Source organism: Ovis canadensis, chromosome 7 (assembly GCF_042477335.2).
Source record: "Ovis canadensis isolate MfBH-ARS-UI-01 breed Bighorn chromosome 7, ARS-UI_OviCan_v2, whole genome shotgun sequence".
In the NCBI taxonomy this organism is placed as follows: Eukaryota; Metazoa; Chordata; class Mammalia; order Artiodactyla; family Bovidae; genus Ovis; species Ovis canadensis.
The window spans coordinates 82829977-82902065 of record NC_091251.1 but is presented as its reverse complement, the minus strand read 5'-3'; the positions used below and the strand labels follow the sequence as shown (position 1 = coordinate 82902065).

The following is a 72089-nucleotide window of genomic DNA, read 5'->3' as shown; positions in this document are numbered from 1 at the left end:
AAGCAGGGACTCCGCTCTTGGAGGGTGCACGAGGTTTCAGGTCCACTGGGACCCAGAGCAAAGCAGTGACTTCATAGGAGCCTGGGCCGACCTACCTGTGCGTCTTGGAGGGTCTCCTAGGGAGGCTGGGAGTCAACTGTGGCTCATAGTAGGGACAAGGACACTGGTGCCAGAGGCCCCAGGGAATGTTCACCAGCATGAACTCTCCCAGAGGTCACCTTTTTGGCACTGAGACTTGGCCCCACCCAACAGCCTGCCCATTTGTGATAAAAACTCTCCAAAAAGTGGGCATAGAGAGAACCTGCTTCACCATAATAAAGGCCATGTATGACAAACCCACGGCCTTCCCCAGTGGCTCAGTGGTAAAGAATCCGCCTGCCAACCAGGAGACCATCCCTGGGTCAGGAAGATTCCCTGGAGGAGGGCATGGCAACCCACTCCAGTATTCTTGCCTAGAGAATTCCACAGACAGAGGAGCCTGGCGAAATATAGTCCAAAGGGTCACAAAGAGTTGGACATGACTGAAGCAACTTAGCATGCGGGCATGACAATCTCACAGCTAGCATCATACTCAGTGGTGAAAAAAGCATTTCTTCTGAGATCAAGAACAAGACAAGGATGTACATTCTCACCACTTTTATTCAGCCTGGTTTTGGAAGTCCAGATCCATGGAGTATGTGGCCATTGTTATATTGGATTAGGTTCCCTCTGTGTCCACTTTCTGGAGAGTTTTTTTTTTTTTAATCATAAATGGATGTTGAATTTTGTAAAAAGCTTTTTATGCATCTATTCAAATGATCCGCAGAAGGCAATGGCTCCCCACTCCAATATTCTGCCTGGAAAATCCCATGGACAGAGGAGCCTAATGGGCTACAGTCCATGGGGTCACAAAGAGTTGGACATGACTGCACGACTAATGTATATATATTGAAATGGTCATGGGTTTTATTCAATTTGTTAATGTGGTGTATCTCATTTTGTAGATATTGAAAAATTCTTGCATCCCTGAAATAAATCCCATTTGACCATGGTGTGTGTTCCCTTTAAGGTATTGTTAGGTTTGGTTTGTTAATATTCTGTTGAGGACTTTTGCCTGTATATTCATCAAAGATACTGACCTATAATTATCTTTTTTTAATAATATCTTCATCTGGTACTGCTATCAGGGTGATAGTAGCCTCATGGAGATTTGGGAGTGTTCCCTCCTCTTCAATTTTTGTAAATATTTTGAGAAGGATAGATGTAAGTTCTTCTTGGTAGAATTCCCAGTAAATTTGTTAGGTTCTGAACTTTCTGAGACGATTTTGGAGGAAATTTTTTAAAATTAATTTTCACTGGAGTACAGTTGATTTATAATGTGGTATCAGTTTCAGGTGTACAGCAAAGTGAATCAGTTATGCACATACATACATCACTCTTTTTAAGATTCTATTTCCATGTAGGTCATTACAAAGTACTGAACAGAGTTCCCTGTGCTATACACTAGGTTCTTATTATCTATTTTATCTGGTAGTATGTATTTAGTAGTAGTACTATTTGGTAGTATGTATATATCAGTGCCAATCTCCCAGTTTATCCCTCCTCCCCCTTCCTGCCAATCTCCCTCTCGGTTTGTTTTCTACATCTGTGACTCTATTTCTGTTTGGAAAAATGTTCATTTGTACCATTTGGGGGTTTTATTTGTTCATATTTTTCTAATTCTTTTAGGTAGTAGATTGGGTTGTTTGAGATTTTACTTGTTTCTTGAGGAAGGCCTGTACTGCTGTGAACTTCCCTCGTAGAACTGCTTTTGCTTCATCCCATAGATTTTGTAAGGTCATGTTTGCATTTGTCATATGTCAAGGTATTTTTTATTTTTTTGATTTCATTGTTGACTCGTTTTTTTTTTTTTTTTTTTTAAAGTAGCACTTGCAAAGTGACTCCCAACTCTCAGTGGCTTATGACAGCAAAGGTTTATTTGTTATTTGCATTATGTGTCAATTATGGCTCAGTAGTTTCAGCTCTGCTCAATCCTCTTCTCTCTGGGACCGAGGATGATGGTATAGGCCAGTGTATGGGGCAGTGCCAAGCTCACGACAGAGGGAAAAGGGCAGAACTACATGACAAAAGCTTCTTGGTGGAAATCTCTTAACCTCACATTCATCTGGTGAAAGAAAACCACGTGGCCAGCTTAATGGGATGGGAGTGTGTAATCTTCCCAGTGGAGGGTCCCACATGAAGTACCCTTTAGAGAGAGCCACAGAGTATTTTGAACAAAATACAATAGTGGGAACAACTCACACAGACCATTAAGAGGAAATAGTGTTGTTGATACAACAGATAGTAGTATGTACATATCTAAAGGTTTCAGATAATTTAATCACATTCCTATCTCAAGAACCACAGAATGATCTGTTCCTTTCCAAGGCAAACCATTCAATATCACAGTAATCCACCTGTATGCCCCAACCAGTAATGCTGAAGAAGCTGAACAGTCCTATGAAGACCTACAAGACGTTCTAGAAATAACACCCCAAAAAGATGTCCTTTTAATTATAGGGGGCTGGAATGCAAAAAGTAGGAAGTCAAGAGATACCTGGAGTAACAGGCAAATCTAACCTTGGAGAACAAAATGAAGTGGGGTAAAGTGTAACAGAGTTTTGCCAAGAGAACACACTGGTCATAACAAACATCCTCTTCCAACAACACAAGAGAAGACTCTACACATGGACCGCACCAGATGGTCAATACTGAAGTCAGATTGATTATAGTCTTTGCAGCCAAAAATGGGCAAGCTCTATACAGTCAGCAAAAATAAGACCGGGAGCCGACTGTGGCTCAGATCATGAACTCCTTGCAAAATTCAGACTTAAATTGAAGAAAGTATGGATAACCACTAGACCACTCAGGTATGACCTTAATCAAATCCCTTACAATTATACAGTGGAAGTGACAAATAGATTCAAGGGATTAGATTTGAGAGAGTGCCTGAAGAACTATGGAGGTCTTAACATTGTACAGGAGGCAGTGATCAACACTGTCCCCGAAAAAAAGAAATGCAAAAAGGCAAAATGGTTGTATGAGGAGACCTTACAAATAGCTAAGAAAAGAAGAGAAGCTAAAGGCAAAGGAGAAAAGGAGAGATAGTTCCATCTGAATGCAGAGTTCCAAAGAATAGCAAGGAGAGATAAGAAAACCTTCCTCAGTGATCAATGCAAAGAAATAGAGGAAAATAATAGACTGGGAAAGACTAGAGATCTCTTCAAGAAAATTCAAGATACCAAGGGAACATTTCATGCAAAGATGGCCACAATAGAGGACAGAAACAGTATGGACCTAACAGAAGCAGAAGATATTAAGAAGAGGTGGCAAGAGTACACAGAACTATACGAAAGAGATCTTCATGAACCAGATAACCATGATGGTGTGATCACTTACCTAGAGCCAGACATCCTGGAGTTTGAAGTCAGGTGATCATTAGGAAGCATCACTATGAACAAAGCTAGTGGAGGGGATGGAGTTCCAGTTGAGCTATTTCAAATCCTCAGAGATGATGCTGTGAAAGTGTTGCATTCAATAAGCCAACAAATTTGGAAAACTCAGCAGTGGCCACAGGACTGGAAAAGGTCAGTCTTCATTTCAATCCCAAGGAAAGGCAATGTCAAAGAATGTTCAAATGACCACACAATTGCACTCATCTCACACGCGGGCAAAGTAATGCTCGAAATTCTCCAAGCAAGGCTTCAACAGTACACAAGCTATGAACTTCCAGATATTCAAGCTGGATTTAGAAAAGGCAGAGGAACCAGAGATCAAATTGCCAACATCTGTTGGATCATTGAAAAAACAAGAGAATTCCAGAAAAACATCTACTTTTGCTTTATTGACTACATCAAAGCCTTTGACTGTGTGGATCACAACAAACTGTGGAAAATTCTGAAAGAGATGGGAATACCAGACCACCTTATCTGACTCCTGAAAAATCGGCATGGAGATTAAGAAGCAACAGTCAGAATCAAACATGGAACAATGAACTGGTTCCATCCAAACTGGGAAAGGAGTATGTCAAGACTATATAGTGTCACCCTGATTATTTAACTTGTATGCAGCGTACATCATGTGAAATGCCAGACTTGATGAAGCACAAGCTGGAATCAAGATTGCTGAGAGAAATATCAATAACCTCAAATATGCAGATGACACCACCCTTATGGCAGAAATCAAAGAAGAACTAAAGAGCCTCTTGATGAAAGTGAATGAGGAGAGTGCAAAAGTTGGCTTAAAACTCAACATTCAGAAAACTAAGATCATGGCACCTGGTCCCATCACTTCATGGCAAACAGATGGGGACACAGTGGAAACAGTGACAGATTTTATTTATTTGGGCTCCAAAATCACTGCAGATGGTGATTGCAGCCATGAAATTAAAAGATGCTTGCTCCTTGGAAGAAAAGCTATGACCAACCTAGACAGCATATTCAAAAGCAGAGACATTACTTTACTGACAAAACTCCATCTAGTCAAAGCTATGGTTTTTGCAGTAGTCATGTATGGACGTGAGAGTTGGACTATAAAGAAAGCTGAGTGCCGAAGAGTTGCTGATTTTGAACTGTGGTTTTGGAGAAGACTCTTGAGAGTCCCTTGGACTGCAAGGAGATCCAACCAGTCCATCCTAAAGAAAATTAGTCCTGAATATTCATTGGAGGACTGACACTGAAGCTGAAACTCCAGTACTTTGGCCACCTGATGCAAAGAACCGACTCATTGGAAAAGACCCTGATGCTAGGAAAGAATGAAGGCAGAAGCAGAAGGGGACGACAGAGGATGAGATGCTTGGATGGTATCACTGACGTGATGTACATGAGTTGAGCAAGCTCCAGGAGTTGGTGATGGACAGGGAAGCCTGTCATGCTGCAGTCCATGGGGTCTTTAAGAGCTGAAGATGACTGAGCGACCAAACTGACTGACCCCTACTTGCCCACAGAGACTATTTAAGTTGTTCATTAAATTTGCCCTTTAATATGTAAGTTCAGTTCAGTTCAGTTCAGGCACTCAGTCATGTCCGACTCTTTGCGACCCCATGAACCACAGCATGCCAGGCCTCCCTGTCCATCACCACCTCCCAGAGTTCACCCAAACCCATGTCCATCGAGTTGGTGATGCCATCCAACCATCTCAGCCTCTGTTGTCCCCTTCTCCTCCTGCCCCCAATGCCTCCCAGCATCAGAGTCTTTTCGAATGAGTCAACCCTTCGCATGAGGTGGCCAAAGTCCTGGAGTTTCGGCTTCAACATCAGTCCTTCCAATGAACACCCAGGACTAATCTCCTTTAGGATGGACTGGTTGGATCTCCTTGCAGTCCAAGGGACTCTCAAGAGTCTTCTCCAACACCACAGTTCAAAAGCATCATCTTTGGCGCTCAGCTTTCTTTATAGTCCATCTCTCACATCCATACATAACCACTGGAAAAACCATAGCCTTGACTAGACAGACCTTTACTGGCTTTTTAATATGCCGTCTAGTTTGGTCATAACTTTCCTTCCAAGGAGTAAGCGTCTTTTAATTTCATGGCTGCAATCACCATCTGCAGTGATTTTGGAGCCCAGAAAAATAAAGTCAGCCACTGTTTCCACTGTTTCCCCATCTATTTCCCTTGAAGTGATGGGACCAGATGACATGATCTTAGTTTTCTGAATGTTGAGCTTTAAGCCAATTTTTTCACTCTACTCTTTCATCAAGGCGGGGTGGGGGTGGGAAGAGGCTCTTTAGTTCTTCTTCACTTTCTGCCATAAGGGTGGTGTCATCTGCATATCTGAGGTTATTGATATTTCTCTCAGCAATCTTGATTCCAGCTTGCGCTTCCTCCAGCCCAGCATTTCTCATGATGTACTCTGCATAGAAGTTAAATAAGCAGGGTGACAATATACAACTTTGACGTACTCCTTTTCCTATTTGGAACCAGTCTGTTGTTCCATGTCCAGTTCTAACTGTTGCTTCCTGACCTGCATACAGGTTTCTCAAGAGGCAGGTCAGGTGGTCTGGTATTCCCATCTCTTGAAGAATTTTCCACAGTTTATTGTGATCCACACAGTCAAAGGCTTTGGCATAGTCAATAAAGCAGAAATAGATGTTTTTCTGGAACTCTCTTGCTTTTTCCATGATCCAGCAGATGTTGGCAATTTGATCTCTGGTTCCTCTGCCTTTTCTAAAACCAGCTTGAACATCTGGAAGTTCACGGTTCACGTATTGCTGAAGCCTGGCTTGGAGAATTTTGAGCGTTACTTTACTAGCGTGTGAGATGAGTTTGAGCATTCTTTGGCATTGCCTTTCTTTGGGATTGGAATGAAAACTGACTTTTTCCAGTCCTGTGGCCACTGCTGAGTTTTCCAAATTTTCCAGCATATTTAGTGCAGCAATTTTCATCTTTCAGGAGTTGAAATAGCTCAACTGGTATTCCATCACCTTCACCAGCTTTGTTCGTAATGATTCCTAAGGCCCGCTTGACTTAACACTCCAGATGTCTGGCTCTAGGTGAGTGATCACACCATCCTGATTACCTGGTCATTTAAGATCTTTTTTTGTATAGTTCTTCTGTGTATTCTTGCCACCTCTTCTTAATATCTTCTGCTTCTGTTAGGTCCCTACCATTTCTGTCCTTTATTGTGCCCATCTTTGCATGAAATGTTCCCTTGGTATCTCATTTTCTTGAAGAGATCTCTAGTCTTTCCCATTCTATTGTTTTCCTCTATTTCTTTGCATTTGATCACTGAGGAAGGCTTTCTTATCTCTCCTTGTTATTCTTTGGAACTCTGCATTCAAATAATTATATCTTTCCTTTTCTCCTTTGCTTTTTGATTCCCTCTTTTCACAGCTATTTGTAAGGCCTCATCAGACAGCCATTTTGCTTTTTGCATTTGTTTTTCTTGGAGATGGTCTTGATCCCTGTCTCCTCTACAATGTCATAAAGCTCCGTCCATAGTTCATCAGGCATTCTGTCTATCAGATCTAGTCCCTTAAATCTATTTCTCACTTCCACTGTATAGTCATAAGGGATTTGATTTAGGTTATACCTGAATACCAAAATGGGACTGTGACAGGACTAAACAGCAGACATCACAGATGGCTGGCCTTGGATCAATGACAACATTTTCCATTGTCTTCCTTTGAGGAGGGGTAGTGCACTTTTGGACTTCCCAGGTGGCACTAGTGGTAAAGAATCCACCTGCTGAAGAAGGAGACTCAAGAGACTTGGGTTCAATTCCTGGGTTAGGAGTAGCCCCTGGAGAAGAAAATGGCAACCCACTCCAGCATTCTTGCCTGGAAAACTCCATGGACAGAAGAGCCTGGTGGGCTGTAGTCTGTGGAGCTGCGAAGAGTCAGACACAATGAGGACGCACACACCATGCAGGTTTGATAACAGTGTTATGTGAGGCAGGAGCATTTTGGGGAGTATATGAATGAAAAGCGTGTGGATGTAGATACTGGGAAACCAGCAGGATTATTTTGGTTAGACAGTTGTCATAAATTGTTGGCCAGCATTCACTCCTTCTTCCTGTGTTTTCCTTTGGGAAATCTCTTTTACAGCATTATGTATCGTTTTGATGTATCACTAAATTTTGGTGTCTGACCCATATGAAGTTCTGAGGATAGATTCTTCCTCTAATTACCTTGGTTCCTACCCATTTCCAAGCCTGGTTTCCTATCCTTCAATATGTCTGTGAACTTCTAATGGCCTTTCTACAGCTTTCACTTTTTGCTAATCTAGAGTCAGCTGCTTAGAAAGGAAGAACCCTAAGAAATTCATCCATTGTGTGGGAAGCACTGTGCTAGGTTTTTTTGTATATACTGTCTCAGTAATTCTCGCAGCCATCCACCAGCCTTATAGGGAAAACATGGTCACAAGAACTGCAGAACTGGGACTTCCCTGGTGGTACAATGGATAGGAATCTGCAAGAATGAGCCATGGGTTTGATCCCTGGTCCAGGAAGATTCCCCATGCTTCGGAGCAACTCAGCCCATGTGACACGAATGCTGAGTCTTTGCTCTAGAGCCCATGAGCCACAGCTGCTGAAGCCACGTGCCTAACGTCTGTGTTCTGCAACAAGAGAAGCCACCGCAGCGAGAAGCCCGCGGTCTGCAACCAAGAGCAGCACCCACTTACCACAACTAGAGAAAGCTCAAGAAGCAACAAAGATGCATCACAGCCAAAAATAAAACAAGTAAATAAATTTTTTAAAAAATTGTAGAACCCATTTGTCTTGGTTAATGGCAAATTTTAAATGGGGACTGTAAGTGCCATTATTAATGTAGGAATCAGGATTGATCCTCACCAGTCAGGTAACAGGAGGGAGAAGAAACAGTCTGCAAGTGTTCTGTGCCCATTGTTAGGTGAGGCAGGAAGAGAAAAGGAACACTCAATCTATCATTGGAAATAAAACTGGTAATCAGCAAATGGTACTGGAAAATCTGTATCCGTATGCAAAATAAAGAAGTCACACCCTTACCTATACCATATATAAAAGTTAACTCCAAAAAATGGAGCAGAGACCTGAATTTAAGAACTATACAACCGTTAGAATAAAATATAGGTGAAAATCTTCATGACCTTGAATTAGGCAGTGATTTCTTAGGTATTGCACCAAAAGCACAGTTATCTTTGCTGTAATCTTAGATATTATACCAGGTGTTTCCCTGGTGGCTCAGACAGTGAAGAATCCACCTGCAATGTGGGAGACCTGGGTTCAATCCCTGGGTTGGGAAGATCCCCTGGAGAAGAGCCTGGCAATCCACTTCAGTATTCTTGTCTGGAGAATCCCCATGGACAGAGGAGCCTGGTGGGCTTCAGTGCACAGAGTCGTAAAGAGTCAGACACGACTGAGCGACGAAGCACACATGTTACACACCAAAAGCACAGGTAATAAAGAAAAACTGAGCTTCTCCAAAATTAAAACCTGGTGTGCATGAAAGACTATCAGCAGAGTAAGAGAGCCCACAGAGAGGGAGAAAATACTTGTAAATCACCTATCTAATAAATTTTCAAAATTCAAAAGAACTACAACTCAACACATGAAAAAACCACAACACCCAATTAAAATGGGCAAATAAATATAGAAGTCTCAGAAGAAAATACATAAAGAACTTATAAGCAGCACGTGAAAAGATGGTCAACATCTTTAGTCACTAGGGAAATGGAAATCAAAACCACCATGAGGTACCACTGCACACCCATTGGAATGGCTATTATTCAAACAAACAGAAAATAAGTGTTGGTGAGGATGTGGAGAAATTGGAACCTTCATGCATTGCGGGTGGAAATAAAAAATGGTGCAGCCACTGTGGAAAACCAGTCTGATAGTTCCTCAGTAAGCTGAATAAATAATTACAATAAGATCTAGAAATTCCACTCCTAAATGCCTAAAAGAATTGAATACAGGGACTCAAAGTTGTATGCCCATTCATAGCACTATCCACAAGAGCCAGAAGATGGAAAAAACCCAAGTGTTCCTCAGTGGATAAACAAATTGTGGTATATATGTCACTGGAATAATATTTAACAATAAAATGAAGAAAATTCCTATAAACACTACAATATGGATGGAACTTGAAAACATTACTCTAAGTGAAATAAGCCAGACACAGAAGGACAAATAGTGTATCATTTCACTTACATAAATTATCTAGAATAGGCGAATTCCTAGAGATAGAAAGTAGAACAGAGGTTGCCAAAGGCCAAAGGGAAGGGAGAATGGGGAGTTATTGCTTAATGGGTACAGAGTTCCTGTTTGGGATGGTGAAAATGGCTGGAAATAAATAGTGGGGACAGCTAAACAACATCGTGGATGTACTCAATGCCACTATGTTAAATGCTAACTTTTGTTACGTAGATTTTATAGGAACAAATTTGTCAAAAGATAATAAAGATGGTGCAGTCTTCTTTGATAGGTTAATCCTGGTGGCTCAGATCAACCAAAGTTTGAAAAAGTACTGGTTTCTTTTCCAGCTTAAGAATTTTTTAATAGGTTATTTTAAATTATGGCAGGAGGTAAATCTATATTTTAATTAATATTCTTTAACTTATACAATAATCCATATAGCTGAGAACTTCTATTTGATTTGCCTTTTCCCTGCACCACAAGAAAATGACTGGAAAGACTGTCACCAAGTCTGGAGGCTTAGTACAGTCTAACTCAAAATACAGGCCTGTGGCAAACGTGAAAGTCTCTCTGGTGGTCCTGGAAACACCTCAGAGAGATGGGCCTCCATTTCACCTCTCGTAATGATTCCCTAAGTATCTGTTTGTGCCCCGGAACATGCAGTAGAGACGGCAGATGGTTTCCACGCACACTGCCTCCCGAGTCACAGGTGTGGACCTCAGTGGAGGGGCCTTTGACAGGAGCGGTTTTAGGGTATTTCAGGGTTTTGTAGGCAGGGGTTCATTTAATGCTGGGGAATAATTCTCCCCAGCGACACTGGGCAGGACAGCTGAGCAGCAGGAAGATGAAGCATCCGGTAGGTGAGCAGAGCCCATGCTGTTAGCTTTTGCTTTTGTTTTTCTTGCTTACTACTTACCTTCAGAGAATTTCTACTAAACAAATCACGTTTAATAGGAAGAGAAATATGTCACTGTTTACCTTATGGCCGAGCTGCAAATGGTAGAGTAACAACTGCTTTAGAATGGAATCAAGCAGAGCTCCATGGGTGAAGGGAAGCTTTCTGAGAGAGTAAAGCAGTATTTACATGCAAATTGTCACATTCATCATGAATTGACTTGGGTAATAGCTTTAAAAGCAGCTCAAATATATGCACATAATTATACATCTGAAGATAGTCACATCAGAGATAAGTTGCTGACAAACTGGAGGTTGTTTTATAATGTTTTTTAAATTTTATACGTTGTCCATCTTAAAAACTTGGAGAATGATAAACTATCAGATGATGGACTGCTTTTAACTGACTCCACATTCTCAATGTCAATGTTACTTTGTGTTGGCTTGGAGGGAGGTGGTGGCAAAGGGCAGCAGCAGCAAAGCGAGAGCAAACAGGAAACCTCAAACAGCATTTCATGTGGTCCCGCCTCCCTGCTCCCAGTAACTCGCCTCAGAGTGCACAGTTCAAACTAGACCACAGCTCCTCGCTCATGCTGGGCGGGTAGTAGCCCGGCTACCTAAGGTTGAGAACGCCTTCTACATGAATCTGAAGGGCCGCCAGATCTACTGCCAAGGCTCTCCACAGCCCATCTCTCTTCTGGAGACTTCAGAATACTCCATTTGGGTGAAAGACATAACAAGATAGATTTTTCTGACTGGACAATCAGCCAAAATTATTTAAAGACTGAGGTTCAGGGCAACATTGCCCTGAGTGGTGTATGACGGAAGGATAATTCCATGTGTTACTGAAATGCCACTGAGTAAAGCTGATTTGAGATGAGCAATATCGTACTCATAAGATAAATTTCATGGAAGCTCTTTTCAAGAAGCAAAGGACCCAAGAATTGGCTTTCTTAGACATCTGTCCTTCTCTAACCTCTCTTATACCCCTTTGTCCTCTCTGGTCACCTCCTCCAGTTCAGTTCAGTTCAGTTCAGTTGTTCAGTCGTGTCCGACTCTTTGCGACCCCATGAACTGCAGCACGCCAGGCCTCCCTGACCATCACCAACTCCCGGGGTTCACCCAAACCTATGTCCATTGAGTCGGTGGTGCCATCCAACCATCTTATCTTCTGTCGTCCCATTCTCCTCCTGCCCTCAATCTCTCCCAGCATCAGGGTCTTTTCCAAAGAGTCAGCTCTTCACATCAGGTGGCCAAAGTATTGGAATTTCAGCTTCAACATCAGTCCTTCCAGTGAACACCCAGGACTGATCTCCTTTAGGATGGACTGGTTGGATCACCTTGAAGTCCAAGGGATTCTCAAGAATCTTCTCCAACACCACAGTTCAAAAGCATCAATTCTTCGGCGTTCAGCTTTCTTTATAGTCCAACTCTCACATCCATACATAACCACTGGAAAAACCATAGCCTTGACTAGATAGACCTTTGTTGACAAAGAAATGTCTCTGCTTTTTCATATGCTATCTAGGTTGGTCATAACTTTCTTTCCAAGGAGTAAGTGTCTTTTAATTTCATGGCTGCAGTCACCATCTGCAGTGATTTTGGAGCCCCAAAATAAAGTCAGCCACTGTTTCCCCATCTATTTGCCATGAAGTGATGGGACCAGATGCCATGATTTTAGTTTTCTGAATGTTGAATTTTAAGCCAACTTTTGCACTCTCCTCTTTGACTTTCATCAAGAGGCTCTTTAGTTCTTCGCTTTCTGCCATAAAGGTAGTGTCATCTGCGTATCTGAGGTTATTGATATTTCTCTCAGCAATCTTGATTCCAGCTTGTGCTTCTTCCAGCCCAGCATTTCTCATGATGTACTCTGCAGTACATCATGCTTATTAAGTTAAATAAGCAGGGTGACAATATACAGCCTTGACGTACTCATTTTCCTATTTGGAACCAGCCTGTTATTCCATGTCCAGTTCTAACTGTTGTTTCCTGACCGTCATATAGTTTTCTCAAGAGGCAGGTCAGGTGGTCTGGTATTCCCATCTCTTTCAGAATTTTCCACAGTTTATTGTGATCCACACAGTCAAAGGCTTTGGCATAGTCAATAAAGCAGAAATAGATGTGTTTCTGGAACTCTCTTATTTTTCCAATGATCCAATGGATGTTGGCAATTTGATCTCTGGTTCCTCTGCCTTTTCTAAATCCTGCTTGAAAATCTGGAATTTCATGGTTCACGTACTGTTGAAGCCTTGCTTGGAGAATTTTGAGCATTACTTTGCTAGCGTGTGAGATGAGTACAATTGTGTGGTCATTTGAGCATTCTTTGGCATTGCCTTTCTTTGGGATTGAAATGAAAACTGACCTTTTCCAGCCATGTGACCACTGCTGAGTTTTCTAAATTTGCTGACATATTGAGTGCAGCATTTTCACAGCATCATCTTTGACGATTTGAAACAGCTCCACTGGAATTCCATCACCTCTACTAGTCCTTGGACTGCAAGGAGATCCAACCAGTCCATTCTAAAGGAGATCAATCCTGGATGTTCTTTGGAAGGAATGATACTAAAGCTGAAACTCCAGTACTTTGGCCACCTCAAGTGAAGAGTTGACTCATTGGAAAAGACTCTGATGCTGGGAGGGATTGGGGGCAGAAGGAGAAGGGGACGACAGAGGATAAGATGGCTGGATGGCATCACTGACTTGATGGACATGAGTTTGAGTGAACTCCGGGAGTTGGTGATGGACAGGGAGGCCTGGAGTGCTGCAATTCATGAGATCGCAGAGTTGGACACGACTGAGCCACGGAACTGAACTGAACTACTACCTTTGTTTGTAGTGATGCTTCCTAAGGCCCACTTCACTTCACATTCCAAGATGTCTGGCTGTTTTGGGCTTCCCTGAAAGCTCAGTTGGTAAAGAATCTGTCTGCAATGCAGGAGACCCCAGTTCAATTCCTGGGTTGGGAAGATCCCTACCCACTCCAGTATTTTTGGGCTTCCCTTGTGGCTCACCAGGTAAAGAATCTGCCTGCAGTGTGGGTGATCAGGGTTCGATCCCTGGGTTGCAAAGATCCCCTGGAGAAGTGAAAGGCTACACACTCCAGTATTCTGGCCTGGAGAATTCCATGGACTGTATAGTCTATGGGGTGGCAAAGAGTCGGACACGACTGAGGAAATTTCACTTTCACTCTTATCCCCCTTAGGATATGCATGAAAAGTTCCCACTAAGACCAACATTCTCACTGGCTTCAGCTACCTTTCCTGATACTTCTTTTCCTTTGCTGTTTCCTTTGCTTGGAAGGTTCTTCCTACTTAGCTTTGTGTACAGATATCTTGGGCTTCCCAGGTGGCACTAGTGGTAAAGAACTTGCCTGCCATGGGAGACTTAAAAGACCTGAGTTCAATCCCTGGGTTGGGAAGATCCCCCGGAGGAAGAAATGGCAACCCACTCTATTATTCTTGCCTGGAAAATCCTATGGACAGAGGAGTCTGGTGCCCTTCTGTCCATGGCATTGCAAAGGGTCAGACCCGACTGAAGTGACTTAGCATGCACAGATATCCGATCTCATCCTTAACATTATGTATTCCAACTTCATCCCCAAAGGTGCAATAGCATTGACTCTTAATAATTTTGAACACTTACAATATGACTACTCTATGCTAATGTGCCCCCAGCCATTCTGCTACTAGTACTCCTCTCAAAGGGCACAGCTCAGAAGAGACCACATCTCCTAGAGTGTATGTAACACCAATCTCATCTTCTGCAGGCACACACACATGTACAGGCTTATTCATCCATATTATATTGTGCCCGCATGTTAGTAAGTAGGGTTGTTCATAATATTCTGGTTTGGTCCTTTTAGGTCCGCTTGAAGTTAGATGTGACTCATTTTAGTCAATGAAACAAACCAGGTAGAGGGAACAGGTGAAAAAAAACACAAGTGTCTGTAAGACCCTAGGGTTTGGATGAGATAGGCATTATCTGGACCAGCCAGGAGACCAGTATGGAAGCCCAGGGAGGGAGAGGTATGTGAGAAGTCACAGGGACCAGGTTATTTAGAGGGCTTTGTAGGGAGATCATGTAAGGCCTTTGATTCTGAGTGAAATTGGAGCCACTGACTGGGGATGGGGGGCAGGGGGTGGGTGGGTAATTTTAAGTGTGAACCTTTCAGCCTAACCCGCACTGCTGAAGGATTTTTTTAAGCTTCCCAAGTAATTCTGTCTTGCTGGCAGACTGCGATCCACTGCTTCAGAAAGGCTAGGAACAGATAATACTGTAGAAGAGAAACCTGCAATCCTTATCATAAACTTCCTTTTGATTGCTTTCCTAATGGAACCTACAAGTGACAGTTAACACCGGAAGTTGGTTCATTCCCTTCTCCTAATACAGGGCCTTTGGAGGGACTTATTGGAGAGCACAAAGAGACTCGACTAATTCATCAACTGTAATGCATCATTGACTACTATAAAACAAAGATGATTTATAGGGACTAAGTTGATTAATTCTATTTGGAATTTCAAAACAAAATTTTAACTTAAAAAAGATACTTTACTTTAAAACGACTTCCTCTTGTTGCCTTTTGTATCTCTCTCCTTTTCTGCCCCTCCTCCACATTCCCTTCCTCCTCCCATGCCAAAAAGAAAAATGCCAACTCCATTAAATGACTGCAAGTTAACGTTTAAGAAAAATCAGATTCTAAGATTAAAAATTATAATTCTTTTTACATGAAGTATTCCAATTTTTATACCTGAACGAATGATTTCTGAACAAAAGTGTTAACTTTCAGTCTAAGAAACTAAAGTGTCAAGACAGTTCCAACAGATTTAGAGTACCAAATATGTGATCCTCAAAAACTGCTACTTCATTCTTCCTTATCTCCAGTTACGGAGACTTGCCCTCTAGGAAGTTTCCTTGGAGCCCTGATCTTTCTGAGATGAAGCATTTATTGACACTGTGGTCCTGTGAGATGTCAAATCCATTTGGTGGTGAAGCAGGCAAACCTCTCTGAAGGTCAGGTTGAACCAGTAACAGTACTGATGGGCACGGTGCAGTGGACCTTGAACCAGGATATTTATACATGCATATATAACACATTTATAATCTCACTATCATTAAACAGTCCAGTCCGTATATTTTAAAAATCAGAACACATGATAAACCTTTATGATATCCAAGAATACAGAATTCAAAGCTTTCAGATATTTCTAAAAAATATTTACAGAAGTCCTAAAGTAGAATGCATGCTAGGAACTTAGGATATTTAAGACAAAACCAAAGGAAAAAAACAAGGCAATCATTCTGGTTTCAGACAGAAAAGGAAATATTGAGGAAAGCCATCAAGCAAGCTTCCTTTCTGTGACCTAGGCACAGAAACAGTTTCATTACCCTTAAAAAGACCTCTTTCCATTAAGGATCATTGCTGCAGTTTGGCAAAATAACATCAAAAAAGGCAGATAGTTATAAAAACTGAATGTCCATTAGGGAGACTTTTATTTGTCTAATGCAAAGTTTAAAAAATTAATTCCCATGTGCTTCTACTTCAATCACTAGAAAATTTTAAGTTTTTGTTAGGAATGTTCTGGAGACTTTTAGTCTTAAAAAACCATACAGTTTTGTTAGTAGGCAGTTAAAAGACCAATGGCTAAAATAATTGAGAATAACTCTGGCCTCATAATGAAAGGAAAAGTGAAATGTATTAATTGCTCAATCGTGTCCGACTCTCTGCAACCCCATAGATTGTAGCCCACCAGGCTCCTCTGTCCATGGAATTCTCCAGGCAAGAATACTGGAGTGGGTAGCCATTCCCTTCTCCTGGGGAATCTTCCCAACTCAGAGATCGAACCAGGGTCTTCTGCATTGCAGGCAGATTCTTTACACTTTGAGCCACCAAGGAAAACAATGACATAGAAGTAAACATTGTTTTCTTCATTAAATAGAACCAACTATACATTCAAAATGTTAACACTGAGAATTTAAAAGACAATCCCAGAATGGTTTCAGGATGCTAATATGAGGAAAATACATAATCCCTTTGACTTAGAACAAAAACTTTTCTAGCAAACCTTTTGATCTTTAAATACTAGGCAATTTTAGCCACTTTTTAACAAAACAAACACAAATAGCAAAAAGATCCTTAGGAAGGGCACAGCTTGACTACAACCTAAGTCAGAGTCTGATCATCACCTACAACTAAATTAGAGCCTTCATCCACCTTTAACAAGGACTGAACTTAAAGAGTATGATTCTCAGAAACTTGATTGTATGGATCCAACAGTCAAAGACTGAGTTGGAGCCATACATTTCAACAGCCTTAATAAAATGTTTGAAAGGAACTCTTCACTTATCTCAATTATGTCATATAATTTCCCCACCTTATCTTTTATGCTTTATTACAATTCTTCCTGAACATTTAAATTCAATTTTATTCCCTTTCTGGGTCACTGCTAGAATAACATTTGTCATACCAATGTCTATGCAGCAAGTTGGATCTATCCTAGAACAACTATAGGGGCTTTATGAAAAGTGGGAGTGACAAAGAATAAGTTAGTGATATGAATGTTATCTTAAGAGCTGTCACTTAATTTCAAGGTAGAAATTATAAATTTGGTATTGTCTATATTCAACAAACTTCATATTTGCAAATGTTTTCAAAGCTATAGCTTTTCTTTAAACTTGTCATCTAGTTCTAAGGATCAATTCTAAGGAGACATGATTTAACTGAAATATAAATGAGAAATGCAGGTGATCCTTGAACACCACCAGGTTTAACTGCACAGGTCACTTGTAGGTGGATTTTTTCCACTAAATATGTGCTACAGTACTACCCAATCTGGTTGGTTGAGTCTGCCGACACAAAAACGAGGGTTTGGAAGGCCAACTGTAAGGTTATACTTGGATTTTCAGCTGTACAGAGGGTCGCGACTGCTAACTGCCGCTTTGTTCAAGGGTCAACTATACTGACTCGCAATGTGATCATTTAGGAAGTAATTTCAGAAACTATTAAATTGAGCCAGATAAAAATGGCCATTTTGGTAGATCAAAAATGATCAAATATTGGCAATTTCACTGAATCAAGTGTCTAGAAAAACATGTGTGTAGCTATAAGGAAAACCATAGAGAAAATGATGTATCTTAAAGACCCAACCTGGTACCCCAACTACAGCAGAGAATGACCCACATTTAGTGTGTTTAGCTAATGCACTATTTAGGTAACAGTAACATGAAACACAATCTTCTAAAAAGCTTTGTTGATACTCTGAATAGCATTATATTAGGTATGAGAATAAATATGAGTCTCCTGTAGACAACAGGCAGCAGAACACATATCTTTCACCAGTCTCTGGTTAACTGTGTGGTTTTGAGGCAAGTAAACCAAATGCTACAGAGAACACTCATGCCAAGGTTTTCAAGGTAGTTCATCTAAGGATGAACTTCCCTGGTGGCTCAGATGGTAAAGCGTCTGTCTACAATGCGGGAGACCCTGGTTCAAGCCCTGGGTTGGGAAGATCCCCTGGAGAAGGAAATGGCAATCCACTCCAATACTATTGCCTGGAAAATCCCATGGACAGAGGAGCCTGGTAGGCTAGTCTATGGGGTCACAAAGAGTCAGACACGACTGAACAACTTCACTTTCACATCTGAGAATAGACTTTTTAACTAGAATTAAACTGTCTGTGATTTGATGGGAATTTCAAGTCTGAACTATTAAGTGATAACAAAGAAAAAAAGGGGTTCCCTAGTATCAATTTCTCAGTGTGTGACCAATTAAGAGACACAACTGAAATCAACATTTTTTACTTAAAAAACCCAAAAGACCCCACAAAAACCTAGGTTCAACATTCAAAAGAATAACTACAAAAAACAAAAAAACTACAGAACACACTTTGACAAGTGAACGGGTACTAGTTATGCATAAACCAAACTAATCCTTATTTACTTCAATTTTACTTAGCTATAAGACTTGCTGCCTTTGGTTATGATGTCTCATTATTGTGTTTTCATTACAAATTGCAAATGTACAAAATGAGCTCTTGAAGTTCATAGAACTTCACTTACATCATCAATTCAATGTACTCTAAAATCCCTCTATTTATGCAAGCTTATAAAATAAGTCACACTTTCAGACATGAATGAACACAGGGCAGAGGGAGTACAACCAATTTTCAGAATGAGCAGAGGAAGCAAGCACCCTAAACACGTGTGTCTACTAAGAAGGCACTACACCAGGGGTACTAGCGAGGTGGAGAAGTCCTTTTCCAGGCCACTCCCCATGCAGTCTCAACTCTAAGGGAGTAAGAAATATACATTTATAACATGACAAATGAGAAGTTCTTGCCAAGAGGAACAACTTATGGCTTTTTAAAAAAATTTCTGGGATGTTTTCATGAAAACAGCCATCAATCTGAACTTCCTAGCTTTCAGTCATCTTCCTAAAATCAGGGAGGGACAATTCTAGTTCAAATCATTAACTATCAGATCTATCTTCTTTTAAGCAAATTAACCAAGTTCAATTGAACAAAAATTTTCTTAAGGTCTCCTAATGAATAAATTCATCATTTCCAGGTTCTAGGCAAAACAAAAATGCTGCTTGCAGTATCAAACAATCATAGATACACACACATTATGCAATTGCCTGTTTATTTGGTGGCACCAGTTTTGCAAGCTAGAATTATTTCTACTTTCCATTTCATACAATCTGTAACCACTCACAAGTTGAATGTGATTTCTTCAATGGACTTGAAAACAAAAAGTACATTCTTAAAAGTTAGAACTGAATTTACATACTTTCTTTGGACCAGGAAATGTACAAAATACAACATATACATTAATGGAATTTCTTTAAGAGTTTGGATCACATAAACTACAAACAGTAGGTGAATTACTGTGGAGAATTTTGTTATACATTGTGTTTAGGAAATAATTCTGTATTAGTTTTACATGTATGGATTTTGAAAAATATATAATGCAACATGCTTTTAACATGGTCTCTCCACTCATAACATTTATACAAATTAATTGAAATAATTTCAAGAGTGAAACCAACAAGTATTCGGGCATATTACTATAAATAAGCTATTCTGCTGCAGATATGCTGTTGACTTAGGTAAGGGCTAACCAGGTAAGACAACAGTCTCTATGTTTCAAAATTCCCACAAATGGGAATTACATATACTGTAACCAAACATCCGATTTTGGCAACAAATGCAACAATTAATCCATTTTTTCATGGTAGTTATGTTTAAAAGAAATCTCATAATCCTGTACATTGGTGGCTGTTAGATCCTATTTTAACATTCTGTATCAGTAAATACCTAATTCCTCAGAATTTGAAGTGAATTAAATACTTAATCAACTAAACCTGAGTGAGATCTGATAGTCAAATGTGCTGTTTGTGAATATATTAAATCTATACTACACAGGTCAGAAATGTTCCATCAGCATTTCTGTTTTACCTCTTGTCTGCTGAGATTCAAAAGTGGCAAATTTAGAAATGACGTTATCCTCCAAAACTAGCCTGGATACTAATCATTCTCTTTCCAGCCCTCAAGATACAAATTTTTAAAAGAATATGTTAATACTGATATTAACATAATTAATATCAGTTAATTAATTCTAGCCTAGACCCGTCTACCTCCTCTACCTTTTAAATATGGAAACTATTCTTTAAAATAGACTCAAATTATTTTGACATCCTTGATGTATTTATGGGTTTTGAAGGAAAAAGGCTGATGTGCCCTGTTGTATTGTAGTATAGGGTCTCAACCAGGAGCCCATGAACCACTACAATACTGGAAACTTTGAGGAGTTATTTGCATTCTATGCATTTTCCTGGGCGACAAATTCCTAGGATTATTCAGTCTCAATGGGCCTGTGACCCTAAAAGGTTTAGAAGCATTGCGACAATTTGTGCCATTCATTATACCTAATTAAAATAATACTAATTTTGTTCTGCAGCTACCCAATTTGTTACACAAATCTAACTTCAGATAGTACCATACAAATATGAATGTTACTAAAAGTTCTTTACTGGATGAAGAGGACTATGTTAAAAAAAATTTTTTTTAAAACAATTTTTCTAAACATTCAGTTCAGTGAGAAAGCTATTATAGAACACTGGCTTTTGGAACAATGAAAAGAACTGAAAGACTTTTTTTTCTCAGTTGTTTCTATGCTGGAGAAGCAGTATTTTTATTATTTTTTTTAAATTAATCATCTGACTGGCTAGAAAAATCAAACAATCTGCAAAACCAAAGTTAGTTCTTGCTGGTTTATGTGATGCAACAGTTCTTATTAATATACAGCTAGGTCCAAGGAAGACTTTTCTATGGCTTTTTAAATAATTAAGAGTAATCTTCCTCTGTCCTCTTCACTGGCATCTTCCCACTCCTTTTCCCACATTTTCCTATTTTCAGCCCACGTTTACACAGTTATTAATTGGCTTGGTGAGGTAATGCACTAAGCTTTCTTGCTCAAGAAAATGGAATTGGCCTGTCTTGGTTTGAAAAAAAAAAAAAAAAGAAGCCACCAAGAGGGTAGTAGAGGAAATGAAGCAACATTTCCTCCAGGAGAGGGGAGAAAAAAATGTCACTCTGTTGTTATATCAAGTTAAACAACCTCTTCCCCCACTTTTATAAAAGTGTAAGCTGTCAACTACAATTTCAGTTTTAATAAGAGTATTTCTAACTGGCATTCTCCTACCTGCTGGTAATATAATTAGGAAAATACGAGAGCAGAGGACACTAAATATATAAAACAGGGAAAAGGGAAAGAATCTGTGTCAAAGGGAAGAAAAGTGGAGCCAAATGCCTTCCATCATCTCTGTATAGCATTCTATTGGTAGTAACACGTAACTGAGACTTACTGTTCTGACCCAATGAAAAAATACAGTATTATTCTCACAATATTTAGAAAATGTATTCTTAAATCTTTCAAGCATATTCTGAAGTATTGTATATAAAAATTAAATACAACTCGAAACTCATACCACATTATAGAAAGAAGTAAAATTAAGCTTCTTAAATTTTAAACTATAAAGTCTTTCTAATGCCTAAAAGAAAAACTTAATTAGAAGACTAGATCACTTAATTTAAAAATGGTCATCTCACCAGCAGTATTTGAAAGCAAAAGTATATGCAACTCTGAAAGTTTCCTTTGAAGAAAAATCTCAAATGAGAAACATTTATATATGGAAATATTTACATATTTTCTAATTCCAAATCCTAACATAATATTGTACAAATGGCAATCAAGACATTAAAGGTTTAAACCTCTCAAACTTTATGAATTAGACGTATACAACACCATGAAATTAAAAATTAAAAAAACCCTGTAACCAGTTTCATCAGTTCCTTCAGAAACTACAAATAGAATTTCTATATGAATTTGTTCTGTAAAGATGGTCAGTAAAATTATTAAAAAAAATTAAAACACAGTAATCACTTAGCTAAAATTGGATATTAACACTGGCAGTGTTTTTTCAAGAAAATACAGACTTTTGGTAAAATAAGGTTAGAGAGATGTGTTTTTACTTTTTATTTTTTAAATTTTCTTGTCTGCACCATGTAGCATGTGGCATCTTAGTTCCCTGACCAGGGACTGAACACACGCACCCTGCATTGGAAGCCTGGAGTTTAACTACTGGACCACCAGGGAAGTCCTAGATTTACGTTTTCAAATGCCTTAAACTCCTATTTCCAGGGTTGGATACTTCTAAGAAATACATTAACCTTATTTCTATGATTTGCTGCTGTCAGCAGGAAGTCTAAGCCATTTGTGAAAGGCAGTCAAGCACACTGAAGAGACATGAGCCTCATCAATCCAATTTTATTCCTATGCAAAGTAAAATTTTCTTTTGAATAAGATTTTTAACTCTGAGGAGAATAAAACAAAAGGGTTTTCAAGTGACTAAGGAACTGCAAATAAGCTCTTCAGGCAGACCCACCTTGTTCAGGAAAATATCGGGCAGAGAGCAGGTGGGCAGTAGCTATTTTCTGGATGAGTGATCCAGTTATGATATTAACATACATTAGATTATAAATTCTATTCAAATGTAAACTCCTTGAGAGCAAGGACCTATTCATTTCTTGATAGTTCCAAGGTGCTTATCCTAGAAGAGCATGTTGCAATTAACACTTAATTTTGTACAAAAGGTGAGTGGATGGATGATCACTGAAAGTACTGCTATAATTCACATTATTTGAATTACATAGTTGATTTGTTCTTTAACCCAAATTTCTTAATTTTATGTAGTAAAAAATTAAGTGTTTGAGCAGTACACTATTTGCACAGAACTCGAATAACAAATTAATGCATAATTAAAAATGAGTTTGAAACAGTTCTAAAGCTGAGTAAGAAAAATACCACTTAGATTTTTAAAATTAATGCTAATATTGAGAACTGCTTCTGTTATCTGTAAAAGTATACTCCCTAAGAAAACGGAAATTAAGAGAGCCTACCTTGCTAAAATATAGCAAGAGATCAGTGAAATTATTAATGTTAGGGTAACAAGAATCTGCTATACAAAATGAATGTCCTATTAAAAGCAGCAAAGTTAAAACATTTAAATGAAAGTACATTTGAATAGTATGTTATCATCACACAAAAACTTTTTCCCTCCAAAGAAAATATCAAACATATCAAAAAATAGAGACATTGCCCTGAGTCGCTAATTAGCACACAAAAGGGGATAGGAGGTCAAAAATTTAAGTGGTACAAAAGTGAAATGCACAACAGAGGTGCAAAAGTGCCTTTAAAAAGTGTGCTGGTTCCCCACACACCATGAGCCCTAGGAATCAAGAACACACACACTCTGCCGTTATAATGCATACTTCCTTCCTGTACTTTTATAATGAAAAATTCTATATGGCAATGTTGACTCACGTGGAAAAGATTTAGTCTTCTTAGATCATACTTAATACAGTTTTCTCTCACTTCCAGGCCTAACTTCAGTACTAATAATTCTAACAGAGGAATTTTTAACCTCCTCTTTTTAAAAGACTCTCAAATTAAGAAGTCACTAAATATACTATGATGGTTTGAAATATAGCTTTCCATCACATATTTCAGTTATGATTTAAGATTTTGCATCTCAAAATCCTGTTCAAGTTTTTGAAATTTCCATAACTAAAAACTTGAGTCTACTTAAAAAATTAAGGAATTATAATAGGAATTTAGTTTTCAGTACTTGTAATCTATACTAGAAGCACTGGTGTTCATTAAATGTACATTAGGATGCTTACAAAATTGAAACTTAGAACATTATCTTACTTTGTACCTTACCACAGATTTAGACATTAAGCATTTATGTGTAAGTAAAGTACAGAATTGGTTCTGTAATTTCAACTGTTACGGATTTCTAAATATAAATAATACTTGTTTTTCTTCATGCTGGCTTAAGACATAAATTAAATACAATTAAGTTACATTTAATCACCTCACAAATAAGATGGATAATGGAAAGATTTTGCTGGTATGTAACTACTTAAGTCTGAGACATTTCACATTATTGTTTCCAACACTTCTCTAACCTTACATTAGTTTTAAGGTTATATATACAAATATGTATATTTCCAAGTTAGAAAAAAAAACAAATATAACAAAATTATACTACTTTTTTATATACAGTTTTGATTTTATATTTGGTGTTGTATTTAAATCTTATATTAATATAAGAGGTTTGTAGTGGGGAATCTGGGAAAGATTGAGGGCAGGAGGAGAAGGGGACGGCAGAGGATGAAATGGTTGGATGGCATCACCGACTCAATGGACATGGGTTTGGGTAGACTCCGGCAGTTGGTGATGGATAGGGAGGCCTGGCGTGCTGTGGTTCATGGGGTCACAAAGAGTCAGACACGACTGAGCGACTGAACTGAACTGAGTGGGCAATCTGCTTACTGAATGATTAAATTAAATGATGAGTAAATACAATATTCAACCCAAAGAGACAAAAATACAGAAGGGCACAGAACAGTAGTCTTTTCAATGTGACAGATTTTAAAACTTACTTTCACATGCTTAATCAGAGGAATTGAAACCTAAATTAGGTTATTTTTATATCTACAACTCTTTAAGCTGTTGGAACTTATTTTTAAAGGCCAACTGCTAAATATTATCAACATGCTGTATTTCAAATCACTAAATACATCTTAACTACCGGATTCTAAAGACATGGGCCACTTAAAGTCACAGGCGCGCGTGCGCGCATACACACACAATAAACGCACACGCCCCCACCACTGTTGGATTGTCTGGCTTTGACAATTACTTTAACTATACGTAGGCAAATTCAAGCTGATACACATCTTAATGAAAAAATAAGTAGTCAGAAAGAAACCCACTTAAAAATAGATCAAGGAACAACATAGACTTAAATCTTTTATAGTCTTTCTAATAGAACCAGTTCCATCTATGCCTTGAGTAACAGTATTTTCCAATTAAGAGACTAACATCTTTCCCCATGAGAAACTTCTCATTTACAATGGTACGGTGTTTTAAAATAAGGGTGGAGTAAAGGAGGAATTACACATACATGATTAAATTTCTTGTTTGTTAAATCAAGCTTTATTGATAAAATGGAATTCAGAATATCTTACTAGGAACAGCAGCAGGCCCAGCCAATCATGATAGCAAAAATGTGGCAGTCTCCTACTATTTGTAGGAAGCTGCTGCTTATCAATTAGTAATTAAATGTAAGGACTTGTAAAAGAGGTGCAAAGAATCAAGGCATTTTAGCCCCAAGATTGATATTCTTATGAATATACTCTATTACCTGCAATACTCATGGCAACAAGGAGAGAACCTAAAAGACAGTTAAATGAAGGGATCAACTTTATCAACAATTCCAATCCCACTGCCAAGAACATTAAAAGAGTTTTCAATTAACTCCCTGGATATTCAGCTTTGTAGTAATATTTTGGAATAATTCTCCATAATCAGGTGCACATGTGAGTGTCTAGCTGACACGGCTGCTGCTCTTCCTGTCCCAACCCCAAGTCCAAACACAACATGACTTGAAAGGGCTATATATCTGTTGCATCACACAATAAGCCAAATATTTCTTATAACTTCGATAGTGATTTAAAGCAGTTCATAATTAAATATGAGCATTTTGTACAAGGACAATTACACTTTACAAAAAACAAAATCATACAACAAAAATTGCTGGAGTCTGATTTACAACATATGAATTATGGTTTGAAATCACGTTTACATAAGTCTCAAATTTACAACAACAACAAAAAATCAGTTCTGGGCTAGCTGTTGTACTGCTGAAGTTCTCTGGTGTCATCACTCTCACCCATGTCATATATGCCCTTCTTTAAAGTTGAGGATGTATGTTTAAAAGGTTCAATGAAGTTGAGCTGCACTCTCCTTTGGAGGTGAAGGTAAACTCCGTGGCTAGATGAGCAGTTTTACCACATATCATCAGTTGATGTAGAGTCCTTTATAGAAGGAAACAAATCAAAACAATGAACTAAATTAAAACTTAAAGATGCATTATTTTCTGGGTAATGCAGAAAGACACGGTTTTGTAAGGTTGATCTTTAGGATATAAATGTTTTCTATAGTATATATGTAAATGTGTTTATGAAATATCAATATATAATCTATTCCAAGAATTGTTACAAGGCAAAAGAATCAGACACAACTTAGAGACTAAACAACAAGAACCTTTGGGTTTGGTTTTGGAGTAAAATATTTAATATAAGATTTTACGATGAGGTTGACCAAATGTATTTCTAAACCAATAAATTACCAGAAAGAATTTTATTTTTCTCTTCAATAAACCCAATTTATTTTTAGAATATTATCTTTATAAATTTTTATTGCATAAAAACCTCAAGAGATTTGAGGATGCTTCATAATGCAGCATATAAAATATTTCAGAGCCAGGCTGAAATGATTTTAAGTTACCAGTTTTTTGTAATCACAACAGTACAATTGAATTGTAATAGAAAACTTAACTGAAGAATGTTGCTGTTGTTAGTCACTCAGTCGTGTCTGGCTCTTTTGCAACCCCATGGACTACAGCCCATCAGGCTCCTCTGTCCATGGGATTTCCCAGGCAAGAATGCTGGAGTGGGTTGCCATTTCCTTCTCCAATAGATCTTCCCAACCTAGGGATCAAACCTGCATCTCCTGCATTGGCAGGCGGATTCTTTACTGCTGAGCCACCAGGGAAGCCCTAATTGGAGAATACAACATTCTATACATCTTTATATACACAGAATTCTCTACTTTAGTATTTATTTATTTATTTTTATTTTTATTTTTTCTACTTTAGTATTTAAATGATATGTGTAGGGTTCCTGGCATAGAATGGGTATTAATGGAGATAGGCATTCTGAGGTCTGTTGCAGCTGCTTACAAAACTCAGAATTAATTCAAGAAACTGAGCAGAGATACTCCCAACTTCAAAAAAAATTTAGTGGGAAAAAACTTCTGAAGTTGATTGCTTGAAGAGACTTAAAAAAATAATTAAAAGGGACTTTCCTCCTGTTTGAGTTAAATGGCCACTCATCATGATTAATGTCCTCAAGCGCTAGAACTGTGATGCAGGCAGAGTTCAGAGCAATCCATCAAGGGTGTGTGTAAGAGAATGGGTGCAATAAGCAGCTCTGCAAAAACAGGTAGGAAGGATCTGCATTCAGAGTGGAAGGGAAGGGAAAGCAGAGGAGCTAAAATGGTACTTACGGTGTCATCATTTTTATATGGATTCAGTCTATTGTAAACGGCTTCAATTACATTCCGCCTAAATTTAGAGAAAAAAAAAATACAGAAAGTTAATTCTTCAGAGCACAAGACTGCTTAGTAACTCACAGCCAGGTGTTCATTAAAATGTCAAGGATAATCATTCACAAATTATTTTACTTATATTTCTTACTGTCAATAACTGAGCTTTATCTTAAGATATTTGGGCCCCATTGTTAAAGTAGAGGTGAATTTATTCTGAAATGTACCATTCTACTAATACAATTAATAGAAGAAAAAAGTCATGGCTTGGGGGGGCGGGGGAAATCGGTCTGTATGGTTTATGTCTATTTGAACTGGCATTTAGTTTTTATAAGTCAAAAATGATGATACATTTCTTAAGAAATATTATTAATATATTCTGGTTAAGACTTGAATGTTTTGAAGTAGATATAACTTCAACATCTGTTATGGTAAAATAATTTAGATATTTTACATATAGGTTTCTGCTTTTCATAATGCCCCTTTAAAAAAGCTCTATTAAAACTAAAATGTCAAATATGACATTTCCCTGGCAAGTCTAGTAATTACTTTTTGAATAATATTTTATTAAAAATAAGAATCGGTAGTGGTACTTCTGAGTTATAGCCTCCCTACTTACAAAACTGACTTGAAGCAATTTTATATTCAATCATTTCACAGAATATCTTATCAGAAGAAACAATTTCCAAGACATAAATGCTTCAAACAGGAAGTTTTGAACAATTACATGAAATTTTTAAAAACATGGCTACACTCACAGAACAAGTAGAGAAACAAGGAAATTTGTCAATATATTTTTGTAGATCAATTACGTGGACATCTGAGGTAAAAATGTCTTAAGCCTTGAACTGTAAAACTGCGTAAAGTCTCCACTGCAGTTTACAAAGATGTAAGGTTAATATTTAACACAGACTAAGTCCAATTCTATGAACTAAAGTGCAAAGAGAAAAAAATAAGAAATGCATCTACCTATCTTCCTTCACATCAAAACCCGAGCAACCAGCATCGACAACCAAAAACAGGAAAACCAGAGATCCAGAGAAATGGTCCAGGTGGAGGAAGAGACAGATGCTCATCCATGGGGTATTCAGTTATCCAGAGATTAACAAAATCAAATTGTAGTAGGAATAATACTGACACCTGGAATTTTATAGTACTATGTAATTTAGTTTAAAATTTTCTTTTGCTGTATTATCTCATTTACACTATATGAGATAATCAGTGTAATCTAAGCCTCCACTAAAGACAGCCTTCAGTATAATTAGTTACAATGATATTCTGATACCTACTCCAGATAAGCACCATATATCATTAACACTGAAAAGCAATGAACCACAAGGTAAACATTCTGAAGTCACTTTAGAAATTATGTAAGTACGCATCTGACCTACTGACGCCAAACATTTTCATGTACTGAGACAAACGCTAAGAGTGTTCAAAATGTAACTTACTTGCTTGCCAGTTCACCCCCTGGTGGGAGGCTGGGTATGTTCTCACTCGCTAATGTGCGCATCACATGGACTAAGTCAGGGACGCCTTCCCCCTGCTTCTTTATGATTTCTGGGAATCAGAAGTACTTTTTTTGTAAGTGTTATTCAAACTTAATAATAATAATAATAATAATAATAAAATGAAACAAAGATAACTTAGGTTTTTAAAGACGGCATATACCACATCTGAGATTTTCTAAACTAGTACAAGGAAAAAAAAAATCAAATTGAACTTTGAAAATTGATGACAAAAGGATGTACAAAATGATACAAGAGATACAATACTTTCCAGATTAACTTCAAAGACCAAATATAAACAAGATAAAAATGTGAAAAAAATTCGTATTAAAATCAATATATTACATAATCAGGGATACATGTGTACACATGAGGATATTCCTCTTAAGATGCCAGCTAGTTACTTCTGAGGAGATTAACTCCTCTAATTAGACTGGAAACATGTTTCCTGAATTTTGCCTTGAAAATACAATACACAGATTTAAAGAAAAATAAACAATTGCAAGATCTTAAAAAAGAAAAAAGAAACCCTGTAAGTATGTGGGATTTACTGATGATACACTAACACAAATCATATTTACATGTTTATATTTACAAAATGATATTTAAGTAGCATGGGCCGAATAGGTCATACACTTGACACTACTCCCAACTTAACTTCTATCTAAAGTATCTTTAAGCAATAAACAGATAAATACCATTTCCTGTTGATTATCTGAACAAAGCCTACAGAACAGAAAAAAGTCTAAATTTCATAAGTTTTTTTAAAAAGAAAAAATTTGATAAACCATACAACTGTATTTAAAATTGTTAATTTTAAAACTGTTATTAAATAGGAGAGTGATATGATCTACAGTATTGCCATGAAGATGCATATTGTCATTCATACCACAGAATACCAACCCATTATGCACAAACAACTCAAAAGAGTGCTCAAATTATTCACTTTAAGTCCAATAAGTCTTTACCTGGAGTTTTAGCATATTTATTCTAAACATAAGATCATGCCCAGAGTATTTGTGGTTATATGCTCAATTTTTTGTTTTCCATTATTTACACTAAGAAATTTTCTTTGTTATCACCGGATATCATTCTAGTTCTCAATCTGTAAATACCATTGAAAATAACAATGCATGTAAAGATCTTTCATCCTTCAATCAAGTTTCAAAATATTAATTCACCATTAAAGGCACATATTAAAAGACAGACGCTGCTACCCATACTTCTTTAAATGGCTCAAATTGTCCTTTTTAGGATTAAGGCCAAATTTTACCATCTCTTTTTTAAACCAGTCTTAAATCTGAACAAAAAGCAAGGATCTCAGATTTGGTTTGCCAAGTTCCTTTATTGTATAATCTTTAACATCTAGTATATTTATTCTACATGATTCTAATGCTGGAAATTTGCTGTACAAAAATAAAGGAATTTGATGTTTACCTAAACTGCACAATTTCACAATCTAAAGCTGTAATACACTTAACATACAGTCTCTGCTAAGCCAGTACAATTATTGGACAGATAACTAGATACAATATAAATGAACACTGATGATAAATTCAATTGATGCTTTCAGGTCTAAAAACATTACCTTGAATCATCTATATTTGATGTATTATATACCTTCTTTGTTAAAATATAAAAATTAGGATATTTTAATTGTGAAGAAAATTACAGGAAGACAAATTCTTTAAAAAAATAAGACTTTAAAAACAGTCATATCTCCTGTTCCACATGGGACAATACATTTAAACTATCTGAGCATTTAACACTACACTAGCCTTGCTTCTTTCTGCTTTAAAAAATAAAGAAAAAGAAATTTTAAGAAATATTCCTTTAACTGTTCTTGGACCATACATTTCCATTAGAATTGTAAAAAGACTGAATGCTTTTAAGAATATATGTGTATAGAAGACCTACATTTCACATGCTCACATATGCTGCTCCTCCCCACTTCCCTCTGCTAAGTCTGAGAAATTCTAATAGTTATCTCCAAATTAGCAACTTTAAAGCTTGTGCAGTCAGTAGCAAATAAAAATATATAAACGACACAGATATCATCTTAAATTGGCTTAGAAGGACCACAGCCTTAAGTGGTATGGTTTAAATTATGAGCTCCATCTTTTCACAACCCTAGAGAGTCAAGTATAGGAGGAGAGCTAAAAAGCCTTTGTCTTTTTCTGTGGTGTGGACAGAGAAGCCAAAAGTATTCAGTGCAAATAAAATGAGGTTTAGTAGGTCACAGCAATTTAGTGAAGGCATGTATTTAAAGAAAGGAGAATAGAAAAAGGTATTCAGTGCCTGTTTTAAAAGCTGACTGCAGTATTTATTACTTTTTAAGACACATAACAATTTTTACAATGCAAATAGCTACATTCTTTCTATGTTTTTAAATATAGTAGTGATTTTAATTAATGTAATATTTAGATGCAGTCTCATCAAATCTACCTTGGTAAAGAATATTGTATTTCTGACATAATAATCTCCAATTGAATAGCACAAGTATAACAAAACTTCAGCATACCCAAAATATTGAGTATTAATGTAAAGTTTGTTCAGATGGCAATTCTTGCTTGGTAATAGGCAATACAAAACTTAACATTATAACATAAAATCACCTATCTAAAGCAATTATTTATAATTGCCTCAAAAACTTAAGAGTGCACACTAAAGAGAAAAAGCAGCAATTCATTTCTAAAATTTGACTTCATTTCTTAGTAAATAAAACTAAACTCCGTATTTCTTTAAATCAATAAGAAAACATGTACACTCAAGTTAAAGTGCCAATAAATTAAATATCAACATATTTCAATATATATTCCTCTTCAGATTTTGTATTTTTCTAAGAACAAGCAGTGTGAACCAATGTGCTGTAACTTGGTAGCATTCTAAATATTTTCTTACTGTATTATGTATAAATAACTCATACTGAAATGAATTGTTTAAAACAAAGAATTTCCAAGACCCTTGGTAATGAGGAAACAAACTCATTGAATAGTATGCTCAGTAAGTGAAATACTAAGTACTACTACGTATATACTTTTAATAGATATATCACTATCAAGTAGGGGAGAGAAGTAAAAAACAAAATAGCAACTCTAAGACAGTACTGGAAATCAAAACCAATCACCATCCTAACACCAGACTAATTTTAACTGGTATCAAACAGTCAAAAGAGAGAAAACAAAATTAAAGTGCATATTAATTTTAATAATGCAGGCACAACAGGATTTAAGTATATAGTATATCAATGTTTACATGGTATTAAAGGTCTTTAATAGTGTATCAATGTTTACATGCTATTAAAGGTCTTTAACGTGCAAAGTAATAACATTAGGAGCCCCCCCAAAAATGCGCTTTAACACTATCATAGGCATGTCAAGTTTTTCCTGCTTAAAGAAACTATATAATCTACATGCTTATTGCATATATGCAATAAACTGTAATTCTCTGGGGATACTTAATATTTATACCAAATAGCAGCTGCATCAATAATTATTTTAACATTTTTCAAATATTTGAAGGCATCACACTTGAGAGTTACAAATGCCTTTCTAATTGTCTCAAAGCAATCTGCAGAATTACGATAAATACACTTCCGTAATTTCCAACTTAATTTCTTGAATTTATTCAGCGTTTACATTTCTGCCAGGTAGAGACCTAGTATGTCTTCTATTCAGGTTTATGTTGTCTAGGTGAAGCAGTTTATGGCTTAGGCAAGAAGCTTTGAAATAGTTTAAAATAAAATTTTAAAAGCTGTGGCACATGAAAGGTATTAATAGCCAGGCTATAATCTTCAAGTTCTTATTTTAAAATTCCCAAAGATGTTAAATTCATAAACACAGCTTTACACAAAAGATGGCATTCAAATTATCACCATCATAAATAACCTATTTATAATAAACCACAAATCAGACTTTCCTGGCATAAAATTATTCATGCCAGTGAATTAATCAAGAATTTGAAAGCATACAAACACTTTACCAAGTATCCTGAACAGAATGTACTGGGCCATACTTGTTATTTCTAATATAACTGTAATAGGACAGTAACAAATACCTCAATAGCTACTACAGAAATGCCCTTTCCCACTTGTGTACACTAAACACCAAATGTTGAAGTCATGTACGTAAAGATCTAAAAGTTAACACGTTATAAAAGTTTGATTATGCTGAGGTTTTTCTTTAATAAAGCTACTTATTTTTTGTTAAGTGATCCACCTTCTACTCTGCTTTCCAGGTATTTGTCCAACTCTTCCTCCTTCTTCACTGCTTCTGGTGATACTTTGGGTGCATTTGGAAAACAGATCAATATCACACTCATGTTGTCTCGACTTCCCTGGGAAGAAAAAAGTTTGAGAAAACATTTTGTTTCCTTTTTGCTCTTCAAAGTCTTGAGAACCTTTACAGCCATGTCAATTATACTTGTTCTAGTGAAAATATATATTGTTTATAAGGAGAGAAAACTATATATGCCTATGTGGAAGGGCACCCCCCAAATACATATAGAGTACCTATGGTATACAGAATAATCAACACTCCAAAAGACAGGAAAGAAACACTACAGGTTAAACTCTACTGCAACAATAACTTTTTAAAGTTCTATAAATAAATATTTCTGAACATTTACTGGTGGCCTACTTAACATGAAGTGATACCTAACACAAATACACATACACACATACACTGAATTCAACAAGGTAGAAAATTCTAGTGATATTCTTTACAACATGATTTCATCTGTAGTTACACATGTCCCTGACAAATTTACATTTAAAATAAATTGTGGGACTAATTGATTTGCTTCATAATAAGTAGAAATATAGAATTAGAAATAAAACTATATATATAAAGTTTATAAACCAACTTTTAACTTTCATAATTTAAAAAAAAAGGTTTAACTTTTAGGAAGTACATTCATTTAAAGACACCTACATATTCAAAATACTATAATTACAATACTTGAATCAATTTTGGCCTCCCCACAAATCAGACTTTTCCTATTATTAATAATAACTGGGAGTTACCTTCTATAGAGCATAATGCAGAACAGATAAAGTGGAATCTGAGTCATAATTTACTAATATCTGAATCTGGTAAGTCTCTTAAGAAAACAGCTTTTAATTTAGTTAACAAAGTATTTAATTCTCAAGTGCTAATGGATAAACCTAACAAATGATTGCTACTTTGTCCCTTTTTTATACTAAAAAGGACAAAGAACATAAGCATCATTGTATTGTTCCTCCTAAATTCAGAAATTAACAGTGTGCACTATCAACTTGTTGTTCTATTGATTTTTTTAAACATATTTGTTAGATGTTACATAAACTTGATTTGTGTTGGATGTTACATAAACCTGAATTTTAGTTAAGATTTCAAGTATAGCTGGCAGTTGTGCATATAAAGCTACACACAGTATTCTGTTGACTTACTGTTTCTGAGTTTTAAAAGAAAATCAAATACACAGCCTCCGAAGTTTTATAAAATCAGCATTTTAAAAACAAACAAAAGAAAACCCACAAGAATTAGTAAGCATTATTGACAAAATACAAAAGTGTGGTAGAAAGAACACTGCACCCAGGTCAAGGGCTTGGATTCTAGTGTCATTGCTGCAACTAAAGGAGTAAGTTGCGTAACATTTTAAACTTCTTCAAAAGGGAGCAGCATATTTATATGTATACATTAGCTCATTAATTTCATTCCCCAGTCTTATGAGTTAGATACTATTTTCTCCATTCAAATAGCTGAGAGAGGCTGAACAATTTGTTCAAGACTGTACAGTACAAAAGTAACAGAGGTAAGATTTGATTCCACGTCTGACTCTTAAGGGGCTTCCCTGATGGCTCAGAGGGTAAAGCATCTGCCTGCAACGCAGCAGACCCAGGTTCAATCCCTGGGTCGAGAAGATCCCCTGGAGAAGGAAATGGCAACCCACTCCAGTATTCTTGCCTGGAGAATCCCATGGACAGAGAAGCCTGATGGGCTACAGTCCACGAGGTCGCAAAGAGTCGGGACACGACTGAGCGACTTCACTTTCTGACTCTTAAGTCTGCAGAACCTTCTGTTGCTCATCTGCACAATACCATTTGATTATCCAGACAACCCCATGAGACAGGGTAATAATATCTCTCTCTCGAACAATTAAAGAAACTGATTTTCCAGATAGTTTAAAGAGCTTACCTGAAGTCATACACAGTCTCATACCAAGTTCTTCTGACTCCATGTCCAAGGCTATTTCTATTACATAACACCAGATCATCACTAAATCCCCTCTGTTGGTGCTATGGATTCATTAGACCAGTCTCAAAGTACTTCCATAAACATACTGAGATATCACATGGTAAAATATTAAAATTCTAAAATGCCTTTCATTTATAGACAGTGAGGCTTAAACTCTCCCCATTCCCCTTTTGAAAACATTCACTTTGATACAGTCTTTTTACCTTTGATAATATTCCATAATATCAAAAAACTCAAGTAATTATGGTTACTAAAAAAGACTAAACATCCAGATTATAACTCTTGCATTTATGGTAACTGGATAATTTATTTCTAAGAAGTATTCCTATATTATTTTTGTAATTGATGAAAAGTATCCTGCAACTGTAGCAAAAACTTATTTCTGAGCTATAGGCTCTAAGATGATTTTATACTAGAGTAGTAATTAAGATACCATAAAATCATTTTGTCTTAAAAAGAAAAAGTCTAGCTACCTTATACAAACAGGTGTCGACTACTTCATTGCAAACTTTCTCAAGGTCATCAGTGACTTCAAGTCTGGATCTTACAAAATCACAGAGCTCTTCATTTCCCATGACATCCCAAATACCATCACATGCAAGAATAATGAATTGATCATCTTCTTCAGATCTTTCAATATCATGGACTTCAGGCTCTGGTGAAACAAGCTGCTCTGTAGGACCTTTTCCATGGACACATTTGTAATCAAAGTCCCCAAGGGCCCTCGACACAGCCAGAGAGCCATTCACACGCTGAATCATTACAGAACCACCTGCATTCTGAATTCGTTCTTTTTCCAGCGGATTACTTGGTTTGTGATCTTGTGTGAAGAAGTAAACTTTCCTGTTCCTACACAGTAACCCTCTTGAGTCTCCACAGTTAATGAAGTAGGTGTGTTGAGGAGAAATGAGGACACCCACAGCTGTTGACCCACTTCTGTCAGCACCGTGTTTCTTCTCCGACATAACTCTCATATGTTCATCAATCTCCAGGAAACCTGTTCTGATTCCATTCTTCACATTTTCCACAGAAGGTGCTCCTGCAGACCCTTTAAAATCCTGGTTATTGGTGATGTGATCTAACAAATGCTCACAGCAGTATTTGGCAACCTGAGAACCAGCATGCCCGTCATACACAGCAAAGAACGACCATGTTTCAAGTCCACTCGGCAAACCGATCACAGCAGTATGTGCATCCTCCATTTCAACTCGCCAGCCTTGCATGCTGCTTAGCCCATATCGCAACCCATTACCCTGCCCCTGGGCATTATGTTTTTCCATCTTTGGTTTGTCTAAAAATGCTCCCATTATGTCTTGATTCTCTAGGTCTGCAAAGGAAGAGAAACAAAAAAGTTAATAACTATCTTATAAACAAACTATCAATATGTATCCAACAACCGTTTTTTTTAAGAGTGAAGGAAATAGAAAGAAAGCTTAAATATTTTAGTTGAGTATTCAGGATTTTCCAAAGTTTGGTTCCAAATATCTAGTTTTATTCTTATTACACAAACCCTCTGAAAACAAATAAAAAAAAACAGATCCACTTACAATGATCCAAACTTGCATGCTCCTTCCCTTAAGCCTTTCCTCATGTCAGTGCTCTTAACTGGGATTTCCCACCTTTCCTCCTTCCTTATATAAGTACGTATACCAGTCCTTTATATTCTAGCTCAAATTCTATGTTTTCCATAGGTTTTTCCGTCTTTGATAAGCCGATGTTATTAAATTACTGTAAGTCATTCAGCCTCAATTTTCAAGCTGCAAAGCCATTATACACATATAACAAAATTTATCTACTATAACCTAACCTAGTGGTAATAACACATATCATTATTATAGCACTTTACAATCACTCGGTATAAACAAAAGGTCTAGGACAGCATTGTGGGCAAGTCTGAAAGTTTGGCTAACCTTTCCCAACAATCAAAAGCGAAAACCCCTGACTTGGAATGGGCTTACAAGGCAGGAAGACAGTGTTCAGGATTTAGGTTGGCCTTTACTTGAGTAATAGCCTAGGAATGTAGAGACTTGGGGTCCAAGTCATCAAATGAGTCACAACTGAATGCAATCTGAAAGAAGGATAGAATGAGATTTAATGAAGATGAAGGGAGATGGGTAGGAGTGGGGAAAGTACCTAGGTAAATTAGGATGAGCTTAGGAAATTGGGAATTTGTGATACTATGATGCTAAGCTCTGAAAAGAAGATGGGAAGAGAAACAGGAAGAAGAAAAACAACTCAGGAACATTTCCCGGCAACCTCTCCCTCCTCCTTTATCCTACTAAAGCCAAACTAATACACAGCAGAGAAGTCTGGCTGATTGGTATGATAAAATGATCTCCTGCCTACTTGTCCACTTCCATTACAGTTCCACTAATGGAAGTTAAATAATGAAAACTAGCCATTATTCCTTTCTTAAGGTGGTATTCATCAAATGGATACACAATATGGCAAGGGTGAGTGTTTTGATGGGACAAAAGATAAAATAGTAATGACATCTTAATAGCAGACATCGTACAAGATGAACTCTAGATCATTCTAAGTTTTGCAAGCGTTACTTCAAATTATTCTCAACAAAACTCTGAGGTAGGTTATAATATTATGTTCAGTTTATATTAGGTTGATGAAAAAGTAATTGTGGTTTCAAACCTTGAATTTTAAATCACTGTAACCAGGCTCAAACACATCTTTATTAATCAAAATAGGAACCATTACAATCAAACATTTTTGCCAACAAGAAATAAGTCTGTGTATTCTTGTAGTGCAAAAATCCATGCTTGGGGGCTTCCCTGGTGGCTCAGCGGTAAAGAATCTACCTGCCAATGCAGGAGACATGAGTTCAATCCCTGCTCCGGTAAGATCCCACACGCCTCAGAGCGACTAAGCCACAACTACTGAGCTTGTGCTCTAGAGCCCAGGAACTGCAACTACTTAGCCCATGTGACCCAACTACTGACGCCTGTGCATCCTAGAGCCTGTGCTCCACAACAAGAGAAGCCCCCACAATGAGAAGCCCCCACATGGCAACTAGAAAGTAGCCCTTGCTCTCGGCAACTGGAGAAAAGCCCACACATCAATGAAAACCCAGCATGGTCAAAAATAAATTAATAAATAATAACGAAAAATCCATGCTTGGGGATTCAATCAACTCTCGGAAAGCATTTTCTGCCTCCTGCTGATTGTGGAAGCTATTTTCCCTGCAAAAAGTTGTCAAGATGCTTGAAGAAGTGGTGGTTGGTGAGAGGTCAACTGAATGTGGCAGATGCGGCCCAATTTATCCAACTTCTGAAGCACTGGCTGTGCAGCGTGCAGTCAGGCATTGTGAAGACTGGGCCCTTTCTGTTGGCCACTGCCAGCCAGCTGCAGGCACTGCAGTTTTCGGTGCATCTCATAAAGCTGCTGAGCACACTTCTCAGATGTACTGGTTTTACTGGCACTCAGAAAGCTGTAGTGGATCAGATGGGCAGCAGACCACCCAACAGTGACTATGACTTTTTTTGGGTGCAAGTTTGGCTTTGGGAAGTGCTTTGGAGCTGCTTCTCGGTCCAACCACTGAGCTGGTCATCACTGGTTGCATATAAAATCCTTTTCGTTGTGTGTCACAATCCAGTGGAGAAATGGTTCACTGTTGTTGCATAGAATAAGAGAAGACAGCACTTCAAAATGATGATTGTTTTTTTGGTTTTCAGTCAGTTCATGAGGTACTCACTTATTGAAGCTTTTTCACTGTTCCAATTTCAAATGCCGAATGACTATAGAATGGTCACTGTTGGGTTCTTGAGCAACTTATCATGTGTTTTAAGAGGATCAGCTTTGACAATGTCTCTCAATTGGTCACTGTCAACTTCCAGTGGCTGGCCAATACCATCCTCATCTTTAAGGTTCTTGTCTCCTTTGCAAAGCTTCTTGAACAACCATTGTACGTTTTGTCAGCAGCTCCTGAACCAAATGAGCTGTTGTGAGCTGTCTCCACTGGTTTATGACCCATTTGAACTCAAATAAAAAAATTGCTTGAATTTGCTTTTTGTCTAACATCATTTCTATAGTCAAAAATAAACAGCAAGTAATAAGTCATTAGCAAAAAAACAAAGTGAGAAATGCACATTAAAACGATGTGTAACATAACTACATTTATTTAAGAATGTATTCCAATATCCAATGGCAAAGTTCAACAATGCAAAATTGCACTTACTTTTGCACCAACCTAATAGATGAACTTTATTGAGACTAAAAAACTTGGCCAACATCACTTATCAGAAAAATTTATGGGAATTAGGACTCAAATTCAAGTATGCCTCACTCTAAGGCACCATTTACTAAGGCAATGGTCTCAGTCATGGTTGTACAAAAGAACTTATCTGTAGACCTTTAGAAAAAATCAAAATTAAAAAAAAATAGAATTTCCACAGTAGGATTGCAACCTAGGCATCTGTGTACCGCTGGTAAAAATTAGAGAGATGGAAAGTCTAGATAGGAAGATAGAAGATGATAGAGCTGTGGTGAGGTTAAGTCATCTGCTGAAGGTCAACAGCAAGTTGCCTCATCTCTGTACCTCAATTTTTTTAGCAAGGCTAAAGGGGAGGTAGGAGGGGTTACAGCCAGCCCTCAATATCTTTGGGTTTCACATCTGTGAATATGGAGGGCTCACCATATTCACTGCACTACCCTTACAGAAAGGACTTGAGCATCCACACATTTGGTATCCACGAGGGCTCCTGGAATCACTCCCTGTGGATAATGTTGGACAACCGTATACTTAAGACACTCGTATCACTAACCTAGCATTCTTTCTTTATCTGTAAAGTGGGCATATTAACACTTACCTCTGAATGTTGCTGCAAAAGTTTAAATGAGGTAATGGGTGCAAAGGAGTTACATTGAGTACAGCAAAAATGAGGAACTCTGCAAATGGAAACTATTTAATTATTACTACATTCTCACATACACAGCCAATCTAGATTCTGTTATTACCTAATAGGGACTTTACACTTTTATAGAAAAGTCCAGCAGTTATTTTCTAAATATACACATGAAGCTACCAAACAAATAATTCTTTGAAACTTTTGAAAAAATATATATTAGGAATGTAAAAATGTAACAAACCAAGTCAATCATATGATAAAATTTTAGGTCCAGCTCTACTGTAAATGCAAAAAATGCAAATTAATAATTATTATTAAACATTAATAATAATTATTAACAAATTAATAATTTTGTGTCTGGAGTTTCACATACTGAAAAAAAGCCATTTAGAAATCTTACCTCCTTGAATTCTGAATAATTTGCAGAAGCCTGGTGAAGCAGTTATATAAAAATAATACTTATCAGAAATTATATATAAGTAAGTACCTTCATAACTGTCATAGTACTTTGTATTGAAATGTTCAGACTGGCTAATAATGCTAGTGTTGTGACGCAACCTAGCATGTGCTCAGAGTTGACTAAATAAAATTAGTAGGCTAAAATGTAGGCTTTAAAAAACATAAAAGGCAGATAGGCATGGAAGATAGTCACCAAAGAAAGCAGAAGCTTCTTTCAGTGTCATTTTTTCCTGTGCCTACTCTATATAATTTGTTTTCTAAATTTCTAAATTACCAAGGGTAAATGACCAAGAAAAGAGGAGAGAAGAGGCAAAGAAGAAGAGAAAATAAAGGGAGAAAAGCAAGAAATCTCAACTTTTAACTTTTATTTTTGGGACTAACAGCAAACAGTAGTGCACTAATTGCAGTTTCTGGCAATGCCAATCTCAAATACTCAAGCTAAATAAAATATATTAATAAGCAAAGAACAATAAGAAGATGTATTTTTAAAGATTCAGAAGTTAAAGGTGGGAATGGGCAGGAGGGGAGGGTGGTGAACTCAGTATGCATTAGCTCCAAACTGGAAAACACCCATCAATTTATGAGATGACACTGAATGAGTAAAACAATTGCAGGCTGTCAACCAAAGCAAAAAGAAACAAACCACTCTGAAAGTAGGTCCACGGAAATGAAAAACAATTAGTGAACTAAAATTTTCAATAGAGACAATGAATAGCTAGATACCACAGTTAAACAATAAACAGAAAACCAATAAATGAGATCACTTCAAGGAATTCTTTTAGAACTCAGAAGTTCTTTCCTCATCTTGATTCCAAACATACAAACCCACCCATGTACGTACCCATCCTCCCTCAGACCTTTCTCTTGTATTAGCATACTCCATCCTCTCACTTAAGCTAAATCCTTCTATTATAGTGTTAGAGGCTAGGCTTCAAAGGAATCTTATACAACTTATATGTCTTCCCAGGAACCCAACACTATTATTCTCTTTTGACTCCTTTTATTCCTTTATGTTCAGCCTCTCCCTTCCTACTGCAGTACAACTTTTACAGACATTCAAATGTTACCCATTAAAAGTTAAGTATTTAGGTGACTCACTCCCTTTCGCTACCTCCTGCTTCTTTCTCTACGGTTGAGACTCTTTTTAAAAGTGTTGAAGCTCCAAACTGTTGTCTGGCCTTCCATCAAAACAAGTTCCTCCAAACTTAATCCAGTGGACATCTGGCTGGCTGATCACAGCAGTGATCAACACAATACTCCCTCTTTAAACACTGTTCCCACTGGCTTTTCAAGATGCTACCCACTCCGAGCTTTCCTCCTACTCCTAGCTCTTCCATGTCTCCTTTGCAGGACCATCTTCATCTCTCAAGCTGTTAAACATAAGCATTCAAGGCTTAGATCTAGGTTCTCTTCTCACTCTATGCTGGCTCCCGAGATGCCTTTATGCATCTTTTTTTTTTTTTCTTTCACAGCTTTTGCCAGTGAATGTCACCATCATTCATCAAAATGAATAGAAACCAAGGACATATCTTTGATATCTCTTTCTACTTCATCTCCCATCAGTCCATCATCAAGTTCCATGGATTGTACTACTTATATTATTTTAAATATATGTTAGATATTTTACAAAGACTTTCAAATCTGCCCAGTGTTTTCTCTAACACTGTAGTCTTCAAGCTATCATTACCTCTCAATGCGTTATTCTTCGAGGTAGTGTGTGCTCAGTTGCGTCTGACTCTTTGTGATCCCATGGATTGTAGCCCGCCAGGCTCCACTGTCCATGGAATTTTCCAGGCAAGAATACTGTAGTGGGTTGCCATTTCCTTCTCCAAGGGATCTTCCCAATCCAGGGACTGAACCTGGGTCTCCTGCCCTGCAGGCAGATTCTTTACCATCTTCAGTTCAGTTGCTCAGTCGTGTCTGACTCCAGGCCTCTCCGTCCATCACCAACTCCAGGAGTTCACTCAGACTCACATCCATCGAGTCAGTGATGCCATCCAGCCATCTCATCCTCTGCGTCCCTTTCTCCTCCTGCCTCCAAACCCTCCCAGCATCAGAGTCTTTTCCAATGAGTCAACTCTTCGCAAGAAGTGGCCAAAGTACTGGAGTTTCAGCTTTAGCATCATTCCTTCCAAGGAAATCCCAGGGCTGATCTCCTTCAGAATGGACTGGTTGGATCTCCTTGCAGTCCAAGGGACTCTCAAGAGTCTTCTCCAACACCACAGTTCAAAAGCATCAGTTCTTTGGTGCACAACCTTCTTTATAGTTCTACTCTCACATCCATACATGACTACTGGAAAAACCATAGCTTTGACTAGATGGACCTTTGTTGGCAAAGTAATGTCTCTGCTTTTTAATGTGCTGTCTAGGTTGGTCATAGCTTTTTTTCCACGGAGCAAGAGTCTTTTAATTTCATGGCTGCAGTCACCATCTGCAATGATTTTGAAGCCCCCCAAAATAAAGTCTATTGCTGTTTCCATTGTTTCCCCATCTATTTGCCATGAGGTGATGGGACCAGATGCCATGATCTTAGTTTTCTGAATGTTGAGCTTTAAGCCAACTTTTTCACTCTCCTCTTTCACTTTCATCAAGAGGCTTTTTAGTTCCTCTTCACTTTCTTTACCATCTGAGCCACCACAAAAGTCCAACATAGTGTTATAAGTCAACTGTATTTTAAACAAAACAATAGAAAATAAGACAAAATACCCCAAAACAAAAAAACAAGCTCATAAAAAAATATCATATTTGTGGTCACTAGGAGTGGTAAGAAAGGGAATTGGATGAAGGCAGTTGAACGATACAATCTTAACAGTTACAAGATAAATAAGTACTAGAGATGTAAGGTACAACATGATTAATATAATGAATGCTGCTGTGTGTTTTATGCATATATATATATATATATATATATATATATATGTTGTTAAGATAGTAAATCCTAAAAGTTCTTATCACAAAAAAAATTTTTTTTTGAATGTAGCAAGGAGATCCAGCCAGTCCATCCTAAAGGAAATCAATCCTGAATCTTCATTGGAAGGACTGATGCTGAAGCTGCAACTCCAGTCAATACTTTGGCCACCTGATGCAAAGAACTGAGTCACTTGAAAAGTCCCTGATGCTTGGAAAGATTGAAGGCGGGAGGAGAAGGGGGACGAAAGAGGGTGAGATGGTTGGATGGTATCATTGACTCAATGGACGTGAGTTTGAGTAAACTCCGGGAGTTGGGGATGGACAGGGAGGCCTCGCCTGCTACAGTTCATGGGGTTGCAGAGTCAGCTATGACTGAGCAACTGAGCTGAACTGAGATGACAGATGTTCAGCTAAACATGATCACTGTGGTAATCATTTCATGATGTATGTAGGTCAAATCATTATGGTGTACACCTTAAACTTACATGGTACTGTATGTCAATTATATATGAATAAGAGTGGAAGAAAAAGATATTACAAGTTTCACCATATCATTCTGTATTAAAAGTTATTCAATGACTATCCTCTCTTTAGGGGGGGATAATGAACTGCTTACTATGGCTCACATGAAATCCCTGAGTTGTCAGGAGCTCATCAACCTTTTCCAGACTTACCTTGCTTCATAATCCTCCCCACTCCATAACCACTCCACCCCAACAACATTCTCTACTCCAACCAGATGGCTTTCTTCAAGTACCTGGCACTTCTCACCGGTTCCTTCCTCCAAAATAACAAATAAATGCCACTCCCTCTACTTAAAAAGCCAATCCTTCCCTCTTACTCATTCTTAGATCTTAAGTATTAGGTCTTCAGGAAAGACTCCTTCAAATACCCTGGATCAGCTCCTTCAGCATGGAACACACAGCAGACCTTCAACAAACACAATAAAAGAACTCCAAAGAAAAAGCAGATGCAAATAATAAAAGTTTGCTAATAGAAACAGTACACCCACGGAATAAATATAAACATAAAAAGTAAGGCTTTCTGATGGAAAAAATAGAGAGGCTACCTACTGTTTTGTTGTATTAAAGTCAAATAATATGGTATCATTTGTTTCTTTTTCTCTTTAGTCCCCAGGGTGAGGTGTGTAGGGGGATGTTAGTAAAGCTATATAGCTTTTGTTTTTCAATGTATAACCCAATAAATGCTTGAGTTTAATGTTTCAAGTGCGGTTGAATATAATATATAGTTTTGGTTTAAGCATATAGGATTTTTGATAAGTTTTCTGTCATTATCTGGCATAACAATAATTATAGCACATAAATAGGTGTAAATTATCATTTTAGACAATACATTCAAAAATTAAAAAAGATGCTCATCTTATTCCTTATGCTTGCCTTTGTCTGATATTAAAATTTCAACCTTTGACTTCTTTTTTGTTTTATTTACTTAGTATATTTTGCTTACTACAAAGTTCTACATACTGGGACATATCCAATGAGTTTCTTGTTTTGATTAATCTCCTGATAGCACTAACCTACCTTTAAACAGATTTTACAGGAATGGTACATGTATAATACCCCTTTTCAGTGCTGGTATATTTGATAATATTTTTCAATTATCTTGAATTACTGTGATATTGAATGGTTTGCCTTGGAAATGAACAAAGATCATTCTGTCATTTTTGAGATTGCATCCAAGTACTGCACTTTGGACTCTTTTGTTGACCATGATGGTTACTCCACTTCTGAGGAATTTCCGCCTGCAGTAGTAGATATAATGGTCATCTGAGTTAAATTCACCCATTCCAGTCCATCGTAGTTCGCTGATTCCTAGAATGTCGACGTTCACTCTTGCCATCTCCTGTTTGACCACTTCCAATTTGCCTTGATTCATGGACCTGACATTCCAGGTTCCTATGCAGTATTGCTCTTTACAGCATTGGACCTTGCTTCTATCACCAGTCACATCCACAGCTGGGTATTGTTTTTGCTTTGGCTCCATCCCTTCATTCTTTCTGGAGTTATTTCTCCACTGATCTCCAGTAGCATACTGCGCACTCACTGGCCTGGGGAGTTCCTCTTTCAGTATCCTATCATTTTGCCTTTTCATACTGTTCATGGGGTTCACAAGGCAAGAATACTTAAGTGGTTTGCCATTCCCTTCTCCAGTGGACCACACTGTGTCAGACCTCTCCACCATGACCCACCCATCTTGGGTTGCCCCGTGGGCGTGGCTTAGTTTCATTGAGTTAGACAAGGCTGTGGTCCTAGTGTGATTAGACTGACTAGCTTTCTGTGAGTATGCTTTCAGTGTGTCTGCCTTCTGATGCCCTCTTGCAACACCTACCATCTTACATTCAATATCACAGTAATCCAAGTCTATGCCCCAACCAGTAACGCTGAAGCAGCTGAATTTGAATGGTTCTATGAAGACCTACAAGACCTTTTAGAACTAACACCCAAAAAAGATGTCCTTTTCAGTATAGGGGCTGCGGCTGCTGCTGCTAAGTCGTTTCAGTCGTGTCTGACTCTGCGCGACCCCATAGATGGCAGCCTGCCAGGCTCCCTCGTCCCTGGGATTCTCCGGGCAAGAATACTAGAGTGGGTTGCCATTTCCTTCTCCAACGCATGAAAGTGAAAAGTGAAAGTGAAGTCGTTCAGTCGTGTCCAACTCTTAGCTACCCCATGGACTCCAGCCCACCAGGCTCCTCCATCCATGGGATTTTCCAGGCAAGAGTACTGGAGTGGGGTGCCATTGCCCTCTCCTCATTATAGAGGACTGGAATGCAAAAGTAGGAAGTCAAGAAACACCTGGAGTAACAGGCAAATTTGGCCTTGGAATGCGGAATGAAGCAGGGCAAAGACTAATAGAGTTTGCCAAGGAAATGCACTGGTCATAACAAACACCCTCTTCCAACAACACAAGAGAAGACTCTACACGGGGACATCACCAGATGGTCAACACCGAAATCAGATTGATTATATTCTTTGCAGCCAAAGATGGAGAAGCTCTATACAGTCAACAAAAACAAGACTAGGAGCGGACTGTGGCTCAGATCATGAACTCCTTACTACCAAATTCAGACCTAAATTGAAGAAAGTAGGGAAAACCACTAGACCATTCAGGTATGACCTAAATCAAATCCCTTATGATTATACAGTGGAAGTGAGAAATAGATTTAAGGGCCTAGATCTGATAGATAGAGGGCCTGATGAACTATGGAATGAGGTTCGTAACGTTGTACAGGAGACAGGGATCAAGACCATCCCTATAAAAAAGAAATGCAAAAAAGTAAAATGGCTGTCTGGGGAGGCCTTACAAATAGCTGTGAAAAGAAGAGAAGTGAAAGGCAAGGGAGAAAAGGAAAGATATAAGCATCTAAATGCAGAGTTCCAAAGAATAGCAAGAAGAGATAAGAAAGCCTTCTTCAGTGATCAATACAAAGAAATAGAGGAAAAGAACAGAATGGGAAAGACTAGAGATCTCCTCAAGAAAATTAGAGATACCAAGGGAACATTTCATGCAAAGATGGGCTCAATAAAGGACAGAAATGGTATGGACCTAACAGAAGCAGAAGATAATAAGAAGAGGTGGCAAGAATACACAGAAGAACTGTACAAAAAAGATCTTCACGACCCAGATAATCACAATGGTGTGGTCACTCATCTAGAACCAAACATCCTGGAATGTGAAGTCAAGTGGGCCTTAGAAAGCATCACTACGAACAAAGCTAGTGGAGGTGATGGAATTCCAGTTGAGCTATTTCAAATCCTGAAAGATGATGCTGTGAAAGTGCTGCACTCAATATGCCAGCAAATTTGGAAAACTCAGCAGTGGCCACAGGACTGGAAAAGGTCAGTTTTCATTCCAATCCCAAAGAAAGGCAATGCCAAAGAATGTTCAAACTACCGCACAATTGCACTCATCTCACACACTAGTAAAGTAATGCTCAAAATTCTCCAAGCCAGGCTTCAGCAATACGTGAACTGTGAACTTCCTAATGTTCAAGCTGGTTTTAGAAAAGGCAGGCGAACCAGAGATCAAATTGCCAACATCCGCTGGATCATGGAAACAGCAAAAGAGTTCCAGAAAAACATCTATTTCTGCTTTATTGATGATGCCAAAGCCTTTGACTGTGTGGATAACAATAAACTGTGGAAAATTCTGAAAGAGATGGGAATACCAGACCACCTGACCTGCCTCTTGAGAAACCGATATGCAGGTCAGGAGGCAAGAGTTAGAACTTGACATGGAACAGACTGGTTCCAAATAGGAAAAGGAGTACGTCAAGGCTGTATATTGTCACCCTGCTTATTTAACTTATTTACAGAGTACATCATGAGAAACGCTGGGCTGGATGAAGCACAGGCTGGAAATCAAGATTGCCGGGAGAAATATCAATAACCTCAGATATGCAGATGACACCACCCTTATGGCAGAAAATGAAGAGGAGCTAAAAAGCCTCTTGATGAAAGTGAAAGAGGAAAGCGAAAAAGTTGGCTTAAAGCTCAACATTCAGAAAACAAAGATCATGGCACCTGGTCGCATCACTTCTAGGGAAATAGATGGGGAAACAGTGTCAGACTTTATTTTTTGGGGCTCCAAAATCACTGCAGATGTTGACTGCAGCCATGAAATTAAAAGACGCTTACTCCTTGGAAAAAAAGTTATGACCAACCTAGACAGCATATTCAAAAGCAGAGACATTACTTTACCGACTAAGGTCTGTCTAGGCAAGGCTATGGTTTTTCCAGTGGTCACATATGGATGTGAGAGTTGGACTGTGAAAAAGGCTGAGCGCCGAAGAACTGATGTGTTTGAACTGTGGTGTTGGAGAAGACTCTTGAGAGTCCCTTGGACTGCAAGAAGATCCAACCAGTCCATTCTGAAGGAGATCAGCCCTGGATTTCTTTGGAAGGAATGATGCTAAACCTGAAACTCCAGTACTTTGGCCACCCCATGCTAAGAGTTGACTCACTGGAAAAGACTCTGATGCTGGGAGGGATGAGGGGCAGGAGGAAAAGGGGATGACAGAAGATGTGATGGCTGGATGGCATCACTGACTCGATGGATGTGAGTCTCTGTGAACTCCTGGAGTTGGTGATGGACAGGGAGGCCTGGCGTGCTGTGATTCATGGGGTCGCAAAGAGTCGGACATGGCTGAGTGACTGAGCTGAACTGAACTTCATTATCTTCATAATAAATGCTAACTTTTCAGGGTCTAGATTTCTTTATCCTCAGCATTTACAGGTATTACTTCATTATTGCCTATCATCTGACATTGAAAAGAAATTTGAGGCCAGCCGCATTTATTTTTGTTTTTATTTTTGGCATGTTTTGTCTAAATTTTCATTTTCGTTTTTAAAAAATATTTTAACTTTATTGGAGTATAGTTGATTTATGGCTTGCATTTGATCCCTGGGTCAGGAAGATCACTGGAGAAGGGAATGGCCACCCACTCCAATATTCTTGCCTGGAGAACTGCATGGACAGAGTAGCCTGCTGGGCTATAGTCCACAAGGTCACAAAGAGTCAGTCATGACTGAGTGACTAAGACAAACACACACACACAGAATTGATTTACAATGTTGTGGTAGCTTCAGGTGTACAGCAAGGTGAATCAGTTAAACATAATACATACATACATTCATTCTTTTTCAGATTCTTGTCTCATACGGGTTATCACAGAATACTGAGTAGAGTTTACAATAGGTCCTTGCTGGCTATCTCCCTTACATGTAGCCGCGTGTATGCACTGAATCTACTGAAGCGCCTAGAGCCTATGCCCTGCAATGAAAAGCCACTGCAATGCCAAGTCCACGCCCTGCACCTAGAGAGCAGCCTCTGCTCTGCAACTAGAGAAAAGGCTGCACACAGCAATGAAAGCCCCAGTACAACCAAATACCAGTAATTGAATAAAAATAGATGCAAATATTTTAAAAAGGAAAAAGAACAAATTACATGGACAATGAAATTCATGAAATAATGCAAGTGGCCAATAAATATATGGAGCAATGATAAATCTATCTAGCCATTAAAAATAAATTTGCTTTTCACACATTGCTTTAATAAAGATCAAAAATTCATAACTATTGGCAAAGGAGAAAAATATATACTTCTCATAGGTAGGAGAGCAAACTGGTACTTTTTTGAAAGACATGCACCATATACATTAATTTTACATGATGACTTCCATTAAAATCATTTTGTATATTCATCCTTTGAAGTGCTCCTGTGTTCCAGTTGTGTTTTTAAATACATTACTATAAAACAGAAAATTAAGAAGACCAAGCCACCTGCTAAAGGCAAATTCTTACAATACAAAACACCTGAGGAAGCTGAAACTGTGAGTCTCCCAGGCTCAAGTAACAGAGATGCACAGAAGGCTACATCCCATAAGGACAGTAACAGAAACTACAAATGCCCCCGTGCAAGGCTGGGGCAGAAACCAGGCTCACTGAAACAAATGCCTGCAGTGGAGGGGCTCCTTGCCTATAAAAGGAGCAGGGGAAAGCTACTTAGTAACCATTGCATGGAAATTTAGTTTAAATGTAGTTACATGCTCCTTCAACAGAAGAATAGACCTTCTTTTGGTTTGTATTTCTTGGAGAGATAAGCCTGATCCTGATGTTATCAAGAATCAGGGGACCCAACCCTCTAATGTAAGACAGGGTTTCAGGCTGGAACATGCAAAACACACTAGATAAGGATGAAAAGAAAGAAAACGAACAAACAAATCCCACTTAATATGAAACCAAAACACACCAGGACAACTAAACTAAGATGGACAGCCAACAAACACCAACAATTGTAGGAATTCAACCTAGAAGAAAAAGTAGCAATCAGAAAATAACTTAAAATGTGCATGTTTAGTATCCTTCCAAAGCTAAAATACAAACAAAAACAATAGACATGAAGAGGGAAAAAAGGTAAAAAAACAGCCAGAAACCAAACCAGAATAGGCGGCAGTTGAGTGCGAGCAAGCAAGAACCTGAACATGATAAAGTATTCACTGAGAAATAAAAACAACCAAGGTCACATAAATTGGCTGAGCAAAGTCAACACGTAATTAGTAAATTGGAAAATGTACCTAGGAATTGCCTAGAAAATAACACAGAAATTAAGAAGAATTAGGAAAAAGCAGTATGTGAAGATATAAAGGCTAATAAATTTTCTAGAACTGAAGAAAGATGAGTCATCAGATCAATAATTTATTTAAAAGAATGCTACAGATAACACAACATACACACACCTAGGCATATCATGGGAATGTGTTCAGAATATCAAGTATGGTAAAACAGCAAATACTAACATCTACACCATACTTGAAATATGCAGGGCTCTAAATGCTTTCTATTAACGTAATCATGAGTCTCTATGATAGATACTACTTCATTACCTCTGTTGAGAACTTGCCCAAGGTCACCGAGTAAACAGTGGTGACAGGATATGGAAAAGGAATATTTTTTAAAATTACCAGAGGAAAACGTTTCATACAAAGGCATAACAATTAGGTAGAGACCAGACTTTCACAGTTCCAAGTCTGCCAAGTTTCATAATACAATGAAATAATATCTTGAGGGTGCTGATAGGAAGGGGGGAAAAACTATTAATCAAGAATTTTTATTTGAAAAAAAAAAAAAACCGTGTAAAATATACTTTCATACAAAAACTAAGGACATTTACAAGCCATACTCTGTTGCTAAAAAAATTACTAAAGGATACACTTCAGCAAGAAGAAAGGCAAATCCTTTAAATACAAGGAACAGTAAGTACAAAATCTGGTAAAATACACCCCATAGATTGTAGCTTGCCAGGCTTCTCTGTCCCTGGAATTCTCCAGGCCAGAATTCTGGAGTGGGTAGCCGTTCCCTTCTCCAGGGGATTGTCCCAACTCAGGGATCAAACCCAGGTCTCCCGCATTGCAGGTGAATTCTTTACAGTCCGAGCCACCAAGGAAGCCCTATAAATAAGGAAATGAAATTTATGCTACAAAAGGGGAAATAAAACTGTAGGCAATTATATACATGATGGAGTGAATGTTTGGTGTTTTATCAAATATAAGCTCATAAAAAAGTCAAACATACAAGGAAACAAATTGTCATGAATAGGAATTAACATAACATATATAACTCCCTTAGTGTTGTAGGAAAATGGGGTGTGAGAGGATAGTCATATTCTAGGTCTCGAGTGAGTCCACGGGACAGGCCGCCAAGCGAAGGGTCCTTGCCTTCTCACTGTAAAGAATTCAAGAATGAGCCTGAAGTTAGGTTTATTTAGAAAGATATACACTCCACACACAGAGTACGGGCTGTCCCTGAGGGTGAGAGAGGCAGCCCCAAGGCATGGGGTCCTCTAAGAAAGTGAGAGTTGCTCTGGGAGATACACATTCCACAGACAGAATGTGGTCAGTCTGAAAAGGTGAGAACTGCCTGCCTCGAGGTGTGGGGATGGCCACTTTTTACCGGCTGGGTAATTTCATCGGCTAAGAAGTGGAAGGAATATTCTAACTATCTTTGAGAAGCGGCAGATATTTCTAGGAACTGGGGTACTATCCACCGTTTGGCTTTTAAGGTCACCCTCAGAACTACCACTGTGCCTGGGGTGTGTCATTTAGCACATGCTAATGTATTACAACGAGTGTATAATGAGGCTCGAGGTCTCTCGAAGTTGAACCTTCTACCTACCCTCTTGGGCCTACCAGGTTCCAACCAATGTTTGTGGTGTCCGGTTCTTCAGGGTTCCGTCATTCTTTTAATGGTTGTGCCCTACCCGCTTCCTTCCTGTCTCGTAAGGACTTCACATATTAATAATAGAATTAGTGAATTTAAGATACAAAATAACTATATATGAAATGTTTAATAAGATTTTTAAAAAACAGAAAGTGAAAAATAAGAAATTTAAAAATTACCAAACAAATTGGTAAAGAATTAAATGCCACTGTTAGAAGTTATGAAGATTGTTTTTTAATCTGTTGGGTATGTAAATTTGGTGCAGCCACTATGGAAAACAGTATGAAGGTTCCTCAAAAAACTCAAAATAAGAGCTGCCATATGATCTAGCAGTATCAGTCTTGGGCATATGCTCAGACAAAACTATAATCTGAAAAGATACATGCACCCCTATGTTCACGAAAGTGAAAGTGTTAGTCACTCAGTCGTGTCCAACTCTTTGCAACCCCATGGACTATAGCCTGCCAGGCTTCTCTGTCCATGGAACTCTCCAGGCAAGAATATTGGAGTGGGTTGCCATTTCCTTCTCCAGGGGGGTCTTCCAGATCCAGACAACAAACCTGGGTCTCCTGCATTGCAGGCAGACTCTTTACCATCTGAGCCACCAGGGAGCACTATTTACAACAGCAAAGTCAGGGAAACAACCTAAGAGTCCATCAACAGATGAATGGATAAAGAAGATGTGGAATATACATATATGACTATGTGAAATGGTATATTACTCAGCCATTAAAAAGAATGAAATAATGCCTTTTGCAGCAACGTGGATTGACCCAGAGATTATCACACTAAGTGAAATAACTCAGAAAGACAAATACCATATGATATCACTTACACATGGAATCTAAAATACGACACAAATCTATCTACAAAACAGAAACTGACTCACAGACACAGAGGACAGATTTGCAGTTGCCAAGGGGGAGATGGAGTAGGGGAGGGAAGGACTGGGAGGTTATAAATCAACTTCAATAAAATTTTAAAAATAAATAAAATTTCAAAAACAAAAGTTAAAAAAATTGTTGATATTAAAAACTCAAAGGATGATTTAAAAAACAGATTATAAAGAAATGCAGTAAATTAGCTCATTGAGTTGAGGAAATGTGAAAAATTACATTCACTTCAAGAAACCTACAACCAATGGATGAGAGAAAAGAAGAAGGTGAAAAAGAAAACCAAATTCTCCAACAATAATAAGTAGTATAAATATAAATAGTCCTTTAAGAATTAGAGCACTGGATATTGCAGTGCTCCTGGAAACTCAGGAACTATTAACTAATCTCTCTGTTCATATCAACTGCCTGTAACACAGGAGTTGTAGAGTTCCCTAGACCCTATTATCAACATTTATTCCACTGAGAGGATCAGAAGACATCAGCAAAATAATGGTACCTTATACTATACAGTGGGCTTCCCTTGCAGCTAAGTCGGTAAAGAATCTGCTTGCAGTGCAGGAGACCCGGGTGGATCCCTGGGTTGCAAAGATCCCCTGGAGAAGGAAATGGCAACCCACTCCAGTATCCTTGCCTGGAAAATCTCATGGACAGAGGAGCCTGGTGGGCTGCTGTCCATGGAGTCGCAAAGAGTCGGGCACGACTGAGCGACTAACACAAACACACTGCACAGTAAGGCTTAATGAGTAAGGCTCATTCAACAAATGCTCTTCTGGTATCCCATATTTTCTAAATATACTTAAGTCATAGCAATCTAAATTTTCACATCTTTCTTTAAAGATTGAAGTTTCGTACATGGTACATCAGTTTGCAGTTCCCAGGTCAAGGTCTTCAGAATATTACTCCAATCTTGCTCAAGACTAAAAGTATTTTCACAGGTTTCTCTGGTTAAATATTCTTGTAATGAAGCTCAATTTATAGACTAGTAGTTAAATCAACAAGTACTCTTAAGTTTCTCCTTCTACAGTATAAATAATCTATAAAACAGTCATATATTATATATACAGTAATTATTTGTAAATAAAAGAGTACTTGCTATTAAAGCAAATTATACACATAGTCATTTTGTAAACTTGGTTTCCAATATTAAAATTATTCACATAACTCAGATAACACATTTTATCTGTTAAGTAAGAAATCTCAACTGTTTTAAAGAAAACGTGTTTAACTTATATGCAGAGTACATCATGAGAAATGCTGGGCTGGAAGAAGCACAAGCTGGAATCAAGATTGCTGGGAGAAATATCAATCACCTCAGATATGCAGATGACACCACCCTTATGGCAGAAAGTGAAGACGAACTAAAAAGCCTCTTGATGAAAGTGAAAGAGGAGAGTGAAAAAGTTGGCTTAAAGCTCAACATTCAGAAAACTAAGATCATGGCATCTGGTCTCATCACTTCATGGGAAATAGATGGGGAAACAGTGGAAACAGTGTCACATTTTATTTTGGGGGGCTCCAAAATCACTGCAGATGGTGACTGCACCATGAAATTAAAAGACACTTGCTCCTTGGAAGGAAAGTTATGACCAACCTAGACAGCATATTCAAAAGCAGAGACATTACTTTGCCAACAAAAACCCATCTAGTCAAGGCTATGGCTTTTCCAGTGGTCATGTATGGATGTGAGAGCTGGACTGTGAAGAAAGCTGAGTGCCGAAGATGATGCTTTTGAACTGTGGTGTTGGAGAAGACTCTTGAGAGTCCCTTGGACTGCAAGGAGATCCAACCAGTCCATCCTAAAGGAGATCAGTTCTGGGTGTTCTTTGGAAGGACTGATGCTGAGGCTGAAACTCCAATACTTTGGCCACCTGATGTGAAGAGCTGACTCACTGGAAAAGACCCTGATGCTGGGAGGGATTGAGGGCAGGAGGAGAAGGGGACGACAGAGGATGAGATGGCTGGATGGCAGCACCGACTTGATGGACATGAGTCTGAGTGAACTCCGGGAGTTGGTGATGGACAGGGAGGCCTGGTGTGCTGTGGTTCATGGGGTTGCAAAGAGTCGGACACAACTGAGCAACTGAACTGAACTGACTGAACCTATCTTCATCAGCTGTTTCTTAAAAAAGGTATATATAAGACAATATAAGCATATTTCTGATAAGGACTTATATGCTTTATTGTAAGCATGTTTCTGATATAGGATTTTAAATATATCAGCCAAGTGGTCAAATACAGGTACTAACAGTTCCTATTAGTGCTCCCTTCCCCCCCAAATCTCCTGCTTCATTACAGGATTTTACTGACTTTAAAGCTATATGTGGGAGTCCAGATCTTTGGGGGGGACTGAGTACCCCTAAAATCTTATTAACAATTCTAATTCAACCAGAAGGTCTGCTCTATCAAGTAAGATTTTCTTTGGCAGCAGCAATTGCTCAAATTAGTACCATTCTCTGGCTAATTCTAAACCTCTGTAGCAGCCCTATAGGGGAGCACTCACAACAGAATTCTGCTCCTTCAATCCAGAGAGCCGAGGGGCACAGTGAGATTTTTATTCTCTGTGGGACTTCTCTAAAGAATAATTCCAAGGTGACAGGAATTTCCCAGTCTGCACAGGTTCAAACTCGAGTATCTTCGAACAACCCAAAAGAAACCTATGACTATGGTTCAAGTTCAACATTTCTACAAAGTTGTGGAAAGAAAGTAAGGGCATTATACTTCATCAAAAAATGGATTCATCATTTGTGCTTCACAGACATAGGACTAAAATTCAAAACTTAGAACTGAAAATTTCCTATACTTTTCACTTTTCTTATCTTTTAATATAACATTTTTGCCTTCTGTTTCTTCCCTCTAGGTCTTACTCTCTTCTAAGCAACCTCCAATTTTTTTATTCTTCTGCCCACAAATTCAATCTCCTTGAAAATTTTATACCATCTCTAGTCTTGCTCTTTGTCCCTCCCAGGCCTGAGCATCTATCTGTTTTCCCTTTCTTGCTTTTAATCCTTCCTCATTCTTGTGTTTATGACAGAGTAAGAAGGCAGGGTACAGGCAAGCCAGCTGTAAAGGAAAATATTTCAATGAATTCATGCACGTCTGAGTTCATGAGGTGAGAGAGAAATGGCTATTAGATCAACATATTAGGGAAGCTAAGGGGCTACAGAGCAACCCACAGTGAAAAGCACTACTGGAGGTGAGGACTACGTATTTATCCCCTGAAGTTACTAGTGAAGAGCCTGATTTTTGGTTTACATTTGGATAGTGTTTACAATTACTGAATAATTTGTCCTGGTCACAGAAGGGGGGAACAGTCATTATTTAAGCTATAAAAGGAGGTTAAATTATTTCTACCTGGCTAGCTCATGAGATATACAAGATGTTTATCAAGGCTAGAAATCACTGATCAAAAAGTTATCTGGATCCCATTTATATAAAATACCCAAACCTACAGGGACAGAAGTGGGATGAGTGGTTGATAAGGGCTGGGGGAGAAGAGGATGGGGGGTGACTCTTAACAAAAACCAAGGTTTCTTTTGGGTGTGATGAAAATGCTCTAAAATTAAACTGTGGTAATGGTTGCACAATTCTGCCAATACACTGAAAACTACAGAGTGATAAACTTCATATGGGTGAGTTTTATGTTATTTTAGTTACATCTTAATAAAGCCATTAAAAAAGATTACTATGATTTTTTACCATACGATCAAGGGATGCAGAAAAAACTTTTGACAAAACTCAACACCCATTTATGATAAAAACTCTTCAGAAAGTAGGCATAGAGGGGACATACCTCAACAGAATAAAGGCCATATATGACAAGCCCACAATAAACGCCATTCTAAACTGTGAAAAACTGAAAGCATTCCTCTAAGATCAGGAACAACACAAGGACATCCACTCTCACCATTATTATTCAACATGGTTTTGGAAGTCCTAGCCGTGGCAATCAGAGGGAAGAAATGAAAGGAATTCAAATCGCAAAAGTAGTAGTAAAACTGTCACTGTTTGCACATGATATGATACTATACATAGAAAATCCTAAAGATGCCACCAGGAAACCACTAGAGCTCATTAGTGAATCTGGTAAAGTTGCAGCACACAAAGTTAACCCACAGAAATCTTTTGCATTCCTATATATACTAACAATGAAGATTAGGAAGACAAATCTCGTGACTTCCCTGGTGGTATACCGGATAAGAATCTGCCTGCCAAAGCAGAGGACATGGGTTCGACCCTCATCCAGGAAGATTCCACATGACGTAGATCAACTAAGCCTGTGTGCCCCAAGTACTGAGCTTGCACTCTAGAACCCGTAAGTCGTAACTACTGAACAGTGAACCATAGCTACTGAGCCTGTGTGCCGCAACTACTGAAGGCCACGTGCCTAGAGCCCATGTCCCACAACTAAAGCAGCTTTCACAACGAGAAACCCACACACTGCAACTAGACAAAGCCTGTGAGCTGCAACAAAGACCCAGCTCAACCAAAAACCAAATAAATACATTAAAAAAAAAAGATTTTAAAAAAGAAAAATTAAGGAAACAATCCATTTATCACTATAACAAAAAGAATAAAATACCAAGGAATAAACCTACATAAGAAGGCAAAAGTCCTAGAAAACTATAAGATACTGATGAATGAAATAAAAAACACAAACAGATGAAGAAATATATCATGTTCTTGGACTAAAAGACTCAATACTGTGAAACTGACTATACTACCCAAAGCAAACTACAGATTCAGTGCAACCTCTATCAAATCATTGACAGCGTTTTTCACAGAATTAGAACAAAAAATTTTACAGTTTATATGGAAACACAAAAGCCCTGAATAGCCAAAGTAATCTTGAGAAAGAAAAACAGAGCTGGAGGAATCAGGTTCCCTGATTTCAGACTATACTACAAAGCTACAGTAATCAAGACAGTATGGTATTGGCAGAAAAACAGAAATATAGCTCAATTGAACAGGGTAGAAAGCCCAGAGATAAACCCACATGCATATGGTCACCCAATCTATGCAAAGGAGGCAAGAATATACATTGAAGAAAAGACAATCTCTTCAATAAATGAAGCAACTGACAAAAGATTAATCCCCAAAACATATAAACAGCTCATGCAGCTCAATTAAAAAGAAAAAACTGAATTAAAAAAATAGGTGGAAAACCTAAATAGGTATTTGTCCAAAGAAGACATATAGATGGCCAACATCACTAAGCACTGTTGTTGTTCAGTCACCCAGGAAAATTGGACAGATACATATAAAAGAATGAAATTAGAACATTCCTTATCACCATATACAAAAATAAATTCAAAACGAATGAAAGACCAAATGTAAGGCTATAAACTATAAAACTCTTAGAGGAAAACATAGAACACTTTGACATAATCACAGCCAGATCTTTTTTGACTCACCTCCTAGAGTAATGAAAATACAAAAATAAACAAATGGGACCTAATTAAACAAATGCTTTTGGACAGCAAAAAGGATCATAAACAAGATGAAAAGACAACCCTCAGAATGGGATAAAATATTTGCAAATGAAGCAACCGACAAAAGATTAATCTCCAGAATATACAAACAGCTCATGTAGCTCAATATCAAAAAAGCAAACAGTCCAAAAAACTGGGTGGAAGATCTGTATATACATTTCTCCACAGATGACACACAGATGGCCCACAAACACATGAAAAGATGCTCAACATCACTAACTATCGTTGTTTAGTTGCCCAGTCATGTCCAACTCTTTGTGACCCCAAGGACTGCAGCGCATCAGGCCTCCCTGTCCCTCACCATCTCCTGAAGTTTGCCCAAGTTCATGTCCATTTTCATCAGTGATGCCATCCAGTCATCTCATCCTCTGATTCCCACTTCTCCTTCTCCTCTTCACTAAATATCAGAGCAAAACAAATCAAAACAACAAATGAGGTATCACTTCACACTGGTCAGAATGGTCATCATTAAAAAGTCCACAAACAATAAACACTGGAGAGGGTGTGGAGAGAAAGGAAACTCCTACACAGCTGGTAGGAATGTAAATTGGTACAACCGCTATGGAGAACAGAATGGAGGTTTCTCTAAAACTAAAACTAGAACCACCATATGACCTCGCAATCCCACTCCTGGGCATATACAGAAAGCAAACCGTAATTCAGAAAGTTATGTGCACACCAGTGTTCACTGCAGCACTATTTACAATAGCCAAGACATAGAAGCAACCTAAAAATCTCTCAACAGAGGAATGGATAAAGACATAGCAGGGTGGGAGATTGGGCCTGACATACATACACTACTGTGTATAAGACAGGTAACTAATGAGAGCCTACTGTATAGCACGGTGCTCTGTGGTGATAAGTGGAAAGGAAATCCAAGAAAGAGGGGAGATATGCATACATATAGCTGATTCACTTTGCTGTACAGCAGAAACTAAACATAGCATTGTAAAGCAACTACACTATTGTAAAGTAATTAGCCTCCAATTAAAATAAATTTTAAAAATTAAAGAGAAAAATATAATTATAAAAAAATTAAAAAGAATTACTATGATTTTATATGACTTTCTGTATATTTTATTTTGTATAAAAAGGTTTTAAACGATGACATTATTTGTAGCAACATGAAAAAGACTATATTAAATTTTTTTTCAGATTAAAAAAGTTATCTGAAAGTTTCTCAGCTGTTCAGTATCTCTTCATCTTACAGCTTCAATATTTACTTCACTCTTTCAACTAAATAATGACTTAACCTCTGTCAACAAACTAAATTTCACCCAAATGAATTCTAATACAAAATATTGTTGAGTTAAATATACCCTAATTTAAAAGTCCAAATTAAAATCTTAAAAATTAAATTTCAAAAAGCAAATCAAAGTTGACTAATCAAACCAATGAAAATAAGTCAGATAAAGCTCTTATGCTAAATAGTATTTCCATAAAACTCATGACACAAGTCATTTAGCACCCAAACTACAGTCAGTTTACACAGATATTAGCAGCAGTTTCAATTTCACAAAGTGTGAGACAGAGCTTGCCACTTTTGATGCTTCCTTCATGTTTCGTGATTTTTTAATGTATCACCATCTTCTAGACATGCTATGATGTGAATCACACTCTCTATAAGGTACTCTTCTTAAACTTCTACAAAGCTATGTAGAAATTACTACACAATTTTTTAAAGTAAACTTTAGAAGTACACAACTGCCTGAAGAATACCTAAGCTTAATTTAATCTTCGTGACTTAGAGGATTTAGTGACTATAAAATTAGATACTGAGCTATTTCTACTAAACATTATAGTATAGGCAAAATATTAAATGATTTAGATGGCATAGAGCTATTTAGTTTTTAAAGTTTCCTAAGACTGTTCTGGTATTCACAATCTCAATTTGCCTCATCTGTTAACCATTTCAAATTTCTCAGTTCTGGATAACTTGTCTATATATTCAGAAGTGGATTCAATTTCCAGTTTGCTGTTTTTTAATCCTTGCATATTTGAAGATTCACACACTGGCCCAGAAAACACAATAGCTGACTTCCTCAACCAGTTCATTACTTTTTCAAAGGAAACATGTCTCTTTTGTTCATAGGTATCAATATTTAGCATTACATAGTGACATCTGATTAATATATGACATCATCATCATGACTTCTCCCTTGTCAACAGCACTAGGAACTGCTTCCTACCAAGGAAAAGGTGTTCTCATAGAAGGAGACCGACAAACAAATTGTATCCTACCATTTCCACTGTTATTCTACAGAATACATAGTTCTAATTTACCAGTCAGAAACTTGATTTCAGGTTACTGTTCACTGACTTCCCTGGTGGCTCAGACGGTAAAGCGTCTCTCTACAATGCGAGAGACCCGGGTTCGATCCCTGGGTCGGGAAGATCCCCTGGAGAAGGAAATGGCAATCCACTCCAGTACTATTGCCTGGAAAATCCCATGGACAGAGGAGCTTGGTAGGCTACAGTCCATGGGGTCGCAAAGAGTCAGACACGACTGAGCGACTTCACTTCACTAATGACTTTTAAAGGTTTCTCAACATCATTAGATACACATTCATTACTAAAAATGCCACATGAGATATGCTGAAGGAGATAAGAGAAAAGATGTAGTTTTGACTAGAAGCTACAGCCTATACATTTTCTTTCCCTGGGTTATTATTCATTTGCTCATTCAACATTCATGAATGGGTACATTTTTAAAAAAGACTTTTCTATGTGAGAAGCAAAGTATAAGGAAATTTAAACTCAAAGGATTAATTTCTGGGAGCCAAGTGTGATTTCAGACAAAAATATCTTGAATTTAGTCTGGGAGTTTTACAGTATAAAATGAACAATCCCATTTGCATTTAAAGAGATCCTTATTGACTGTAGTACACCAGTACAAGATCACTCTAGATGGCTGACTGGCTGTTAAAGTACTTGCTAACAGTATCAGGAAGTATTTATACAGACAGAGAAAGTGAAGATGACAGATATGGAGTAACAGAATTAAATTATGGGTTGACCACAAAACAAAAGCTGCCACTTCTAAGATCTGCCCCTTGATGTCCAAAACAGCCTTAAAGACTCTTGGCAAAGATAACAATACTGCTTTATGAAAAGTGAAAATTCTGTTTACTATCTATTTATATTCTGAAGCATGACAGAATACTGCAAAAACATTTTCCAACAGTCTGGTTAAGTTTTGCAATTCTGTTTGTAAAACAAAACACACAAAAACATATATACATAGCCACTCCATGCTTAGTCTCATTGTTAGTATTTTCATTACTAAATTTTGTTAACAAAATAAGCAAGCTGCATCTCAAATAGCTGTTGTCGTTGAGTCACTAAGTCATGTCTGACTCTTTTGTGACCCCATGGACTGTAGCCTGCCAGGCTCCTCTGTCCATGCAACTTCCCTGGCAAGAATACCAGAGTGGGTTGCCATTTCCTTCTCTAGGGGATCTTCCTGACCCAGGGACTGAACCCACATTTCCTGCTTGGCAGGTGGATTCTTCACTACTGAGCTACCTGGGAAACCTGCATCTCAAATAGACATGCCAAATATGACACAATTTTCTACCACTCATAATTAAAGACAAGGAGCAATGCTAAGAAGCCAAGACATTCAAAGTTGGTAATGAACTATGGTCTTATTCTCAGAGGCAGTACAACAGTTCCTAAATAGCATATTTTAAAATAAAATAATTAAGCCACATACAGCATGACTCAAAGCAAAACAAACAAAAAACCTATTTATCTATATCCCTGCCTGACAAGAGTATTATCACAGATGAACACAAAGCACCAGCCTAAATTTAAACTGGATTATCTGTGACCTATACTGTCTCATAGTCTGCTATATTTCTGGCTCATATTCAATTTTCTTTGTCCTGTGGGTAGGCATGGCAACTCACTCCAGTATTCTTGCCTGGAGAATCCCATGGACAGAGCAGCCTGGCAGGCTACAGTTCACAGGGTCGCAAAGACACGACTGCAGCGACTTAGCACGCACACACATGTTCATCAGAAAATGAGCAGGGAGACTACAAAGAATAAATAATCATATATTGAGCACATATTTAAAACAAATGAAACCTGATCCCTGTTTTCAAGGAATTTACCTTTAATAAACCTTCTTATGAAATGTTCTATTTATAGTATAATCTCTACTATGAGACCTTGTGTTTAAGACTATCTTCTTAAACTAAGAATTTAATTTGAAATGGCTGATGAAATAATTTATGTCAGTGGGTGTCACAGAAGTGAACATGAATTAAATAAGCCATAAGACAAAATTATGTATGACCTGTAGTACTAGTTGTATTATAGCTTTAACTTATAAGTGCTTTTTATATAAAAAATTTAATGGTTGTTTTTGATGAAAAGTTCTAAAGGGAGCTGACATGACATGTGATACTGTAGTTTTCAACTCTAGTTTATACTTACACTCCAGATTGCAACTCAATCACAAGATTTACTCTCTAGGTACAAAGGAACTGTAGTCACAACCTTCATATACAAAGATTTCTCACCCATCACAATTGCCTAGTTATTTTCACCAGTAGCACGACTCTTTGCGACCCCATGGACTGTATGTAGCCCACCAGGCTCCTCCGTCCATGGGATTCTCCAGGCCAGAATACTGGAGTAGGTTGCCGTTTCCTTCTCCAAATGAAACTGCAGTGACACACATACATAATTACTTGAAAAGTCCAAGGAAATGTATTTGGCTTCTGTTATTAGCTGTGAAAATTAACCTCTGTCTTAACTTCCTCATCTGTTGATACAAGTAGTAATAGTACACTATCTATCTCATATAGACAGTTATAAAAGATTTAATGAGCTAGTACTTCAAAATGTCTATGATAATAACTGGCATATAAGTGGTCAGTAATGTTAGCTCTCATTGTTACAAGCTAATGTCAAGGCCAGAAAAAGTTAAGAGGCATACAAAGAATCAAATTTGTGATTCTGGTCTCATTAGTATCATGCTCCAATAAATGGATCTAAGCAATCACAGACTCCTTATATAAAATTACCCACTCAAAAAATTCAATAAAGAAAAGTTTACTGTCTATTTTCTAAATTCTAGAAACAGTTAACAATTTGATAAAGCTTAAGATTAGCTTAGAGATTTATATGAACACAGACTATTCATATATTAGTCATTTGTATAAAAGTTAAAAGTCAAAGTAAAAGTTGATAGTTATTTCCTTTTTTACTTATTTAAAAAATATTTTATTTAATTAAAAGCATTTTTGCAGCACTGGGTCTTCGTTGCTGCCCACGGGCTTTTCCTAGTTCCTTTCTGCACTGTGCGGGCTTCGTTCACTGCAGTGGCTTGTCACGAAGCACAAGCTCTGGGCGTTCAGGCTCAGCAGCTGCAGCACGTGAGCTCAGTAGTTGCAGCCCATGGGCTCTACTGCTTGGGCTCAGTAACCGTGGCACATGAGCTTAGTTGCCTGGCAGCATGCGGGATCTTCCTGAACCCATGTCTCCTGCACTGGTAGTAGGAGTCTTAACTACTGGACCACCAAGAAGTTCCTATCTCCCTTTTTAAACTGATAACATTGTCTCGTTACTGTGATTCCACAATTCCTTTCTGTTTAAAAGATTGCCTGGTTATAATAATTTCAAATATAACTCTGGAAAGGGATGAATGGGATGGCTGAGTCCTATTTAAACCTCAAAGCCAAAACACAGGAAGGTAAGATGAAATCCTTAGATTTAGAATCAACATAATTTTCTACACCAACATAACAACTCTGACACTGTTCAGATTTGCACAATCTTCATGCACTTAAAAATGTAGGTTTCGGGGCGTTCCCTGGTGGTCCAGTGGTTACAACTCATCTTTTTCACTGCCAGGGCCCAGGTTTAATCCCTGGCTGGGGAACTAATATCCTGAAAGCCAAGTAATGTGGCAGGAAAAAAAAAAAAATACAAGTTCAACCAAAATAATATTTAAAAAGAGAGTGAGAAGAGAGTCAGAAATATCTGCCACCAGAAAGCCTTTAATTTCTTTTTCTTCTGCTACAGCAATCACACCTACCTCCAGGTAGATTTTGCCTAATAATAAATACCTGAATGTCCACTATCCACAGGCCCTGTGCCAGGCTTTGGATACAGTAAAGATACTGTATTTTCCCCTTCTGAATTTTATAATTAAATTGAGCACAAAGTTATAATTAAAACACAAATACTTCACAGTAAAGTATATGATTAAAGCTGCACAAATAATAGATGATACTATGGAAGTACAAAGAGAGGAGAAATGAAACATTTTGTGGGGGAGAAAAAACTAGAAACAAGCTTTGATAAAGAAGAAAACAAAAGCTGGTGAAGGAGGGGTAAGAATTCTGAACTATCAATTAGCATGAGCAAAGATCCACTGAGAGGGAAAAAGTACAGGGTGTGGTCCAGAGATGGCAAGGGTACCAGTTTGGTTGAAATAGATCAGTCCTGAGGTCCAACTATGGGAAGTGTCAAAGCCAAACCAAGAAGTCTAAACTTAATTCTAGAGGCAAAAGGAAGTTACTAAATATATTGAGCAGAGAAATAATGTGATGAAAATAGTATTTTAGGAAGAATTTCATGATGTTTTAATGAATGGAGAAGAGAGATGTAGTATAAGATGCTAATAGGAAAGACAAGTTTTAGAGTATTAAACATGGTTTGGGTATGAATTAGTAAGACCTGAGCTGTTCCAATACAATTTTTCAATCCTATATAACCCAGGACCCACATACAAAGCCTAAGTGCCTTTTATGAAGACTATTTCTTTTGTTTCATAAGAAGAACTGAGTTACTTAGAAGAATTTCTCTCATGTCTCCTACTCTCTTTTGCATCTTTTCTGTAGTAACAATCCTCTTGCCCATTTCTAATCATGAACTGTCTCCTTTTTAAAACTCCAACCCATGTCCTCCTTCATTTACTGATTATTCTTGTCTGAACATTCACCTTTGCTTTATTACTTATTCTTTATTCTCTATTTAACCATCAACTCCCACCTAATCATTAACCTAATTTATCTCCAGCTTCATATAGTCAAATAAATCTACTCATGCGCAACTTTCTTTTCTATTGCCTCTTAATTTTTAGTGTACTCATATACAAGGTCTATACGCCCACAACCTTTACAATCTCTTCTAAAGCCTCCACTCAGTCTCCTAGTTTGTCTTCCAGGCTCACTGCTAAAGCTATGCTCAAAGACCACCCTCTCATACTCCCACTCCCTCATACGTACACCCACTCATACTGTTTCTATTCCCCTAAGAATCTCTAGATTTCATATACTCAATAATAGCAGCTACCATTTATTTCTTCACAGTAGAAAACGTGTCATGTGCTTTACATGATCATCTCATTTAATCTTCGAGATTACCTAATGACAGAGCTTCCCTGGTAGTCCAGTGGTTAAGAATCTTCCTGACAATGCAGGCGACATGGATTCAGTTCCTGGTCTGGGAAGATCACACGTGCTGCAGACACACTACTAAGTCGTGCGCCACAACTACTGAGTCGCCATGCACTGCAATTACTGAAGCCCATGTGCCTAAAGCCCACGCTCAGCAACACCGAAGCCACCACAAAGAGAAGCTGGAGCACAGAAAAGAGAGTAGCCCCCGCTCACCACAACTACAGAGTGCCAGAGGACAACAATGAAGACTCAGCGCAGTGAAACAAAGATTGCCTAATGAGAAAGGTTTTCCATTTGACTTTGACAGATGAAGAAAACTGAGGCTTAGAAAAATTAAGTAGCTTGCTGAAGATCACCCCACTAGTAAGTTTCACCATGTTCTCTGGAGCCTTCAATATAGGTCCACTGACTGTATACACTCAAACATTTCCCCAAGTCCTTCATTACAGGTATCAACTATTTGACAATTAATATTGATTCCATTTCTTAGTCTGAACAATGATAGTTGAACACATAAAATTGTTTATCTCTGTTGACTTTTGAAACTTGAGAAGATGATCTTAACTTCTTAAATTTCTATGGAATGTTTTAAAAGGGACTCTTGCACTGGAAGACTTATACTACATAAATTTGTAAGGTCCCTTTTAATTCTAGGAATCTGTATCAGAAGCATAACATTCAGCTTTTCAAATTTTGATTCCTAGGAAGAACAAGGCTAACCTAACTGGGAAAAGCCTGCTCAGGAGTTTTGTATTTACAGATCTGATTCTGGCACATTACTTACACTCTCTAATCCTACATTTCTTCATCTGCAACACAGAGATAACATCATATGCTTTAGACGGTTGTGGTGAAAATTAAAGCCTCACGCAAATAAATGGTCAATAAATTACAGATTTTATTATTCCTTTCCTATGTATCTAGAAGTAGTTTGGTTTCATAGGATTTTAATTCAAATCAGATCAGCCATGAAAAAAGTCTAGTGACTTTCAATCCATATCCTAAATATGAATACTACATAAACTAAGAAAATGGAGTCCAGATAAACATATTAAGAAATATAAAAACTGAAACTCCCTTATCACATTTACTCAACGAATGTTTAAAACATCTCTTAATTTATATTATAAACACACATATATTATAAACAATCCATGAACACACATTAACATTCATTATCTTTCCCTCAGTTTTCTACAAAAATTCTAAAAACTCTTATCACATTTTAGATAAAGGTATACAGAAGCTCACCTCTCTTAATTACTTTCTCTAGCTCCTTCTACCTACCTCAGCAAAAGAAAAGTTAGGTAAAGATACACAGATAGCTAGGACATCCAAAAGTCAAAATCAGCAAGAAATATATTCTAGAGATTCATACTAAAATATAAAATTATTGTTCTTATTGTGCATAAGAACAAATTAGGCATTGGAAAGAACAAAAGAAAGAATATAGGTAATCAAACTTTTGATTTTGATATTCAGTTCAGTTCAGCTGCTAAGTCATGTCCAACTGTTTGCAACCCCATGGACTGCAGCACACCAGGCTACCCTGTCTGTCACCAACTCCTGGAGCTTGCTCAAACTCATGTCCATTGAGTCACTGATGCCATCCAACCATCTCATCCTCTATCGTCCCCTTCTCCTTCTGATACAGTTTAACCCAAATTACTTTCATATAACACTAGTTAATAATCCCAAGTCAGAAAATTTCCTCGCTAACAATGAAATAGAAAATGAAGCAACTCAATCTTTAAAAGTTTGTCACCAACATATGAGATGGAAGACAGAACATATTCTGGAATAAAGTTACTAACCAAGGTACAGGAAGGCACAAACTTTTACCTAGTTGCTTCACAATACCTTTTCCTTACCCTAAGGTCCATTTATTTCACAGGGCCACACCTTGTTTTATCTTCTATTTGACTCTTACAGGACTTCACTTGCACAGATTTTCTTAAAGGGATGCCTCCTTCCTCTGCGTGGGTAAGGATGGAAAGTAATCAAGAGTATCACTCAGAGTCAGGTGCCCAAGTGTCATTCAGGGGATCATCAAAATATCACCTTACAATTAGTTATTTAATTGTAACTACATGATCATCAACTCACATCTTAAGAGATTAATCTAGCACTCAGGCATGAGCATTTCAGGGATAACAAGCTCCCTATGGACATATGTCAGTCTTTAGTTTTAAATTTTCAAACAAATAAGCATTTGCAGTTAAACCAGAATCAGCTACACATGCTATCAGCCATTCTAATAAAGTCTAAGTGTTATGTGAAGAAATTCAAAGACTGTAGGTTTTTTTTTACTAACTGCTTAGCAATATTTACCATGTGACAATACAGTGTACTATAAATTTCTTTGAAAAAACTGCATATTAGAGAACAAATTTTCAAATGAAGGTTTATTAACGAGTCAAGATAAGCAAGACCCAGCTTGAACTGACAGGAAAACCTGCACAATGTGTTCTTAAAATGCCCTTCACATCAAATTACCAAGGGTCCTGTGCTTGTTCAAACCTGTAGGCTCAATCACCCTTTGTCTCTTGCGGAATCTCCATCTGCCTTCCTCCCAAGAGCTTTTCTAGACTTCTCACTCCCAACAGAAAAATCAGTAAAGGCTACCCATAGGAATATCTTTCCTAAATAACAACCACTGACTTAAAATTCTTTCAAGAAAGACACAACCCTGAAAGAAAATCAGGGCCAGAATGCTGAAACATCTAAGTGCCTGGCACATAACAGCTATTGAGTCAAAGCCTATTAAACACACAATGTTGAGAATAAGAAACATTTGATAATCTACCCCTTTGGCTTTGCTGATGTTTGGAACACAACCACGACCAAACAATTCTTGACTCCTAGTGCAGTGTTGCTTTCAACAGTTTATACTGTACTTATAGGCATCAATTTTGTTCTTCAAACTAAAATATAAACCACCTTTATATGTTAACACACACATCACATCACATAAAAAGAAATTCTGATGACTCAAGCATTCGACCATCTTATTTCTCAAATATATACTGAGGTACCTAGCCAAAGTTTACCAGTCTTAATATACCTCTTCCATAAAATAATTACTTCACTGATGTGAAAAATATCTAGTGATATCTAATCAAAAATGTTCTATGTGCAGTTCATTAGTTTCCAAAATGTAGTATAGCTGTACCTTGCAGGTTAAAAGTAATCACTTTATGATTGAAAGTTTAAACAGATACATGTGAGTTACACATAAGAACAGACCTAAACATCAAACAAGAAATGTTACTTTGTGCTTCAAATTGTCAAAAGAAACAAAATCAATCAATAAAATCAAAAGAAACAAAATACACTTACAAAACAGGGAGCGGGGTGGGTCACGATTGCCCTACTCAGTTTCCTACTCTCTAAAGAGTTACAGAACCACTGACTTTGGAAAAGGCCCAATATGTAAAAAGATAAAAACATTAAAGTGAAATTGTTCGAGTTAAAGAGCAGGTAGGGAGCAATCCCTGCTGAACTGAGAGTTCTGGAACTGCTAAGGCTCAGAAGAGCACTGCTAAAAATCTCTGACTCTGTTCAGAGTTCTTTGCACCTAAAAAGTGGTTGTGTTTAAAACCCCAACGTCCAAGTTTGAAAAGATTAAACCTTTTCCTAGGAACAACTTTTTAAAATTTCTAATTTCCTTTAGTAATGTCAAAATCATCTACTCCGGGAAAACAAAAACCACCTCCCATAGGTTTTTACATCTCCCATACCCTTCCAGTCACTTCTTAAGATGCATTCGGCTTATTACTCCAATCAGTAGAAAATTTAGAGTTGGGAGTTGGGGGCGGGGGGCCAATAGACTTCTTGGCTTGCACAGCTGAAGTATGACCTTTGTGGATTTTTAAGAATCGCGGTACTTGGTACTCTGGGAGGGGGCGGCGGGGAACTCAGGTGATGAGATTTTCAAAACATATCTAAAACTGCGGTTGGCAGAGGCTCTCCACAGCCAGCTGTCCTTCAAGAAAATACTTAACATGTACAAGCAAAGCAGAACCACACCTCAATAAATTCTAGCATCAGGAACTTTTATACGGTTAAAAAGAGGAATCAGTTCGATTTACTTCAATGGATTTGTTCGATGCCTAAATAATGAATGAACTGGAGGCATCACTGACTTGAGTTCTGAAGGAACCTCACTCTCAGCACGGTCTCCATAAAAACCTGAAGCAAATTCCCCCAAATTTAGTGTTTCGAGGCCAAGTCCGGTCCGAAGGAAGCCTCCCCCCGCTTCTATCTCTCGGCCTCGCTCCAAGGGTTGGAGCCCAGGAGGGTGGGGGCGCCGGACGCCCCCTCCCCGCTCGGGAAAAGTTCCGCCGGCTGCTCTCGGGACAGGCCGGGCCGCGGGCCTCGTCCGCGTCGCCCGCTACTAACATCGAGCCGGGCCTGGGCGGCCGGAGGGTCGCGACCCTCCCCCGGCAGCCGCCACCAACACCCCGCCCCCGCCTCCCCGCCGCCGCCCTCGAGGAGCGTTAACCCCTCGCCGCCCGCCGCCGGGCTCCGGGGAGGAGGCCGGGCCAGGGGGTGGAGTTGTCGCGTCTCCTCCCGGGAGCGCCCGGGCAGACGCCCGGCTTGTTTACAGGCCCCAGGCCCCAGGCCTGGCCACCGCCGCGCAGGCCCACGCCGCCCGCCCTCCCGCCCGCCGTCGGCCCGAGCGTCGCGCTTACCCGGAGCAGCCGCGGACGGGCAAGTCCCTGGTCCGCCGAGGCGGCGGCGGCGGCGGCGACGGCGGCCGGGGAGGGGGCGGGAGGGGGGTCACCGCGGCGGCGGCCGGCCAGGTCAGGCCGGGGAGGGGGCGGAGGAGGGGAGGAGCCGGGCTGCGTCCGGGCCCCCGGCTCTCGGCGCCCTCGCGGCTCAGATCATCCGGGCGTTGGAGCGGGAGGCGGAGAGCGGGTCCGGGAGGAGGAAGAGCCGAAGAGTCATAGCTTTCGCGCCCCACCTGCCTGGCGCCCCCCACCCCCCCTCCCCAACCACCGGTTCCCGAGCTGCAGCCGCCGGAGCACCCGAAGCTGCAAGGCGGGCGGGCGCCGAGACCACAGCTCCCTCCCTCCCGCGCGCGCTCCCGCCCCTAGAGCCGCCACCACCGCCGCCGCCGCCGCCTCGAGCGCGTCCCCGCGCAGGCGCGCTCTCGACGGCGCCGTGCTGCCCCTCCCCCACGCCTCCGACTGCCCCGCCCCGCCCCACCCCTCCCCGTCGGCTCAGCCCTCGCTACAGCTGCGGCGAGGTGGAGCAGCTGGAGAGACCCGGATGTCTTTGGGCAGGAACCGCAGCGCCGGCCGGCAAGCGGGGGACGGGGGGAGGGGGGAAGGGGAGAGGGGGGAGGGGGCGGGCGCAGATGACGTCACTGCCCTACCCGGTATCTTTCGCCGCAGTCGGCTTGCTACCCCGGCCTCAGACCGAGGCTTGAGGGAGCATCGCGAATCCCGGATCGGAACTGGAACCGGGGCCTTCATCTCCCGGCGTTGGGTTGGACGGAGTGTGTGATTGTTAGGAGCCCCAAGAATCGAGATGCCCTCCAAGCCTGGCAGTCTGCCGACGGGAACTCAGACGCTCCCGCGTGGCATCCCGGCCTCCCGGCGCGGCGCTGCCATCTGTCTGCAAATACACAAACCGCTCCCTGCTTAGGCGCAGTCCACAGAAGCTGAAGGACAACCCCGTGCTTTCGACTTCTCTCGGGCACGGTCGCGGCCTGGTCGAGGCCTGGCTGCTGCGGCTCAAAAGTTAACTCGGTGTCAGGCCGCCGCCAGACCCCCTCCTCCAAGGCTCCACACCTCCAGAGCCACCCTAGCCCCAGGGACCCTTGGAGACACACGCAGGTACCCCAGCTACACACCTCGCATCTCGAAGGGCAACTACCCATACACCGTACTGCCACCCACCCACATGCGAGTGCAACTGATACACACAGGAGGCACATGCTCTGAGATTCTGGCCGGTTTCCAGCCTGTAGCTCGTGAGGTTCCACATTGTGTTTATTGGCACTTGTTAGACAGTCACGTGATTCTGTCACTGAGGACTTCCAACGACCTCCAGTGAGGTTAAAGAAAAGAAAGATTTTTCAAATTCCAGAGGACAATAAAAACGTAACAGCTGCTTATATTAAGAGTTGCTGCTGCTGCTGCTTGCTAAGTCGCTTCAGTCGTGTCCGACTCTGTGCTACCCCATAGACGGCAGCCCACCAGGCTCCCCAGTCCCTGGGATTCTCCAGGCAAGAACACTGGAGTGGGTTGCCATTTCCTCCTCCAATGCATGAAAGTGAAAAGTGAAAGTGAAGTCGCTCAGTCGTGTCTGATTCT

General features: G+C 38.7%; 1 protein-coding gene across 2 annotated transcripts; it reads right to left on the bottom strand.

Annotated features, from left to right (window-relative positions):
• Nucleotides 1-25061: 25061 nt before the first annotated feature.
• Nucleotides 25062-71074, bottom strand: PPM1A (protein phosphatase, Mg2+/Mn2+ dependent 1A). Of its 2 annotated transcripts, none has more exons than XM_069596749.1 (6): nt 70461-71074; nt 35474-36327; nt 32982-33099; nt 28708-28816; nt 27218-27275; nt 25062-25965 (listed from the first exon to the last, which is right to left on the bottom strand). In XM_069596749.1, exons 2-6 carry the CDS (start codon nt 36305-36307, stop codon nt 25936-25938), a joined length of 1149 nt encoding a protein of 382 aa, XP_069452850.1. In that variant the 5' UTR covers nt 36308-36327; nt 70461-71074; the 3' UTR covers nt 25062-25935. The 2 variants fall into 2 exon arrangements, with proteins under 2 accessions (XP_069452850.1, XP_069452851.1); XM_069596750.1 differs by lacking the exon at nt 70461-71074 and adding an exon at nt 42006-42758.
• Between the last annotated feature and the right edge of the window lie 1015 nt (nt 71075-72089).

Bases quoted from the DNA above. Each gene is read 5' to 3' on its own strand.
- PPM1A (XM_069596749.1), bottom strand. From the start codon at position 36,307: ATGGGAGCATTTTTAGACAAACCAAAGATGGAAAAACATAATGCCCAG. The intron at 28,817-32,981 runs GTGGATCACTTA...TCTGATTCCCAG, and splicing joins CCTGGAAAGCAGAGTAGAAG to AAATCATAAAGAAGCAGGGG. The intron at 25,966-27,217 runs GTAAGTACCATT...CCTTCTATAAAG, and splicing joins CATATAAAAATGATGACACC to GACTCTACATCAACTGATGA.